Genomic DNA, 72,089 nt, shown 5'->3' on the forward strand with positions numbered 1-72,089 from the left:
GCTCACTGGCTTTAATTTCTTACCTGTTAAATGGAGGAGGATGGATTTAATAATTTCTGAGATCTCACTGGCTCTTTGCAATGTGACTCTGCAACTCCTCCCATGAAGAGATGGAAATGTGACTTTTTCGACAAATAGAATGTGCTGGATAACAGTGTGCAAACTTCCAGCTTTCAAGAGGGCTTGTGTGCTTCTCCTTCATTCTTGGAATCCTGTCTTTACCATGTGAATAAGCCCAGGCTAACTGCTGAAGGATGAGAAACACATGGCCTAGTCACCCCTATTGGCTCAGCCAATAGCCAGCCAACTCCAGAGACGGCGCCACCGAGCTGATGGGAAGCTAACTGCAGAGGGGCTGAAGGTGAGACCGAAGGACCATCCATCCAGCTGATCCCAAGTCACGTTGCTGACCACAACACTGGCGAGGCAAATAAATTGTTTTAACATATCAAGTTTAGGGGTAGTTCGTTACGCAGCAATTGCGAACTGATGGAACTTTTGACTCTATAATTCAGTGAGACTATTATACTTCCCTCACTTGTACCTTCAGAAAAAGGGTACATTTTCCAGAAAACCTTCCTTTTCCAAGAAGGGAATCTTAAGTGCTCAAAATGTTGTCTTGATGGTCTGTTATCTGCTTTTGTTTGGCCAAGTAACCTCCTGTACCCTTGTTATACTGGCTTGTATAAAAGCTCTAATGGACATGGTTAAAACCTGGTCCCCCAAGGTAGCCAGCACTCTCTTGTTGGCTTTAGATGCCTTGGTCCTTTCACCATGAGTACTAGGGTTGTCCATCATCACATTTACTCATTTTGTGTCCCAACAGATCAGAACTCTACTCTATGCATTTCAAGGTAGCATCTCATTATGCCACAGATTAACCCTGTTCTAACGTGGCACATCATAGCAAACAGCTCCAATTGGCTTGAGGAAAAAGAGGGAATTTATTGGTTTCTCTTACTGAGGATTATCAGGCTGCAGGCATGGTTTCAATTAGATCCAGCCTTTTTTGCTCCATCAATAATCTCTCTTTTCATCTGTGTTGCCTTTATTTACAGGTGGGCTTTCCCCATGTGGTGACAAAATGGCTGCTGGGAACCCTAGACTCCCATTTTTTTTACTGAATAACTACAACAGAAAGAGCAGAACAGATTTCCCTTCCCAATAGTTCCAGCAAAAGTCTTGAGACTGATTTATACTGGACCTCCTTGGCTTACATGGTTTGCCCGAACCAATTACTTTCTCCAGGGGAATGGAAAATTCTTGTTGGCAAAACCTGGGAAAAGGGTGGGGTTAACATCACTCAGTCACATAGACAGCAGAATGGGGTTCCCAGAGGAAAACCTCGTCCTGTTATTAGAAGGGAGAAAAGATGCTGGGCGTGACAAACCAGTAGCTACCATTACAGCAGTGGTTTCAACCAGACTGTACATTATAGTCACCTGGGGGAGTTTTTAAAAAACAAACACCTCCGGAAATACCAATTTACTTGGTTTGAGGTGTGGCCTGGACATCAGTATTATTTTAAACTCCTCGGTGATTCTAATGAGCAGCCTGCTGAGAATCTCTGAGCAGTAGGGACATTAATAGCTAGTTAAACCTTGACCCTGGGGATGCCTTGAAGTACTGTGGGTCATTCTAAAAAAGTGAGCATCTCAGAGTAGAATTTCAGATCCTGCAGTAGTTGCAGGAGTGGACTGAGGAGGGCAGGCAGGAAGCTCTAATTGCTCCCAATTTGAAGTATATTAGTCACTATCTGCTCTGTACACAAGCTGCCAGCCCTGATGACAACTTTTAGAATTAAATTTTGAGAAATCTTTTGTTCCAGAAAGCAGAAGAATCCACTAGGACGCCTCCAATTACAGAATGAAAGGTACAGAAAGTTAGCCACCTGGTCTGAGCTTGTCTCCCCCAAGGCCAAGTGCGTATCACTCGGCCTGCTGGCCCCCTCATGACACCCCCTCAACCCCCTCCAATTTGGGGTGGAACAGCCATCCCCATCCTTGCTGCTGCAGAGTAGAGTGTTTTCTCCCAGCTGGATTGAGGAGGTGGATTCTCATTTTTCCAATGAGGAAAAGTTCTGGCCAATCATAAGGAGCCAACTCAAGACTGCAAATATGGGGATGAGATGGCAAAATCTGTTTTTGGAGCTGCAGGAGAAGCACCTCTAGCTGGTGCTGAGATGCCCCAGAAAGCTGAGTGTCAGGCGACTCCCGGCAGCTGCACCCAGCCTAGGGTGGGGGGCGGGGACTTCAGAGGCTGCTGACTGGCTGGGTCTCTACACCCAGAATTCCATGGCTGCCCTTTCCAGTGTCAAGGCCCTGGACAAACCACACTCTGGGGCCCCTCCCAGAATTTTAAGTTTGGAGAAACCAGGGAGAAAAGAGCAGGTCAGGGAGAGGCAGTGTGAAATGCCAACCCCAACACCTCCACTGCTGTCCTGTCTTCCTCAGCTTGGGCATGTGACAGAGCCTCCCCGAACCTCAGTTTCTTCATCTGTAAAATAGGATACTAGATGCTGAGAACTCTGCAGTCTCTGCAAAGTCTGAGGTTATAATGAGGCAAGGTGCGACCACCTGCCTGCTTTGCTTTCCTGGCAACTAATGGTTTGCGGCCGATGCAGTGTTTAAGACCCCCTCTTTTTTTTTAAGGAGCAAAAGACATCCCCTTGTCTCATCATCCTTTTCCTTCCTGACCACGATCACTGTTGTGCCAGGTGCATAAATAAGCAGTGAGATGATGCCCAAAGTATGTCCCCATGCTCCTACCTACGGCGTTAGTTCCTACTTTACAGGGAGATGTTCTGCACGTATCTACAGATACAAAGGCTGGAGTCCCCCTTCAATTCCTTCACCCCTCCCCCGCTTCCCACCTCTTTTTCCTTGGTCCTTCCCCCTCTCCCCCTTTACTTCCACTGGTGTTTACTCATCACCCGAGCTGGATCAGGTACCAGGCACTGTGCCGAGCGCCTAGACCCGAATTCATAGGTGGGTGGGAGAGAAAGCCCTGCCCTGAGGGACTCTCCTGGGGGCAGATGCGGAAATAAACAAACAGCGACGGTACTGTGCCCCGAAGGCTCCCGCGGAAATGAGCACAGGCTGTTTAGAAACCCACAGGAGGACCCCGGGCCCAGGGGGATGCCTTGCCAGCCGCCCTCGCCCGGGTGCCAGATTGCAGAGGGGCGTGGGGGAGGCTGGGGGAGAGGCACCGCCACCTCCCGGCTCAGGGCGCCCAGCCCGGCCGCCGCAGTGAGTCAGGAGCCCCGCCCCGCAGCTCGCGCCCCGCAGCCGCCAGCCCATCCCCGCCAGCGGCTCACTGCGGCAGGCCCCGCCCCGCCCCTCTGCGCCGCGCTCCCCACGCCCTCGGCTTCCGCTCGCCTGGGGGCATCTGGCTGCCCCGACCTCCGCCTGCAGCAGCCGAGAGAGGCGGAGGGGACGGGGGAGGCGATCGCCCAGCTTCGGGGTTTCTTCCGTCGGGAACTTCGCCCAGGGAAAGGAGAGAAAACAGACGCAGTGAAATGACTCAGGAGTCTTGCAACGGCCAAGACACTGCAGGGCAGACAGAGCTCAGGCCATCAGGAGGGGTGGGAGGCAAGACGCCTTGGAAGTCTCCACGTCTCAAATACATTGGCCCTGCCCAAACCCTTCGCTTGACTTTTTGCAGGAAGAATAGAAAGCAGCCATAAAGCATAGCTCTAAAAATATCAAAGTGATGTATTCGGATGAATTCACACCAAACAGGTAACAGAGAAAAGGCAAATAAGATCTAAGAGCCTTGAACATCCACTGAATAATCGCTATGCTGGGCAGAAACCATGTTCTGTGGGAGCGGCTGCCAGTGCTGGGATTGAGCCAGAGGAACCCTGCCCCTCCAGAGTTATCAGCCTCGGGCCTCTGGGATGAAAGCGCTACCTCTTTGTTTCCGTGAAGCATATAGCTTGGAATCAGCTCCTAGAGGGGCAGTGGGAAACCCTGTTTGTTCCTCCAGTCTGTATCAGCTTGAGAAAATGGCGGCCCATTCTGTGCATAGCAGCCAAGGTTTTCCTCCCCAAATGTAAGTCAGGTCATACTCTTGCTTGCTCAAAACCCTCCAGTGGCTTTCCATTTGAAGTCAATGCCAAGCCTAAAAGACCTTCCTAGATCAGGCTCCTGTTACCTCTATCCTCCTCACCTTCCACCCTCCCCTCTGTTCCAGCCACAATGGCCTTCTCCCTATTCCTTGAACAGGCCAGTATACCCCACCTGGTGGCTTCTACACGTGTTTCCTCTCCTCCTGGAACTCTCTTCCCCCAGACATTTCTTTCATTTCACTCTGCCCAAGACCATCCTATCCAAAAGAGCATCCTACCCACTGCACCCTCTCTATCCCAGTAAGCTGCCTTAGTGTTTTCTTTTTCTCCTTATATATTTATTTATGTTTATCGTGTATCTCCCCTAGAATGGGAGTTCCCAAGGGCACAGATTTTGTCTTGTGAATTGTTCTGTCCCCAGTCTTGGCACACTGTAGGTGTTCAATTAATATTTGTGGAAAGAATAAGTTCTAGAAAGGCCAAGGAATTTGCTTAACTTCACCAAGTCAATTAGTAGAAGAACCAGGAGTTGAATAAACTCTGGTTACCTCCTCCTGACCTGGAACTTTCCTACTATCTCACATCAAGTTGGTTATTTGGAATTATTTCAAAATGAAATCAGCTTGGACAAGCTGGACACCTTCTCAATCTCCCTAAGAGCCCAAATGCCTCATTACTCCAGGATGTAAATATTTGTAAAAGTAGTGAGTTCCAGTAGATGTTGAGCCAACCTCTGGGCTTTCCTGATATTTCTTCTTTATGCACCTTTGAAGGCTTGGCTGGAAGCCAAGTGTTTCAGTTTGCTAAAGTTGCCAGAATGCAATGTACCAAAAATGGGTTGGCTTTATCAATAGGGTTTTATTCTGTTACAAATTTACAGTTCTAAGGCCATGAAAATGTCCCAGTTAAGGCATCAACAGGGCAATACCTTCTCTGAAGAAAGGCTGATGGCATCTGGGGTTCCTCTGTTACATGGGAAGGCACATGGAGACGTCTGCTGGTTCTTCCTGTCTCGAAATGTCTCTGGGCATTTCTAAGTGTCTGTGAGTGCTCTGTTTCATCTCTCTTTAATCCTCTCATAGAGGACTCCAGCAAGGGGATTAAGACCCATCTTGAGTGGGCTGGGTTACATCTCCATGGAAACAACCTCATCAGAAGCTCCCAACCTAACAAACAATAGAAGGTCTGCCCCCACAAGACTGGATTAAAAGGACATGGCTTTTCTGGGATACATAACAGATTCAAACCAGCACACTGAGGTTTATGGATTTTAGGGCGTTTGTACTGCAGCTCATCTTGTCCATTAAGACGTTGAATTCTGGAGTTATTTTTGGAAGATTGAGTTCTGCCAATTGAACCCAGACTCATAAGTGCTAAACTGATGTGTTAGAATATGGCTGAGGGTCTTTTGGGTAAAGATGAGTGTTCTAAATGGTTCAGTTGTCTTATGGAATGCAACATGGCAATTTTTTTTTTTAGCTGTACTAACTAGTTCCTTAGATTAGAAATTATTTTCTCTTCTAATTTTGAATATTGTAAAGGATGCCCAAGAATTTCAGCAGTACTAGTATTTTTTTAAAGTAGCATGATATACGGAGATGATCTCCAGAGTTGGAGATGGGAAAGCTAGGTTTGCATCTTGGTTGCTCTTCCCAACTTGGTGAACTTTTTGTACTCCAATCCTCATCTGAACAACTGGGGGTTGTACTGTCCCTCTGAGAGCACTGTCATGAGGGGTAGATGGGTTACTGTGGAACAAAGTGCTTTGTTTGTGGTACAGCACTGGGTACTCCAGTGCTTACATAATGCTATTAGAAAGAATATTAAAAAAAATTAATAATCTGGGGACCAAAGTCCACCTTTCTGGGGTCACAGTTCAGGTGGGGACTGTGTCCAAAGCAGGCCCTGCTGGGGCACATTAAGAAAGAAGTCAAGCGCTAGAATGAAAAAGCTGCAGGTACCAAGAGTCAAGTCTGAAATCAGCACTTTGCCAGGGAATAGGGGGGTGGAAATGCGGTCAGTGAATAAATTAAGAGATTTCTGATGGCTCATTCATAGGGCTGGCAGAGGCGAGAGCTGGAGGGACAAGGCAAATGGATGACATTGATCAAACTGATTAAAACGAGAGTGGAAGGACAGAAGGATGGGCAGGGCTACTTCCTATCTTTCTTCCTTCTTTCATTTAGAAAATATTGAGTGCTGATCAGGTGCTATGCATAGTCTCTTCCCATTATCTCCAGGAAACTGTCTCCAGATAACTAATGAATGGCCAAAGCCTTCTTTTTACAAATAGGCCGGTATTGGTAGATCGTCCATTCCCAGCTTGGAGCAGTTGCTTAAAGAAGCAAAGGGTTTGAGACTCTTAAGCACCTGGGAAAGAGTATAATTTTCTATAGATGGAAGTCTACAGTGGGTTTCCAGGGAGGCAGAAGTATTGCGTTTTATGGGGCTTTGGAGATTATGATGCATTCAGCAAAGCTGAAATGGCAGAATCAGACCAAGCAAAACATTTGATCTTACCCTTTTATTGTCAGTTTATCCAGTGCCCCTTCTGTCTGCTTCCTACCATTTGCCTACCTCTGCATTGTGTCATTTAAGTCAATAAGACCTTAGGTTTAAGCAGCCTGTCTTTGTAGCACATCAAATACCAGGTTACTATAAAGAGGTTCATAGGAAATATTGTCTAATGGCAATGCACTTTCTCTATCATGCTAATCATGAAATAACCTTTGAATGCCCAAAGATTTCAATCATTCATTAAATATTTATCTGTCACATATTGTGTTCTCTTTCATGGGTGTAATTTCACTTACCTTATTTTTACTACCATCTAGGTCCTTAATAGCTTTTCATAATTCTATGATGATAGATATCCTGCTAATATGGGACTCAAGCAGCAGTGATGATTCAGTGACTAGAAAGAAATAGAGAGTAATGGTAACAAAGGGCAGACCCCAGCTGTATAGAGTTGGAGGCAGGAAGATGAAAAAAAAAGAGGTGTGTATCAGTCAGCTATTGCTGTGTAACAAATTAGCCAAAAAAAACTATAAAAAAACAACATTTTTTCCTTGCTAGCAGTTGGCTGGACGCTGGATGTTCTAGGCTAGGCTCAGACAGGTTTAGTTCAGAGGGGATTGGGTCTAAATTTGTGCACATGCCTCTCATTTTCTTTGATCCAGTAAACTACCTTGAGCAGATCATAGGAGCACAGAAGGCAAGCCCAACCAAGCAAGCCCATTCCAAGCTTTTTCTTATGTAATGTTTGCTAACCTTTCATTGAGTGAATCAAGCCACATTGCCATATCCATGGTTAATGAAGGAGGAGGATTTATTCTGCCTCTAATGAGAGGGATTGCAAAAGGTCACAGATACAGGGAAGGGTAAAGCACTGGTGTCAATAATGCATAAATAAGAATTTGGTTTCTGATATTAGAATATTCCCAGAATATGGAAATACCACCTTATTCCTCCATTGCCCTCCCAATGTTCTAGCTCATCAGAATCAGTTAATCTGTACATTATGCTATTCTAGCAGCATTTGGAATTCTTTCCCAGTAAAGGCCCTTTGGGCTATCTATTCATTAGTGAGTGCCAAGTCAAATGCATTGCTAGACATGGAATCAAAGAGTCTTGGTTTCAAGTCCCATTGGCACCATTTATCATCTGTGCAACCTTGAGCCTCCATTACCTCATTTATAAAATGGGGGTAACAGTTAATGCTCTGTTTATCTCATAGGGTTATTGCAAAGATCAAATCAAATGGAAACATGACTATGAAAGTGTTCTGTAAACTGGAAATAACTGTGTATGTATGCAAGGTATTACTATTACTTGGCAAATAGTTCAAAGCTTTCTGATGGGTACTGTTTACAGTGGAGATTTGTAGAATCCATCTTATCCAATCCCACTGGTTCATAACTTACATTATTGTTGTCTCCCTTAGACTGTGTTCCTGGGGCAGTCAGTTTGAAGCATAAGTACTTTGGGTTGGGGGTGGGATAAACGGGGTGGAATTATCAATAAATGGCCATGAATAGAGGTGATAAAACCAAGGAGAAATTTTGGCCCACTTCTTATTCTGCTGAATGGCAATTCTACTATTAGTGGACCATTCCAGGGTATGACAGCATGGAACTCTGAACCTCTTTTGTTGCAGTTTTCACTTATTTCTTCCTGGTTACTTTCCAGTGGGTATTCTGGAGGTTGGAGCATGCTGTGGAGGTCAGTGCCAAAAATATGGAATAACAGACAGCTTTGAAGAGTGTCTCGTGATTTGCTTTGCTTGACTTTCATTGCAGTCACAAAAATTCTTGATTTTCATGAATCCACCCAAAAATAATGCTTATTTAACAACCTTAGCAGTCTACATTATACATATTCATATCTGGAATGCCATCTGTTCTTTCTCTTGGAAAGAGTTGGTTCCTAGGTGAGGTGCCATCCAACCTTAACCAGGAGGTGGTCTGGGGAGTCCATATGGCCCCTGGCATTTTATTGGCCACACTACCACCTGGGCTCAGGCCCAGGAAGTGGTCAGGGATCAGGGACAAGCATCAAACAAAATGGACAAAGGTTAGATCTGCAACATAGTCTGACTTTTCAGGCTGTGTCTGAAGGGAGATGGAAAGGCCTGGGATGTGGCTCGTCACATCTCAGTGGCAGAACTCAGCAAGAGGGAGCATTTCTCCTCAATGCAACTGTTTAGCAAAGTCACTAAAATGCTGTGATATGATCTCAGGTTTTCTAAGAAGAAACTCCTACACCACATCCAAGATAGCTTATAGGGTTGAACTGTGAGCTTAAGTTACAACAAATATGTAAGTGAAACAAAAATTCAAGGTTAAACCTGGTTTGGGAGCACCAGCGTTGGACATGGAATCAAAATTCCTTCATTCCTGTCACAACATTGTCCTGAACCAGCTATGAAGTCTTAGGCAAAGCATTTCACTGATCTGTGCCTTCACTTCCTCGTGTGTGACAGGAGTGGGTGCACCAGTTGGCCTTAAATCCTGTCCAGCTTTGTCATCTAGGACTTCAGTGCTTTCTCTTTCCTTATGAAGAAGTGGGACCACATTATCTCAAAGGTGCTTCTGACTCCTTAATTCTGTAGCTGTCCTTTCTGATAGGAGTGAAATGGTGTTGCACTGGGGTCAACCCAGGTCCAATTGGCCATAAGTGTTCCTCAGCATGGATTTAAGATCGGAAGATGGAAAGGAACACAGAAGAGAAATGGACTTTTTCCCCACCAACATTGGAGTAAAATGAATGTTTTGCTTAAAGTACCTAAAATAAAAATAAAAAACAAAGGCTTCTGCATTTTAACATTTTCCATGTAAATAATAGACAGTATCCCCTTAGGGAGATAAGCCAGAGAATGCATTATTTAAAAGTGTGTTTTTCATTCGACAGGTGCCGTTTGGAGTGCAAATGCTTATTTCTGGCAAAGCCTGTGCCTGGTGATGTTTTTCTTAGTGTGGAGGGTTTAGAAACTGGGAGAGAAACTCTGTAGGAGAAGAAGTATATCCAGAGATTAAACATGTCTGTGTTGTTCATCTTTCAGGACCACAAAATTAATAACCTCGGTGGCTCTGATTGTTGCAGTGGAAGAATCTAGACCAGTCGCTGACGTTGTTGGAGTCTGAGAGTTAATGAGCGTATTCTGCACCTTTGCTTGTTCACACCTTGACTCCTCTTTCTCTCCTAAAATCTTCCATTTAGTAAATCACCTTCTGTTTGGCCAGCACTGCAGCAAAGAATGCTTTGACTTGCTGGGTTTTGAATTCATAGCTTCTTTTGAGGCTGAGTCTAAGTCAAAATGGTTTGTGCATACATCGATCTATTTGAGGGTGAAGAAGTAAAAATTGTGTAAGACAAACAACTCTTAGGGTGCACTTTTAAAGTTATAAGTAGATGTTGGTTTTTATATATTACTGAGGACAAATGTAGCTTTAGTTTGCTGCTCTGTTAAATGGTGTCTTCACTTGTGCAAGGACAAAGGACAAGTAATTTGTTAGAAGGTGATGCCAGGAAACACCAGTAGAGTGAGGAATTGAGACAGGGAAAGGAAAGCAGCTAATATAGGATGCAATATCAAATAAATTATCACTGTGGGCAAATGAGACACGATCCCACTGGGAAACTCTGGGAGCCCATATAGAACATGCATCTCAGTTATCCTAGGGAGCAAGAAAACGGGTATTTATCCATCGACTCCTTCAGTCAATAGTTGGGGTGTTGATTACCCAGCACTTCTGGGCTGTGTGATGCTGAGGCAGAAGCACCAGAGTAAGCCCTCAGGTTTAGGAATTCAGGTGGGAGAGCAATAAATGGAAAAATCTGAAGAGATATGAGCAGAATTCTGTCTATATTTGCCACAGATAGACCCATCAGGGAGTCTACATATACTAAATACGTATATAGATGAAAGTATTATAATTTCCAACTCAAATTTAAGTAATAAAGGAGGCACAATGATTCAATCCTGAATTATCCAAAGATTGGGATGACTTCAGGTAAAGCTTGATCCAGGATCTTAACTGTTTCAATCAGGTGTGAGTTTCTTTTCTCTATTACTTTGTCCTACGCACTACATGCTGGTTCCATTTCTTGTAGCCTCCATCTCTGTGGTTGCAGATTAGCTAACAGGAGCTCCTTCAGGCTATATTTGCTAGCTTCAAGGTCCAGCTAAGAAGAAAAAGCCCATTTTCCAAATAATGTACACAAGTCCTGGAATTAAGTCTTTTTAGGGTCTTATTAGGGTCATGTTCCCACCTTTACACCAATCAAAGCAGCCAGGGGGCTTATGTATATCAAAACCAACTCCTGAGTTTTTGGAGGATTGGAGTGGTGACTCCAACTCAAAGCACATGGCTAAGAAATATGAAGACTGTTAGTTCGGGAATAAGAGGGAGTTAATGCTGGGGCCTGAAAATCAGATCACACAGATGTGATCAACTTTCAGCAAAGGAGCTAATAAAGCAATGACATTTCAACTCCCTGATGTCAGAAGACAGGCTGAACTTAACACGGAGTAGAGAAAGAGATTAGCTTGGTGTGGTTAGGGGTCCAGGAAGGAAATGTGGTGGTGAAAACTTGGGTCTCAATTCAAACTGTATCTTTGACAACACTCATGCCAGTAATATTTATTTAGCTAGCCTAATAAGCACTGTAAAGAGTCTCAGCTCTCAAATTGGCACAGCAAGGAGCCCGGCAGCCAGGCTGCTGATAATTAACAGTGAAATGCCTGGTGTGCTCTCTCCCTGTGACATTCGACATCCGAAGGGATGCCTGGGACTGCTTGTGAATTCATTTTCCTCTTGCCGGCCCAGATAAGGATGGAGCTTGCTGCAGAAAATTATTGGAGAGGCAGACAGCCAGGGGCAAAACAAAATGGCTGTTCTGAGCAAACAGGCTGAGGAGGGCAACCTATCTCTTACCTATAGACTCTCTCTCTCTCTCTCTCTCTCTCTCTCTCTCTCACACACACACACACACACACACACACACACACACACACACACACACACATTTTTGCATGTTTAGTGTCTGTAAATGTAGACCTATACAGGCAAACTGGAGTTATGCTGGTTTTAGCTGTATACAAGCATCATAATTAAAATAGTCATTGCAGAATCATAAAATGTTAGGATTGAAATGAACTGTGAAAATTGCATAGTTCAACTCTCTTTCTTGATGAAACAGAAACCTAGAACAGATGGGTGGCTTGTCTTAAGCCTCTCCATAAGTACACTATAGAGTTGACAAAGAATCCAAGACCCTATTTGCCAATTCAGTGTTAAGAAAAATGTCTCTTAATTCGTGAGACCCAACAAGGGCATAGATCATGTTCTCATTTTATAGCTGGATCATTCTGTGGAATTCATGAAAGTCAGTAGCAAATAGAAGCCCCAATCCTAAGCAGCACTGTCCATGAATAATTCTGGAGGCCCTCTCCGATTGACTAATGATGATAGTGATGATAGATGGATAAAAATTACTTAATTCTCAAAATGTACCAGACACTGTGCTAAATAATTTACATGCATCATTATTTAGTTTTGATCCTTATAGTAAATCTTTGATGTGGGTATGATTCCCATTTTTTTTGCTGGAGGCAATGGAGGCTTATAGGGTCTATGAATTTGGCCCAAGTAATGCAATTAGCAAATGGTGGAGCCATGATCCGATCTCACATGGTTTCATTCAGGAGGCTGACTTTGTGACTACTAGGAGCTTTAATTTTCCCTTCTCAGCCCTGCTGGCATTTCAACAACTTCCACTGGATTTTGCTTCTCCAAGAAGAAATATTATAGCCTGAAAAACTGGTATAATTTCATTTATCCCCAACAAAAAAGTCATAAATATGTGCTTTATAGAATTGCTGTTAATGATTTTGGAGATTTTCTTAGCAGATCACAAGGGAAATGTTGCATTTACATATTAAAAGATGGTTTTCCTAAATGTCAGCTTAAAATATAAATTTATTAGGATTTAGAAATGAAATTATTTTCTCTTAATACTGATGCTAATAGCTGTCAAGACTATGTAAGTTGTATCCCAGAATTAGAGCATCACGGTGACATCAAACCCCATTCAAGGTATCCCTGCCATATAACCTGACTTCCTTCCTTCCTTTTCTCTACCCCTGATCTGCATGACTTCCAATTCTACTTCCTCCAGTTTCTCCAGATGGCAGGCATCTTTCAGCCGCCTGTCTCCTTCAACTTCTTCCTACTGAATTGGAGCCAATTCTTGCAATCCAACTTCCTCCTCTTCAAATGGGAGTGCTGAGCTTCTATAAGGACGAGGCCATCTGACTTGACTGCCTGTTGTCTTCTCCTGTGATTGTCCTCATTTGACCTCAGTTTTTCCCCTGTTGGTCCCCCTGGAGGGTTGGCCATTGGCTTGACTTGCATCAAGCCTTCCTTTTGTTCTCCATCTCATCTTAATTCTTCTTTCTTCAAATTGATCATTAATATCCCACTCTTCTCTATGTTGGGTTCTTTCCACAACACTGTAATAGTATTATCATAACTTAGAACAGACAGGTTAAAGGCAATTATTTTAAACTTCAATGTAGTTTTGTCAATTATGTTATCTTAGAGATGACTCAAGGATGACCAAAGAATCAATGGTTCTTCTACAGGGATATGGGGAAGAAGAAGCTTAGCCTGGAGGAGTAATCTGCCACAAAAGATGACTGAGGCCAAGGCAGAAATCACATAGAACATACCTGAGTATAGTTTGCTCTTTTTTCTTTTCCTTTCACTTTCTTGCCTGAGCTCATTAAGACCTGAATTTACCTCTTTCCTATCATTAAGCAAGTACTGTTTTGTATTATGTAGTCCAAGCTTTTCCTATATTATCAATTAAAAAAAATGCCTTCCTCTTCTCTTCTAGAAACTTTCAATCTACCTGAATATCTTGGCTGTGTATAATTGGGCATTCTCCAAAAGAGTGAAGGCTCAGTCCATGGGAGCTTATACTGCTCACTGAGATACTGGCTTCAAGAAAGCAAAGATTTCTTTTGCTGGCTTTCTGTCTTCAATGGAGATACTTCTCTTATGTTCCCTCTACATAAGAGTTTATATCTTATTATTTTATTTTTTATTTCTTTTATGTTGAGCCTTGGACCTCTTAGAGATCTGATGAAACAGTGGTTTCTCCATAGCAAGATGTATACACACACACATGCACACACACACACAATTCCGGCTACAATTTCAAAGTGCTTATTGACCCTCACACTCACAGAAACCCACTGTGGGCTTATCACTGTTATCAGAGTAACAGTTCTATAACATAGATCAGATCATATTAATTCCCTGATCCCTGAAACTTCCAGAATAAAGTCCAAAGCGTTCTATGATGATTGTGTGAATTTCTCTTCCAGTGTCACGCTGCCTCTACCCGCCCCGTCCATCTGCTTCTCTAACACCTTCCTGAATGCTCTTCTCTCTCTCTATGCCTTTGCTCAGGCTGTTGATTTGACACAGAAAGTCTTTTTTCTCATTCTCTGCCTTGAAGAATCATGTTCATCTTCCCCAGTCCCACTAATGGCACCTTCTGTGAATCCCTCCATCACCCCACCCAACACAGACCACACAACACACCATCAGGTTTCATCTCTTTTCCCTTACAACAACTTTATCTCTTTGATAGTACCTAGAATCACAAAATCTGAAGACTAGATAGAACCTGGAAAATCATTTTCAAAACTTTTTTGTGGTGGTCCCAAAATTATTCATTCATTCATAAATAATAAAATTAAAAAATGTTTAGTGAGCAACTGTTGTGTGTCAGGCACTGATCTAGGTACTGACATGTAGTAATGCACAAGACATAGTCCTTGCTCTCACAGAACTTTCTTTATATTGAGAGAAGACAAAGACAGAAGAAGTGGAAAAAGATTCTTTCATATATAGAGTATTTGGAAGAAAATTCCTTTGAGAAATGAGGTAGAGAATGAATGACTGGGAGGAGGAAGAATATCTTTTAGGAGGTTGGGAAGTCAAGAAAAGCATCTCCAGCATTTGAGTTGAGACCTGAATGGTTAGAAGGAGCTGACCACATAAAGATGAAGGGAAGAGAATTCCAGCAGGGGTTATGCCAGTACAAAGGCCCTGAGGTGTGAGCTCGCTAAAGTACAGACAGAAGGCCAGTGAGGGAAGGGGGAGATGCTCTCAAATGAGGCCACAGAGTTCAGGAGGAGAAAGAGGTTTGGGATTTATTCTAAAATGACACAGAAGTATATAAGTCTGCAGGCTCCTTGGGAGCAGACATGCTTTAATATCTTTACATTGCTATGGTCCAGCACAGTGCTTGGCAAAGAAATAAATGCTGTAAAGAAAAAAGTTTTGCAACCAAATAATTTTGAGACTGTTAAGATGTGCCTTATTGTAAATTAGAAGAAAGTGTTTCCTAGGCTACCCAACGTATGTCCATGGTCACATTTGACTAAGAGGAAATTTAGCCAGTAAATAACAACCCTTGGATTTCGATTTCTTCCAAGGACCATTGTGGGGACTTTTATGAGCTTATATGGTCCTACTTACCCTGCAGGCCTCCATTCATTCCACTTTTTTCAATTCTATCTTATCACCGAAATGGTCTGAACCTCGGGAATTTTACAAGCTTCAATCTGCTCTTGGCTTTTTGCCTTGGACATTCAATTTTCACACCTACTTTTATGAATTCAAGAATGGTACTAGACTGGCTTCCTCTGATAGGATTTTTCCCTTTCAACACATTTTAAAACATTTTATATTTAGTAGGTTGTACAAAACATATATGCTTATCTTAAAGAATAATTATAAAGTAAATACTCCGCTAACCACTATCTTCATTAAGAAATAGAATGCTGCATTTTAGAATGTAGAATTTTAGAACTGAAAGCAATGTTAAAAATTGCCTGGTTTGCCCCCTTTTACAGACAAAGAGACAGACGCTCAGAACTGGCAGGTGGTTTTACATGGACTACACAGCAGTTACTGATGGAGCTAACAGAGAATCATAAACTTTAAACTGGAGGGCTCCACAGAGATCAGGGGCTTAATTTCTCAGACCAGGTTTTCTCCCTTCCTTTTCTCTCCATTTTCAGTCAGGTGTGGGGGCAATGGGGGCACTATTTATCTCACGAAGAGACCATTGTTCCCTTTGCAGGAGCTCTCTGTGAAGGCAACACTTACGGTCTACTCCCAAGGTGCTTGCAAGTTTTGTACATGGTTGGATTTTCAGCATGGAGTTCTTTATTTTCCTTGTTTCTTTCTCTTTCTCATCACCAATTTGGCTTATGTTTAGAGACCATGTTTTCTAAGTAGCATAAGATTTTTGGTGATGGGTGGAACCAGAGTGGTTTGGAGTTCTGCCTTAGTGGCTTTATTTTATTTTTAAATCTTCATTTTATTGAGATATATTCACATACCACACAGTCATACAAAACAAATCGTACATTCGATTGTTCACAGTACCATTACATAGTTGTACATTCATCACCTAAATCAATCCCTGACACCTTCATTAGCACACACACAAAAATAACAATAATAATAATTAAAGTGAAAAAGAGCAATTAAAGTGAAAAAGAACACTGGGTGCCTTTGTCTGTTTGTTTGTTTGTTTGTTTCCTTCCCCTATTTTTCTACTCATCCATCCATAAACTAGATAAAGGGGAGTGTGGTCCTTATGGCTTTCCCAATCCCATTGTCACCACTCATAAGCTTCATTTTTATACAATTGTCTTCAAGATTCATGGGTTCTGGGTTGTAGTTTGATAGTTTCAGGTATCTACCACCAGCTACCCCAATTCTTTAGAACCTAAAAAGGGTTGTCTATAGTGTGCATAAGAGTGCCCACCAGAGTGACCTCTCAGCTCCTTTTGGATTCTCTCTGCCACTGAAGCTTATTTCATTTCCTTTCACATCCCCCTTTTGGTCAAGAAGATGTTCTGCATCCCATGATGCCGGGTCTACATTCCTCCCCGGGAGTCATATTCCAAGTTGCCAGGGAGATTCACTCCCCCGGGTGTCTGATCCCACGTAGTGGGGAGGGCAGTGATTTTACCTTTCAAGTTGGCTTAGCCAGAGAGAGAGGGCCACATCTGAGCAACAAAGAGGCATTCGGGAGGAGGCTCTTAGGCACAATCATAGGGAGGCCTAGCCTCTCCTTTGCAGCAACAGTCTTCCCAAGGGTAAATCCTGTGGTAGAGGACTCAACCCATCAAACCACCAGTTACCTATGTCTGTGGTCATGTTAGCAACCATTGAGGTGGGGTAGGCCAATACCCCTGCATTCTCTACAGGCTCCTCAAGGGGGCTCTACATATTTTTTTCCTTGTTTTTTTAAACTTTTTTTTTTTTTTAATCAACTGTATGAAAAATAAAAAAATTAAAAAAACAAAAAAAATTTAAAAAAAAACATACAATAAAAGAACATTTCAAAGAGACCATAACAAGGGAGTAAGAAAAAGACAATTAACCTAAGATAACTACTTTACTTCCAACATGTTTCTACTCTACCCCAAGAAAGTTACTTAATATAGCAACATTTCTGTGAACTTGTTCTTACTATACCCATCAGACATTAACAGACCATAGTCATTCCTGGGCATCCCCAGAACGTTAAATAGCTTATCTGTTCTTCTTGGATTATTGTTCCCCCTTCCTTAATTGCTCTCTATTGCTAGTTCCCCTACATTCTACACTATAAACCATTTGTTTTACATTTTTCAAAGTTCACATTAGTGGTAGCATATAATATTTCTCTTTTTGTGCCTGGCTTATTTCGCTCAGCATTATGTCTTCAAGGTTCATCCATGTTGTCATATGTTTCACGAGATTGTTCCTTCTTACTGCCGCGTAGTATTCCATCGTGTATATATACCACATTTTATTTATCCACTCATCTGTTGAAGGACATTTGGGTTGCTTCCATCTCTTGGCAATTGTGAATAATGCTGCTATGAACATTGGCGTGCAGATATCTGTTCGTGTCACTGCTTTCCGACCTTCCAGGTATATACCGAGAAGTGCAATCGCTGGATCGAATGGTAACTCTATATCTAGTTTTCTAAGGAACTGCCAGACTGACTTCCAGAGTGGCTGAACCATTATACAGTCCCACCAACAATGAATAAGAGTTCCAATTTCTCCACATCCCCTCCAGCATTTGTAGTTTCCTGTTTGTTTAATGGCAGCCATTCTAAACGGTGTGAGACAGTATCTCATTGTGGTCTTAATTTGCATCTCTCTGATAGCTAGTGAAGCTGAACATTTTTTTCATGTGTTTTTTGGCCGTTTGTATTTCCTCTTCAGAGAACTGTCTTTTTATATCTTTTGCCCATTTTATAATTGGGCTGTCTGTACTATTGTCATTGAGTTGTAGGATTTTTTATATATGCAAGATATCAGTCTTTTGTCAGATACATGGTTTCCAAAAATTTTTTCCCATTGAGTTGGCTGCCTCTTTACCTTTTTGAGAAATTCCTTTGAGGTGCAGAAACTTCTAAGCTTGAGGAGTTCCCATTTATCTATTTTTTCTTTTGTTGCTTGTGCTTTGGGTGTAAAGTCTAGGAAGTGTCTGCCTAATACAAGGTCTTGAAGATGTTTTCCTACATTATCTTCTAGGAGTTTTATGGTACTTTCTTTTATATTGAGATCTTTGGTCCATTTTGAGTTAATTTTTGTGTAGGGTGTGAGGTAGGGGTCCTCTTTAATTCTTTTGGATATGGATGTCCAACTCTCCCAGCCCCATTTGTTGAAAAGACCATTATGACCCAGTTCAGTGACTTTGGGGGTCTTACCAAAGATCAGTCGGCCACAGATCTGGGGGTCTATCTCCGAATTCTCAATCCGATTCCATTGATCAATATGTCTATCTTTGTGCCAGTACCATGCTGTTTTGACAACTGTGGCTTTATAATAAGCTTCAAAGTCAGGGAGTATAAGTCCTCCCACTTTGTTTTTCTTTTTTAGAGTGTCTTAGCAATTCTAGGCATCTTCCCTTTCCAAATAAATTTGATAACTAGCTTCTCCAAGTCTGCAAAAGTAGGTTGTTGGAATTCTGATTGGGATTGCATTGACTCTGTAGATGAGTTTCGGTAGAATTGACATCTTAATGACATTTAGCCTTCCTATCCATGAACATGAAATATTTTTCCATCTTTTAAGGTCCCCTTCTATTTCTTTTAGTAGAGTTATGTAGTTTTCTTTGTATAGGTCTTTTACATCTTTAGTTAAGTTTATTCCTAGGTACTTTATTTTTTTAGTTGCTGTTGAAAATGGTATCTTTTTCTCGAGTGTCTCTTCAGTTTGTTCATTTCTAGCATATAGAAACATTACTGACTTATGTGCATTAATCTTGTATCCCGCTACTTTGCTAAATATGTTTATTAGCTCTAGTAGCTGTATCGTCGATTTCTCAGGGTTTTCCAGATATAAAATCATATCTTCTGCAAACAATGACAGTTTTACTTCTTCTTTTCCAATTTGGATGCCTTTTATTTCTTGGTTTTGCCGGATTGCCCTGGCTAGCACTTCCAGCACAATGTTGAATAACAGTGGTGACAGCGGGCATCCTTGTCTTGTTCCTGATCTTAGAAGGAAGGCTTGCAGTCTCTCACCATTGAGTACTATGCTGGCTGTGGGTTTTTCATATATGCCCTTTATTGTATTGAGGAAGTTTCCTTCAATTCCTACCTTTGAAGTGTTTTTATCAAAAAGGGATTTTGGATTTTGTCGAATGCTTTTTCAGCATCTATTGAGATGATCATTTGATTTTTCCCTTTTGATTTGTTAATGTGTTGTAATACATTGATTGATTTTCTTATGTTGAACCATCCTTGCATGCCTGGAATGAACCCCACTTGTTCATGGTGTATGATTTTTTTAATGTGTGTTTGGATTCGATTTGCAAGTATTTTGCTGAGGATTTTTGTATCTATATTCATTAGGGAGATTGGCCGGTAGTTTTCCTTTTTTGTAGCATCTTTGCCTGGTTTTGGTATTAGATTGATGTTAGCTTCATAAAATGAGTTAGGTAGTGTTCCATTTTCTTCAATGTTTTGAAAGAGTTTGAGTAAGATTGGTGTCAGTTCTTTCTGGAAAGTTTGGTGGAATTCCCCTGTGAAGCCATCTGGTCCTGGGCATTTATTTGTGGGAAGATTTTTGATGACTGATTGGATCTCTTTGCTTGTGATGGGTTGGTTGAGGTCTTCTATTTCTTCTCTGCTCAGTCTAGGTTGTTCATATGTTTCCAGGAAATTGTCCATTTCCTCTGCATTATCTAGTTTGTTGCCATACAGTTGTTCATAGTATCCTCTTATAATTTTTTAATTTCTTCGGGATCTGTAGTTATGTCACCCTTTTCATTCATTATTTTGTTTATATGGGTCTTCTCTCTTTTTGATTTTGTCAGTCTAGCTAGGGGCTTGTCAATCTTGTTGATCTTCTCAAAGAACCAACTTTTGGTGATATTTATCCTCTCTATTGTTTTTTTGTTCTCTATGTCATTTATTTCTGCTTTAATCCTTGATATTTCTTTTCTTCTACTTGGTTTAGGATTGGTTTGCTGGTCATTTTTTAGCTTCTTTAGTTGATCCATTAGTTCTTTGATTTTGGCTCTTTCTTCTTTTTTAATATATGTGTTCAGTGCTATAAATTTCCGCCTCAGTACTGGTTTTGCTGCATCCCATAGGTTTTGGTATGTTGTGTTCTCATTTTCATTCATCTCTCTATATTTAGCGATTTCTCTTGCTATTTCTTCTTTAACCCACTGATTGTTTAGGAGTGCGTTGTTTAACCTCCAGGTATTTGTGAATTTTCTAAGTCTCTGATGGTTATTGACTTCTAATTGTATTCCATTGTGGTCAGAGAATGTGCTTTGAATAATTTCAAGCTTTTTAAATTTATTGAGCCTTGTTTTATGTCCCAGCATATGATCTATTCTGGAGAAAGTCCCATGAGCACTAGAGAAGTATGTGTATCCTGGTGATTTGGGATGTAATGTTCTGTATATGTCTGTTAAATCTAATTCATTTATCAGATTATTTAGGTTTTCAATTTCCTTATTGGTCTTCTGTCTGGTTGATCTATCTATAGGAGAGAGTGATGTGTTGAAGTCTCCCACAATTATTGTGGAAACATCAATTGCTTCCTTTAGTTTTGCCAGTGTTTCTCTCATGTATTTTGTGACACCTTGATTGGGTGCATAAACATTTATGATTGTTATTTCTTCTTGTTGAATTGCCCCTTTTATTAGTATGTAGTGGCCTTCTTTGTCTCTCAAAACATCCCTGCATTTAAAGTCTATTTTATCTGAGATTAATATTGCTACACCTGCTTTCTTTTGGCTGTAGCTTGCATGAAATATTTTTTTCCATCCTTTCACTATCAGTTTCTTTGTGTCCCTGTGTCTAAGATGAGTCTCTTGTATGCAACATGTTGATGGTTCATTTTTTTCTATCCATTCTGCGAATCTATATCTTTTAATTGAGGAGTTTAATCCATTTACATTCAACGTTATAACCGTGAAGGCATTTCTTGAATCAGCCATCTTATCCTTTGGTTTATGTTTGTCATATTTTTCCCCTCTGTCTATTAATATCCTTTAATGTACCCATACCGAATCTCTTTAGTACTGAACCTTTCTCCAAGTCTGTCTGTCCTTTCTTTGTTTCTCTGTCTGTAGGGCTCTCTTTAGTATCTCCAGTAGGGCAGGTCTCTTGTTAGCAAATTCTCTCAGCATTTGTTTGTCTGTGAAAAATGTAAGCTCTCCCTCAAATTTGAAGGAGAGCTTTGCTGGATAAAGTATTCTTGGTTGGAAATTTTTCTCTCTCAGAATTTTAAATATATCGTGCCACTGCCTTCTTGCCTCCATGGTGGCTGCTGAGTAGTCACTACTTAGTCTTATGCTGTTTCCTTTGTATGTGGTGAATTGCTTTTCTCTTGCTGCTTTCAGAACTTGCTCCTTCTCTTCCATGTTTGACAGTGTGATCAGAATATGTCTTGGAGTGGGTTTATTTGGATTTATTCTATTTGGAGTTTGCTGGGCATTTATGATTTGTGTATTTTTGGTGTTTGGAAGATTTGGGAAGTTTTCCCCAATGATTGCTTTGAATACTCTTCCTAGACCTTTACCCTTTTCTTCCCCTTCTGGAACACCAATGAGTCTTACATTCGGATGTTTTATATTATCTATCATATCCCTGAGGTCCATTTTGATTTTTTTGATTTTTTCCCCCAGTCTTTCTTTTGTGCTTTCATTTTCCATTCTGACATCTTCCAGGTCACTGATTCGTTGTTCAACTTCCTCTAGTCTTCTACTATGAGTATCCAGAATCTTTTTAATTTGGTCAACAGTTTCTTTAATTTCCATAAGATCATCTATTTTTTAATTTAGTCTTGCAATATCTTCTTTATGCTCTTCTAGGGTCTTCTTGATATCCTTTGTATTCTGTACTATGGTCTCATTGTTCATCCTTAGTTCTTTGAGTAGCTGCTCTAGGTGCTGTGTCTCTTCTGATGTTTTGATTTGGGTGCTTGGGCTTGGGTTATCCATATCGTCTGGTTTTTTCATATGCTTTATAATTTTCTGTTGTTTTTGGCCTCTTGGCATTTGGCATTTGCTTAACTTGATAGGGTTCTTTTAGGATTCGTAGACCAATTGAAGTCCTTATCTCTAATTTATCAGATCTACAGCTTCGTGGAGTACACTTTCTCAAACTAACCAGCAGGTGGCGTCCACGAGCCACCTGTTCTCCACAAGGTAGTTCTCCCCTGCTTTGCCTTTGTGGTGAGTGGGGGAGTGAGTCTTGTGGGGTCCAGTTGGTGTACCAAGCTTGCGTGTGTAGTTGGTGTTGCCCGCCCTGTATATGGGGCGTGTGTCTGGGCGGTCAGTGGGGGGGTGGTGGTGGTGGCTCTAACAATCAAATCTCCCTGGTGTTCCTGGAGTTTTAAATCTGCTGCAGTAGTCTAATCCTTCAGTTCAGTCCTGCCACAGTTTGTCTCTGCCACTGGCCCACAAATCCTTGGTATTGGCGTATGGCCCCTGAGAATTGCGAGTGGGTCCCTCTTCCAGGCCGTGCACCCCCGGTCCTCTGTTGAGGGATGACTGTGCTATGTCACAGGTGAGTGCCATTCCCCCAGGGTGGTTCTGGGCTGCTGGGCTGTGTAGGGAGGCTCCCAGTCTGCTGAAATGATGGCTGAATGGGGCTTTGTTAATTCACACTGCTCTACCTTCCCAACTCTGGGACAACCAGCTGAGGGTGCAGGGAAGGCTAATGTCCACACCCAGTTCTGTGGTGTGTGCGTGTAATTTGAAGCACTTCCGTCACACTGGGTTGTCTGGGGCAGCTCTGGGCTGTGGGGCTGGTGACAGGCAGGAGTGTTTCCTGTCCACCAGGATGATGGCTGTGAGCAGACACGCCCGTTTTCTTGGGAAGTTGTGGTGTTTAGTGAATTTTCTCAGCCACTGGATTATTGCCTTTTGTCTCAGAGCTCTCTTAGTTCTGCTCTTATCTTGACCTGCCCAAATTGCAAGTCTTTGAGGCTTTCTGTATTGGGCTTCTTAGAGTAATTGTTTTAGAAAATGAAAAAAAAAAAGATTAAAAAAAAAAAAAGTCCTCCTCGCAGAGCTAATGCGTTATTGAAATGCTTAGAGACAAAGCAGTTAGGGCCATTAAGGAAAGATCCAGGGGGCAGAGAGATCAGTTTTTCTTCGGGATTTGCATATGAGCCTCAGGGCCTGAGCTCTGCTCTTCCCCTTTCTATGTTCACCAGAACTCCAAAAATCCTCTGCTTTTATTTTGGAGTTTTTCATGTTGTTTTTTTCTATGCCTGTCTCCTCTCTGCTGGGCTGGCTGCTCTCAGATTCTCTGGTGTCTGGTCTCAGTCTATCTATGGTTGGAGTTTGGATCAGTAGAATGAGTTTCCGATAAGAGCTGCCACCGCAGTTCTCCCTTGTCCTTCCCAGCACTGACGGCCCCTCCTCCCATGGGACTGAGCCTGGCAGGGAGGGGCGCGGGTCCCCTGGCCGCAAAACTTACAGATTTCACTGATCTCAGCAGTTCGACATGTTCATGAGTGTTGTATGAAGTATGCCCAAAGTCAAATTGCTCTGTGGTGTCCAGTCCACGCAGTTCCTGGCTTTCTACCTACTTTCCTGGAGGAGTATCTAAGACATACAGCTCACCAATCTGCCATCTTGCCGCACCTCTGTCCTTAGTGGCTTTTTATCCCAAAGACAGTTTTAGTTGGAAGAGTGGAGTATTGTGAGCATATCCAGTCATTTCCTGGTATGGATGGTTTGCTACCCACTGTATACTTTCTTGGCTTTGAGTAGGCAAAGGAGGTGGGGCAGCATTTTTGGATTCCCAAGATCTAATTCAAAGGTAGAAAACTTAAATGTCTTCTATTCTAGGCAGAAAATATGACTGTAGTAGAGCACCATGGTTAACTGGAGACTGCTTGTCTAGTCTAAAGGCTTTTACATAAAACATTTTTAAAAATACCCGCTGAGGAGCAAATTCACCTGTAGGCAGACTGAAGCCTATAGCCTCCTCCTTGCAAGTTTGTCATCTCCTTATCTTTTCATACAAATCAAATCAAATTAAAATTGCCAGAAAGTGTAGCACTGGTGAAGGAAAAAGTCACAGTGATGGCATGTGGATTTAAGGTCCTGGTGGTGATGATGGTAGCAAAGGAGGTGGTGGATAGAATGGGGAGATATGGAGGGTTTTGCTATGAAGTAACCTGTCTCAGTGAAACTGGTGTGATTTACCATTTTATCTCTCCATACTTCATTCAGGTTTTTTTCTAAGCAGCCTTCCAGTTCACAAATTCTCTTTTCAGCTCTGTCTATTCTGCTGTTTCATTGTCCATTTTGTTTTTTCCTTTGACTATTGTTTGTTTCTGTTCTAGAATTTTAAAAATTTCCAATTCTTTGTCAGTTTTCAATCTTAATTTTTATATGTTCTAGCATAGGAAAACGTTATTTTTAGTCTGGTTCTTAAATTCAAATATAATAAGAGCCTGTGGTTCTGTTTCTGTTGTCTGAAGTTTTTGCTGCTTCTTTTTAATGTTATTTTGCCTTCTGCTATTTTTACTGGATTTCCTTTTATGTAGGACATTATATTTGAGAGAAAAAAAAAGAACTTTGTGGCAGTAATTTTATGTAAGGATGTATTATCCTGCTCTAGAGAGCAATTTTGTTTCCTTCTGTCCGGCAGCTGGGACACTAGCAATCTGAGGCCACCTTAATCCAATTTTAGGGATTCAGGTTACTAGACAACCCAGATGACTCAATGCTAGGCTGTGTCAGAGCACTGGGGGGCTTTGGACATCGACATTTGCATCCCTGGCTTCATGAGGCTGACAAAACCTCTCTCAGCTTCTCAGATTCCTCTTCCATATGGGCAAGTACCCCAGGGGCAAAAGTGATGCCCAATATTGGCTAACCTCTCTGGATTTCCAACTTCTTTTGGATGTTTTCCCAGCTTTTTATGGTTGTACTCCATGAGGTAGCTAATCTAAATTAACTATTCTTCTATGACTAGAGGCAGAAGTCTCCGATTAGTGTGATTTATAAGTCAATTGCCTGTATATAAACTTCAGGGTCTGGGCCTGTCCTGACTGGTAGAACAGTCTCTGAACATACTTTCATGCTTTAGGGTGATCACCTTGATATACCTCATTTCCCTCTGATAGCCCCTTCCTGTCCTTCTTGTCCTAACTTCCCACTGAATCATACTCATGATGCAGAACTCTCATAGCATAATCTAACCTGAGCTGGAAAAGAAACAAGATGTCTATCTATCATCAGCCTTCTTGTTCAGATAAATAAGTAAGTAAGTTAGTTTTGGTGAATGGCCAGGAAGGAAGGTGTAAGATTTTGAAAAATATGTAACTTGGGATATTGAAAACCAAGCCTTGTTTTTTTTTTTTCAGGATGTGTGACATCTTCTGCATTGAATGTATTCTGTTTGCGAGGTTTGGCTAAAGATTTAACTTCTCTTCAACACATATTTCTGATGGGTTTAAAAGTTGGCATATAAATTTGCAAGTATGCAAAAGAGGGCTTTCTTAATTTTCTTGGCTTCAAGTTCCTCAAACACATGAGGAAGATTTTTTAAGTAAACTTTTATTGAAATAGAAATAAATACTGGGATAAGCACATATAATAAGTATACAAAAGAACGAATTTTTAAGTTAACACATCCATGTCACCAGGATCCAAATACAGAACTTGATCATTACCAGGCCTTCTCTTTCATGTCCCTTCTGGTCAATAACTTTCCAAGGGTAACCCCTAACCTGACTTGTCACACCTGGATTAATTCAGCTTCTTTTGAACTTTACATAGAGAATCATTAACTATGCACTTTTCCACATCTGGCTTCTTTCAATAGTATTTTTGAGGGACTGATTAACATTATTGCATGGAGTTCTAAATCATCCATTATTTTTTGTATAATAATCCATTGCGTGAATATGCCACAACTTATTTATCTTTTCTACCATTGATGGACATGGGGGTTCTTACCATATTTTTGACTATTACAAATAGTGATGCTACAACAATTTTTATGCAGTTAACTTTTAATAAACAAAGATATGAGGAAGATTCTTGAACATTCGTTTAAAAGATTTGTATCGTGTTCACCAGGACTTTGACCCCTGTTCACCAGGACTTTGACCCAGATTCTTGTCCTTGAGGAAGACCCTGTGATGGTTTCCATGAGTTGCTTTCTGGATGAACTGAGAGCATTTTGTCCAACTGTGTTATTTTTCCTGGGCTATATTTCTAGAATCCAGTGGCTAGATAGGATGAGTTTGATAAAATGCAGAAAGGTCTCATCAGTAGAGTGACTAGGTTTGGTTTAAACCCTGGATCTATATCCTGATTTATGAACACAAGTTTGTGCTTCCACTTGGAAAAATAAATTTATATCTGCTACCTGTTATTGATTGACTTATAAATTAACTCTGCCGTGTCCCAATTGAGTCTTTTAAGAATGTTAGAGAAGTCTGTATCTCTAGAATATACAGTCCGTCCTGAGAATATTATTACAATTCTACTAGCTAACGACTCTCTGTAAGAATTCCAAAAAGAAGGGATTTGGGGGTCTTAAAATTGCTTAAAATCCACATGGATAGAAAAGCTGTCCATAAATTAGAGTGAAAGATTCTTTAACCAGACTATAATAACCAATGTGGGTTATTGTCATGTATGCCTCAAAGCTAAATAGATGGCTATTACAGGAATTAGAGTGGAATTACTCATTCATTCTTCAAAAACCAATTGAGCCCCTACTATTTGCTGCTCTCTATGCTAATGTAATTTACATTAAATTATATTGAATCAAGTATTGTATTGAAAATTAGGCATTAATTATAATGTATTACATATTACCATCAAAACATGATATACCTTAATTTCAGATAGTTGTAAGAGCTAGGGGGAAAATAAATCAAGGTAAGAAGAAGGAGAGTGAGAGCAGGATGCTATTTTAGCTGGGAGGGGGGACGGGTTGTTCTGGAAAATCTCTTTGAGTGGGTGACATGCACAAAGACCTGAGTGACGTGAGAGCAAGTCTTGCCAAGGTCTGGGGGAAAAGTGTTCTGAGCAGAGGGAGTTACAAGACCAAAGGCTCTCAGCGGGGAAAAGCCTAGCAGATTCAAGGAAGAGCAAGAAGTGTGGCTGGAGTAGAGTGAGAGAGGGGAGGAGGATAGGAAGTCAAATGAAAGACGAAGACAGAGACCAGGGTAAGGAGTTTGGATTTTATAACAAGGGCGATGAGATTCCACTGGATCTCAGCTGTGGAGTGGTTTGGTTTAACATTTAAGATCAACTTGGTTGCTACATAGAGAGTGGATTATAAGAATTAAGAGTGAAAATAGGGCTGTCTTCCTGAATTCTGAGTCTGAGAAACTCACCTGATTCCCTGGAGTTGGGGAAGTGGTGGTTGAGGGAGATGCGTGTTGTGAAGTCTACTACAGGGTAGAGTAGAGAATTGTTTCAAAGGAAGAAAGGTGTCCACATAAGTGAGCAAATAGTCAGAATTTCAGCTTGGGAAGATACCAGATGATCCTCTACATTCTGACTCTTCATTTTACAGATGGAAAAACCAAGGTTAAGGTACTTTCTTAAGGAGCAGTTGTGATAACCAAGGTGAAAACACAAAGGAATTTTGGGCAAATTAACTTCTGCTCCTAAATCCAAAATATTGATATGCAATAAAGTGAAATTAAGGATAAGAGTTAAAAATATTTTAATATTGAGAGATTTTTTTTTTTTTTTTTTGAGAGCTGAGAATTTTCGGTGAAACTTAAGTGGCCAGTTTATTATCTTGAGATGCATCTTAGAAAGCATATTGACTCTGAATTCTTTAAGGACAAGGTCTGTGCCTAGTTAATTTTCCTAAAACTGGTGTTGTGAACAATGCCTGGCATATGGCAGGTGCTATATAAATGTTTTCTGAATGAATAAATGATGAAACTGGGAGTCAGGAGAATTCTAAAAGGTGTTAGAGCAAGGGAGAAAGAAAATTACTGAGCTAATACTGAGAAAGGAAAGCTGAAGCATTAGGATACTTTCGATTGTGAGCGACAGAAACTCTGTTGAAACTGACTTAAGCAATTGAAAGCATTCATTGGCTTGAACAATTAGGTTCAGCAGATAGTAGGTTTCAAGTATGGCTAGATCCAGTGCTCATACGATATTTAAAGTCTTCTCTCTGTTTCTCTTCTCTCTTTTTCTTTTTTCATTTGTTCATCTTTCCTTCATGTTGACTTTATATTCAGGTAGGGTTTCTTGACATGGAAGTCCCCCAACAGTTTTAAGCTTGCCTATACCAATTTATTAACATCAGTAGAGTTTCCCTGTTCCCAAACAGTTCTACCAAAAGTCCTAGGACTCATGCCCATTGCCTGAGATTATCAGGCACACCACAGGTGCCCATGTCTGAACCAAGTAGGCTGGCCCAGGCAATGGAATGATCTAGTTGGCCAGGCTTGGGTCATGTGCTCAGTCATGATTCTAGGGAACATGGACCAAGAGTGTAGGAAGGAACGGCTTCCAAAGGAAAAGTGAGGAGTGGCCAGCAGAAGGTGGCCAAGTGGAGAACAACAGGGAAGACGACAGAGAAATTCCCCTAAAACCAAAGGCACATTAAACCTAGAGCAAGACTTGTCAGCTCATCATTCAAAAGACTCTTCTTGAAGTATGACGATGCAGATATTTGTGGGTACTTTCAAGAACTCTCCTCATTCTCTTTTAGGCATTTTGAGGCAGTTAGATTTCCTCAGGGTCCCCTGAGAAACAGAACTGTCTTTGTGGGCACAGAAGAGCTCACAGGGTTGGCATGTTTCTGTCTTCCTCACACACTCCCCAGTCGTTGGTATGGTGCCCCCATCTTGGACACTTAATAAATAAACATGCTCAGGGTACACGTGCTGATTTAAACCAGGCTACCATATAAAATCCAAATTTATTCTTTACTAGAGAATACTCCCAGAGAACTTGTATTCTGTTCAGATGGCTTACAGTCCTGTGGAGAATGGCTTGGGGATAGGGGTGGGAAGGGTTGGAGTTGGCTTGGGGGAACAATTAGGAGGCCAGTGCATAATCCAGGCAGGAAATGACAAAAAGTGCCTGAACTCAGGGAAGGAGACAATTTGAAAATATTGAGAATATAGAATTGCAAGACTTGGCAGCTGCTGGGATGTGAGGTGTGGTGGGAAGAGCTAAATCTAGATCGAATCCCTCATTTCCAGATTGAGCAACTGGGTGGATGATACTGTTCCTCACTGAAATGGGGACACGGGAGAAGGAGAAAGTTGTATGAGGGACAAGTGTGGGGAGAGATGAATATAGCCAACAGATGTTTACCAAGATGTTGAGTATATGGCTTTGGGACTTAGAAGAGAAATTTAGGCTGGAGATAAATATCTGAGAGCCAAATCCCAGGCCCCTAAGAGTGAGGAGAGGGGACACCCAAGGGGACACCATCATTTGGGGTAAGTGCAGAAAAAGAGGAGCTGCAAAGAGAACCAACAGATGGCAATCAGAGAAGTAGGGCCAAACCAAGGGTGAATTTTTGAATAGGGAGGAACCAAAAGCATCAGGTGTCAGAAAAATGTCAAGAAACTCAAGGAATGAAAAGTTCCCACTGGACTTGGTATATGGAAGGCTGGGTAGCAGAACAGATATTCTATCAGGACAATTTCAGATCCTCACTTACATTTTTTTTTTTTTTTTATTATGCAAAATATTTAATTTTTTTTATTTTTAGGGATAATTGTCATTAATACGACAGGAACCAATCTGATTATAAAAGATACAAAAAAAATCAGAACTTTCATATTCAATAGAAATTAAAACCTGAGCTGCCAGCTGATCAGAATGTCTAAAACCTTGCACTGTTCTGATGGAAGAAATGGGTTTGCTAGACTTAATTCCTGTAATTCCAAAGAAGTTAACTAAGATTTCAAAGGAGCTACAATGCATCGACACTTGAATTAAATGATTTTTGCTGACAGCAAACATTTGTTTAAGATAAACAGGGTTATCTAAAGCTTTCAAAGGGAAAGGCAGGGAAATGTTTAAATTGTAGACTTTTAGTTAGCAAGAAGCAAGCTGCAATTGTGCTAGTAAAATACAGTGTAATTATTTATCCGTGTAAATCGAAAAGGTTGGCTCAGTTTGCCAGAGAACAAGATAATACCAAAAGAGGTCAAGGGCAATCCATCCCAGCTTCTGGAAAACAAGGGAGAGCTGTAACACCTTCACAAAGGGCAGGGTTAAGAGGAACAGGAGACTTGGGGTCTAATGCAGTTCTCACTTTGGCTTCTACAAAGAATTCAGTAAAAACAGGGAAATGCTACTCCTGTAATTAATAATTGTCCAAAAGCAGAAGGGAAGAAACAAGGAAAGCTAAGGTACAAGGAAAGCTAAGGTAGACCAATGGGCCTTGTTGATTAAAAATCTATGATCTTGAATACATTTTTAAGAAGCTGAATTTCCAACTCATACTTACAAACCATTGATTACTACACTACAAAACTTTGCAGACAATCTAACGACTCTCATCCTCAGCTGCAGAACTCCAAAACAAATGGAATTAATCTCCTCTCCCTTTTATTTAATTACTCCTTCCACTAAAAGTCCTAAAATTAAGGAATCATTGGCACATTCCTGCACTTTCATATACATGTCATCAAAACATGATGGTATTTGTCAAAGTGAGGCAGGAAGCAATTTTAAATGAGGTCAAGGGATCTTGCATTCTCTCAAAACACATTTTCAGTTCTCTGTGCTCCATGTCACTTTAAAAAAAAAAAAAAAAGAGTACAGATGAACTAATGTTGTTTCTTTCAGCCCAATAAAGTCATTGAACTCCCAATGTCTCCAATATTAGAAAAAGAAAATGCAATAAAAGTGTTCAACTATAAAGCATCTCTAGTACTAAACGATTAGCCTTAAAAAAAAATTTTTTTTAAAGAGGGCTGAAGTAGTGCCCTTTACTTAGCGGAGACCAGCCACAGACTTCCTTCCTGTACCAGCTTTCCAAGACGATACTAGGTGAGCTTTTGCCCTGCTGTTTTTGCGCCGGGTCTTCCGAGGCTTCTCTTCCTTGTGCACCTTCGTGTGCTGCCTGAGATGAGAGCTCTGGCTGAAGCACTTGCCGCACTCGCTGCACTGATAGGGCTTCTCCCCGGTGTGGGTTCTCTGGTGTTGAATGAGGTGGGAGCTCTGGCTGAAACATCGGCCACACTCATCACACTGATAGGGCTTTTCTCCGGTATGAATTCGCTGATGCTGAATGAGATTTGAGCTCTGTTTAAACCTTTCACCACACTCATCACACTTATAGGGCTTTTCCCCAGTATGGATCCGTCGATGCTGAATGAGATTAGAACTCTGAAAGAAACTTTTCCCACAATCAGCACATCTGTGGGATTTCTTTCCAGTATGGATTTTCTGGTGTTGAAAAAGAGTTGAACTCTGACTGAAACTCTTTTCACACTCAGTACATTTGTAAGGTTTCTCATCCAAGCTTCTTCTCAGCCTACTCAAGCTTGACTCAAATCGAGCAACCATTCCCCATTTCTGCCGCTGACGTGCTGTTTTACGCTGGTTCTCATAGGCTTTTCTTTTGCTTGAGCTTCGAGAAAAACCCCCTTTAGTTTTTCCTAACTTCATGGTGAACAGAAAAATGATTCTTAAGAGAGTGACTGTCTTCCTTTGTACAAAGGTTTCACTTCCTTGGGTTGCAGCTCAGAATTTTCGAGCCGTCGCGCCGCCGCCCTCGCGCTCCCCCTCACTTACATTCTTATCCCACTTCTCCCTGGGTAGGACCAGTAGGGAATGCCCCATTGTTCTCATAAATGAGCCTTTTGCATGTTCCATGTGAGACCTACACCTTGGATGATGGAAGAGACTTTCATTTACCTAAAAATACAAGATTAACATTGTCTCCTTCAGGTAAAATACCTTTACTCTATTAAATGACTGTTATGTTGGAAATTTCAGGGATTTAGAGCCAGCAATCCTGGGCTGATCTAGGTTAGGATTGGTTATTCCTAAAGGGTGACCTTGAACAGCATATGGATTTTCTTTGAACTCAATTTTCCTAGCCTTAAAATTATGAGGTTGACCTAAATCAGAACCCTGGGAAGGTGTCCAGAAGTATTTGAGTGATCTTTTAGCTTTAACATCTATGAGCGAAAGAAATCAACAGTAGATGTTTATTGAGAACCCTAAGAGTGGCCAATTTCTATTCCATTCCAATAATAATTTTGCTGTTGGATCCCCTCCAGTTCCTCTATAGGCCCTTTAAAGCACATAGAAACCTAAATGGTACACAGAGCTCTCTAATATGGCCATGACTAATGCAGAGTACATAAGAAGGCGGAACAAAATAAGACTTGATACCTCTATCGTAGGCTGCTGGCTGTTGTCAAGCTGCTAGTGATTTATTTAGTATCCTGTTTGCAAAGAAGCAGGGCTAAATCCTGTGCATCAATACTTAAAGTTCTCTAGAAAAGTAATTAACCCAAATTAAGATAATTTCACTGAGGGTTCTGAAAACAAAACAAAATAAAGCCACCAAGCTATTAAATAGTAATATTTCTTAAAGTTAGTTAAGAAAATGTTGATATTTATATGGTGCATTTACCCACAAAGACCTTAATATGCTTTGCCAAGGTGACCCAAATGCTAGTGATACTTCCCTTTCTCTGTTTCTTAAAGAAATGGAACCAGAGAGAACTAAAGACCCATGGTTCCTTTGTAGTAGTATCAAAAATGTGTCTTCAGCATGTGCCCCCCTTCTCCCCCCACCCTCAATGGGAGAAATGTGCTTTCCTGCCCAAATGATGTTGGCCTTGACCATGTGCCTTTGTTTTACTTGCGTCAATGGAATATAGGCAGAAGTGGTGGCGTGCCAGATACCGTCTTAGACCTCAGGAGACAGTGCATATTTCTACTAGTGCTCTGGAAGTTTCTACCTCCAACATGAGAAGAGTTTCCCCAAATAGCTGCTGTCTTTTCAGTCTCGGTCCAAAAATGGGATTCATAGAGCAAATTTTCCCCAGTCAACCCATATACCCAGAACCTGAAATGGAGTAGCCCCGACCAATTTGTAGACCTGAAGCATAAGGATCAATGACTGTAATTTTAAACCACTTAATTCTAGGTTGGTATTTTATGCAGCATTACTGTGGCAACAGTTAACTGAGATAGTACCACTTGTCATAAACTTTCTTGTAGCATTAGTGCCCTTCAGTGTCTGTGAGGACCAACTCGATTCAAGGCCTCACAGTCTGTAAAGCAGGCATTATGACCAAGCTGTTCTTACAGAAAAAATAATTGTCAATATTTCAAAGTTCAAAAGTCAATTTTACCTCTCTAACAGTTGACCACTTTTAAGACCTATATCAGTGGATCTCAACCAGAGGCAATTTTGCCTTCCAGGAATATTTGGGAATGTCTGGATACATTTTTGATCGTCACAATTTGGGGTGGGGATGCTACTGGCATTCAAGGGGTAGAGATCAGGGATGCTGCAAAAGATCCTACAATGCACAGGATAGACCCCCCTCCTCCACCCAACAAAGAATTACCCAGCCCCAAATGTCAATAGCGTCAAGGTTGACAGACTCTGGACGAAATATATATTGTGTAATTGACTCTCAGGGTATATCAAATATTATGTTTGAGCAGAACATCATTAAAACTGTTATCATTCATTTGGAACTAATAAGGAAACCTAGCCAGGTAATGATGTCACTACCAGCCTCCCAAGAAGAAGCCAGAATTCCTCCATTGTTTACTAACCCATACAATGTAAAGGAAAAGGAATTATCTGCTCCCATTTTGAAATTTAAAATCTTTAATTGGACTCAAAGGTCTCACTGAGGCTTTCCTTTTCAGCTGGCATTTCAGGAAAATTCTCTATCTCTCAGATATTAAAATCCTGTAACTGAGTCCTTTGAGACATTTAGTTATTTGTTCACCCTCTCATCCCTTCAGATTCTTTATGGTGCATCAACCATGTGCCAAGCACTCTTAGGATTTCTGGTTCCTGAGGTGTCAGGTTTAATGATGTGTTTGTTTTGTTTCAAACTGAGTATATAGTAATGAAATGAAAGTTCACATTTATTCTAGGCACCCCAATAGTGAACAACATTTTTTCTGGTCACCTGCACCTTTCAACAACCCTTCCTGCTGCATGAGTCTTGAAAGGAAGTAGAGCCTGCCTCCCACTAGAGTCGCCAAGGATGCATTTTCCCACCCTCCCATGAAGACGACCAGATCCAACCGTGTAGAACTTCGAATAGTAAAATGGAATATATTATGTTGATGGCTATCGGTAGTTGCAGAAGTTTTCAGTGGTAGTCATAAAAGCAGACAGATCCTCTTAACAGGCATATTTCTCAGTGTGTTTTATAAGTTAGTAGCAGACTCTATAAGCAAATATTCTGTGTGTTTTACTAGCAAGAAGCATATCAGCAGAATTTGATACCACTAGTTAAGTGATGATGATATGAAGTTGAAAAACTATGGTTGAATCTGAAACTGCTAGGCAGTAGGCTTTTATCCATCTTAACTTAAACAGAAGGAATTTTCTGGAAGAAATTAGCTGGCGTGCCCATATATTTTTGCTAATGTGACTTAACTGGTTTGGATTGAATCCCAATATCTCCTTCAGATAGTGCTTTTTTCTGTACCCAGCTTAGAAAGATTTGGAGGTGGCTCGCAGGAACACAATGGTTCAACACTTAAAGAGAGAATCAATGTCAGATGCCCCCTGTTATGGGTTGAATGGTATCCCCCCAAAATATTTTTTGAAGTCCTAGCCCCCAATACCTCAGACTGTGACCTTATTTGGAAATATGGTCACTACAGATAGAATTAGTTACAATGAGGTCAGACTGGAATAGGATGGCCCTTAATCCAATATGGTTGGTGTCTATAAGTAGTGAAGACACAGACGAGACACAGAGAAAGTTGGATGCAGAGATTGGAGTGATGCATCCACAAGCCAAGGAGTGCCAAGGTTGTGGGCAAACACCAAGAGTGAGAAGAGGCAAGGAAAGATTCTCTCCTACAGGTTTCTGAGGGACTGTAGCCATGCTGACACCTTGATTTTGGACTTCTAACCTCCAGAACTGTGAAGACAAATTTTTGTAATCTTAAGCCACCAAGTTCATTATACTTTACTGCAGCAACCCCAAGAAACTAATACACCCCCATTATGTTATCTGATTTACTCCTCACAAAAGCTTAATTCCTATTTTTTGGATAAGAGAACATGCTCAAGGAGGTTAAGAAACCCAAATTCTATCTCAGGTTTGTCTGATTTTCAAGTCCATATTTCATCAACAACAAAAGTCAATTTGGACTCTCTTTTATGACCTGTTAATATTCAAATAAATATAATTTTTGTCATGGAAAATCCAAGCCCTATACAGAGGGAGGAAGCAGAGAACATAAATTCAGCTGTTGATGAAAGGGTGGCATTGCAAAAAGTTTTCAGATTACTTGGAGAGGCAAGAAATCTATTCTAAGTTTGCAAATTTGATTTTGAAGACTCTAGGCAAGGGAGCTGTGTCAGAGTCAATCTGTCTGCCCAGGGACAGATCATTATCAGCTGACCACTGAACTGCTCACTGTCCCCTTCTGACCCACAAGCTCCACTCGTCACATCGCTGTGCAGCTGGGGACCATCGAGGCTAAATGTGACTTCATGCCCTTTACCTTTTGCTCTCTGCTTCTTTGTCTGGGCTTGTTGACCCCAACATTAGTACCTGCTTACAGGCACAAGTCACCTGAAGTGATAAAATAAGATGTCATTCTGGCCACATCTGAACTGTTGAGGGCCCCTCAGCTTTTCTTTGAGAACACACGGTTTCTTCAGCATCAAATGGAGTATATAGTTACTACGTAGATTCTGGAATCAGGTTGCTCAAATCTTGGCTCTTCTGTTTCCTCACTGTGTGTCCTTGGGGATGTTACTTCACCTCTTTAATGCCTCAGTTTCCTCGTCTATAAAACAGGACCTCACCCACTCATTCCACACCTATATTCTGAGTGCCTAACTGTGCCAGGGCCTGATTCCCCGTGCTGGGACTGGTGCACTGAGCCAGACCGGCAAAGTCTTCTAATCTTTGGAGTTTCCTCGATCATAAATAGATATGTTTGTGACATAATTTCAGGTAGTGCTAAATGTCATACAGACAAATAAAGCAGGATAAGGGATGGAAAGTGGAGAGGGGTGGCTATATTACAAATGGGGGGGCGGGGAGAGAGAGATAGAGATAGAGATAGATAGAGAGAGAGAGAGAGAGAGAGAGAGAGAGGAAAGCCCCTTGGAGGAGATATTGCTGAGCAGATCAGAATGATATGAGTAAGGGAAAGAAGCCAGCAGACATCTGAGGCAACAGCATCTCAAGCAGAGGGAGCAGGTAATGCACAAAAACAACTATACCTACTCTATTGGACTGGTATAGGGGTTAAGTGAGATAATAGGTGTCAAGTGAGAATATAGAAACTACTCTGAAGGTTTGCTTTGCATGTTTCAGAGAAGCTTAGAGTGGAAAGGAATTGAAGCTCTCTTCCAACATTCCCTTACAATACAGTGTTTCCTAAAATAGGCACAGAACTTCAGCTTAAGTACCCACGGTGTTGGTGAACTCCGACCTCGGGAAACAGGCATTGCCTCCCATTGTTGGGTGGCTTTTCTCTGTAAGGAAGTTCCCAATATTGAACTTACATTCTACCCTCTGGAACCACAAAGAACAGACCCACTGCCTCGTTTGCAGAAAAGCACCTCCAACGTCCGAAATAACTTTCATCTCACTCGGCTCAATCGGTTCCTTTGGCCATTCCTCCTCTGTGTGGCTTCCAGATTTCTCACACTTTCACTGTGTTATCTCAAAAACGCAGCATAATCTGCTCAGTCTCTGAAAGATGTGGGCAAAGTGGTGAGGTTAGTGTTTGAGGCTCTAACCTCCCCATTCAAAACCCCTTTTGTAATAGAGAGTCCCTACATAGAGTAGGTTTATTCCTTCTCAACGTGCAGCTGTCCCTTCTTGCCACCTTGCTCGGGCGTTCCCCCAGCCTGCAGCAGTCTGAAAACACGTCTATGGTAATGGTTAAGAGAACAAGTCGACTGATCAGTGCTTCTTGCTTCTTGGAGACTGGGGTGAAGAAGAGAGGATAGGAGGTATGGGGGTGACAATGAGGAATGGTGGGTTCACGACAGATGTTATTGCCTGTTATTGATCACCAGTTCAATAGGGATTAGAAGAGAGATGATGAATGAGAATCCCAGGTTCTATTCCATATGCACCAGCTTGCTGGGTCCTGCTACCCACCCAAGCCCAGCCCAAGACCTCACCCATCCCAGCTTCCTTATAAAACACAAGCCATTGGCCTCAAGGATTATAGAGTGTAGGTGCACCAATGCAAACCCATCCCTGCTGCTAGAAAAATAATCCAGAGAAGAAATGTTTGGCGAGAGGTGCATTGGGCCATGTTGTCTTTAGAGCTTACCTCACACATTCTTCTTGGCACCACCTTTCAAATGATGAGCGGATTTTATCATTAACAATGCAAGCCTGAATTTTAAGTCATGCATTAAACGGTGGTGTGGAGTTCTGTGCCTTTTCCTCATGCAGCATATAATCTTTTTTCTGATTACATTTTTGGACAAGCATAAACATTTTGAGTGATAGCATAGAAACGGGAGATAAGAGTAAAGACAGATGGGCTGCCTGAGACCTTGTGTATTTCTCCAAATGTACTTGAAGCTTCTCAGTGGCTTGTACCCTCTCTTCCTTTGTACCCTCCCTAGCATCATGCTATGTAAGCAGTCGGTGCTAAAATATTTGTAGAATAAATACCTATATAATAGAAACTGTGTTTGATTCTCCCCAGCACAATGACTGGTGCACAATATGTGCTCAATAGTTATTCATTGAAGGAATGCATGAATGAATGAATCAACCACCAGTATCCAAATGGCTGGTGAGACAATAGCACACAGGAGAAGACTAAATCTAAGTGGGACTTTTAAAAGCTCTGTCTGCTTGAATCAAACAAGCAGGAAAAATGTGGATGTAAAAAAAGGTGTCTGGAATTAAGTTGCTTTTTCCCTTGCCATGAAGCATTTTATATATTGCTGGACCTTTATTGTCATGAAAGATTTAAAAATTATTTCCATTTCCAGCATAGGGTTTTGAGTGAATTTGGCAATTTTTCCTGCTTTGGGTACTGGTATTACACAGCAGGAAGTGGGAAAGGTGGCAAGTAACACTCACTTTGGCAGAGCTCTGTGGGAAGGAGGCTGCTGGATGCCTGTGAAGTTGTTAATCCTCAAACAGCAGTTTTGACTGATTTTTCCCTCTGCCTCCTACTTTTCTCCCTTCCGACCACCCACCAACACAGACTCCGGCTTTTGACCTTGGCCTGTGAACTTGAAAAGCTTTATCTGCTTGGAGGTTGGTGTCAGTGTCCTTGCCACATAATTGGGCCCCGATGGAATAAAGAGTTCACGGCTGTTGATGGAGAGAAGCAGACTTCTCCTGATGTTGGTCAAGGAAAGTCATTGATGGCAGAAGGATGAAATTTATTGGAGCCAACTGGGGAGCTGGGAAAACCAGGGAGGAAGCAGGCCAAAGCAGCAGAAGGAACCCAAGTCCTTTAGGGGCTGATGGGTTGACACTCCATTTGGGCCACTGCTACCCAGTGTGGTTTTATACTCCACAGGCTTCTTCATCTGCCCCTAAGTAGCATCCTCAGCTGCCTGTGGCATCCCATTCTTTTTGCTTGTTCTGAAAACTCGGCTGTTAGAACCAATCCTCTGGGTTAAGAAATGAATCAGACATTGGCTTTGAAAGACCACCATTAAGTCTACCTTTGACATCTGGCACCTGTGGGGTTGGCATGGAGGGAGGCTGTAGGTTTCCTCAGTGTCTTCCTATGTTGCCATATAGGCAGCCAGTATCCCGGGTACATTTACCAGCCCTCTCCAGCTGGATTTAAGGGGAGGCAAAAGTCTTGTAAATTTCACTGGTCTGAATCCTGAACTTGTCAAGCAAGAGTCATTGGGGTCAATGGGGAGCATCCAGAAATCTCTGGGCCAGATGGGGCAAGCCTGAGACCTGGAGCTGCTGCCTGGATGGTGGACAGTAAGGGCACAGAAAGGGACAGTGAAACCCCTGGGTGCCTGGCCTTCAGGTGTATGTGGGCATGCCCTGAGCTGCACCTGTCTCGGGTTACTGCACTGAGTTTTCCAGCCAGCTGTGTCATTTCACTGACTTTGCTGCAGAGCTATATTCTACTCCCCCCACCCCCTGCAGGTGTTGCTGGTGTATCTGTGGGATCCAGCAAAGGTGCACCAGACAGCGGAGAGCTCTGCAGTGCAGACATGGGCCAGCTCTGGGCTGGCTGCCAGCAGCCTCTTGCAGACTGCATCACAGCACAGACCTCTTGCTTGCAGGCAAGGGAGAAAAAGAACAGCAAAGCCAAGGGCTTGAAATGTGTCCCTGGGGCTGCCATGTCCCTCTTTCCATCCCCTTCTCTGCTATTTCATGCAGTGGCCGAGGTTCCTTGTTCTTTTTCCTTTCCTCCACCCTGCCTGGCCCTCAACACATTTGTGACCTTGATGTCTCCTCATGTCAACCTCCAAACAAAGTCACCCAGGCCATGGTGCATCCCCCCAGGACACTGCTTTCTAGGGAGAAATCAGTGGCTGACCTGATGAAGGGTTACACTTGTCAGTGGATATCAGTGTAAAATAATGGAAATATCCATGGTCAGAAAATCAACAGAGCACCCATCTAGAGACTTGGTACAGGTCCAGCAGGATGCCCTAGGCACATCAACTTCACCTTTCTGTTCTCTTGATTTCCCCATTTCCAAAATGAAAATAATTATTCCTTCTTTATCTGTTGTACAGTCTTGTGAGTAACAAGTAGGATAGTACAGGGCTTTGACAACTTCAATGCAGGTGTGATTTACCTGGTGCATGCCAAAAGGTATGTACAAGAATGTTCATAGCAACACTATTCATAGTCAAAAGTTGGAATGAACCCAGCTGTCCAATAGCAATAGACTGAGATACATAAATTGTGGTATATTCATATAATGAAATAATACAGAGCTATAAAAAACAAACCACTGCAACATGCACCCCCATGTGTGAATCTTCAACCCAGCTGTCCAATAGCAATAGACCGAAATCCTTAAATTGTGGTATATTCATATAATGGAATAATACAGAACTATAAAAGACAAACCACTGCAACGTGCACCCCCCTGTGTGAATCTTCCAGGCAAAATGATGACCAGAAAAAGCCAGACATAACAGCACATAATATGATTCCATTTATATGAAGTCCAAAAACAGGCAAAACTAATCTATGATAGTAAAATCCAGGACAGTGGTTACCCCTGGAGGAGGGGGTGGTGTTACTGGGAATGGGCATGGGTGTCTCCTGGGGTGCTGGAAGCTTCTTTACATGAAATGGGTGCTTACACCACTGATTCGTTGAGCTGCTTCAGATTTGTACAATTTACTGTATGTTTGTTACACCCCAATAAAGAAAAAATAAGAGAAAGCCTGGTTCTGATTTTATCCCAGAATTTCACATTTCTGGGCTCTGCCCTTCTTCTCTCCTTCTAACCCACACCTTTAATTAAGTGGAAGCCAGAGTTGGCCTTATCAGTCAACCTCCCTGATTTACTCCCTGTTGGTTTCCCAGGTACTTTTTCTAGACCATGGAACAAAAATAGAACCTGCCTTCTCATCACTTCCTCCTCCTGCAACTGCACAGATGACTTCAGTCTCTGTTGTTTGCTGCTCACAGGGCCCCTTTGGAGCTCTGAGCCTGCCTGGGCTCAGGCCCTGTGTTTTCTCGCCACCAATATCATGCCCTCTCCATGGCCCTGAACTTCAAATCCGAATCTGGGGCTCCCCAAGTCCAGAATCAGGGGCGGAGAGCTGTTTGTAATTCCGACAAAGACACGGAAGTTGTGGGGTTATCAGTTTAGTGTTGTCACAATAATACTGCCTAACAAGCCACCTAGAAACTTATTGTTTTCACACAACATTTATTATTTCTCTCTTGGCCAAAGGTCAGCTTGGTGATCCTTCTGCTCCAGGCCAGGCTCTGCTCACTCAGCAGGGCTTGCTTGTGAGCCAGTGCTCAGCTGGAGGATGGCTACTCTAGCATGGCCATGCAATGCTAGAGCACCATGTTTGGTGGTCAGCTGGCTGTTGTCTGGGGAGATGGGTTGACTGGGCTACACATCTCTTACTCTCCAGCAGGCTGGTCAGGTATTGCCACATGGTGGGGGCAAGGATGTGTGTGTGTGTGTGTGTGTGTGTGTGAGAAAGAGAGAGAGAGAGAGAGAGAGAGAGAGAGAAAGTGATGCTTAAAGGCTCTGAGCATTTCCACCATATCCTATCTGTCAAAATGAGTCACAGACCAGCCCAGATTCAAAGGGTGGGAAACCATTCTCTACCTCTGCATTGGAGGAGTTGCAAAATCACATTGCAAAGAGCACGGAACACGTCAGGGTGGGGAATCGTGACCATGTTTGTAATCAATTTACCATACGTGACCGGGCATCTAGACAGTGGCATTGAGAATCAGGTCTTCAAAGCATCTACACAGGGATAGCAGCTGCTAGCAAGACCTTTTCTTCCAGGTGGTAGCCCTCAATGGGGACCCCAATCCTAAAAAGATAGCCAAACCCATTCTCCAGCCCTCTCTTATGCATTATTACTTTGGGGTTCAGCAGACTGCTTTAACAACTTGACAGGTCAAACAAATGTGTGGTAATGGAAATGTGTTGCGTACATAAAAGGAGCAGTCTTAAATGTTTCTGCTCATGGGGAAAGGGTTATAGATCAAGTTTCCCAGAAGCAGAGTCTGAAATGGGGCTACTTGTCAAGTGATTCATTGAAGGAGGGCTCTCAGAAGAAGGAGAGGGAGCTAGACAAAGATATAGTCTCCTCTGGAGCTGAAAAATGTCCCACCTTGAGAGAAGCGATCTGGGCTTTTGCACCCCATATCAGTCAGCCATCAGCTATGGGCTCTCCCCGGGGTGAGGGATACATGCATCTCCATTGCTGTGGCTCCCATAGGCTTAGAGCAATTTTCCAGAGCAGGTGCAGCTGAGATTTCTTAACAGCCAACCCTCAGAGCAGCTGGAGAGAGGGAATTTGGCTGAGGAAAGGGGCTCTGGGCTGGATCCCAACAGCATCTTCTACAGAGAAATACTATTTAGAAAATAAATTCAGAACTCAAAGAGGAATTAGAAAAAACTCAGAGGAGACATGATAAATGTTTGAAGAGTTGTGATGCTGGGCATTCTGTGGGCAGCCCTAGGATCCATAACTGGACCCTCTTTAGAGGCAGATTTGGGCTCAATATAAAAGGAGAACTTTGTGGCAGTCAGAGCTATCTGAAAATTAAAAGACCTTCCCTGAGAGTAGTGAGTTTCCCATGATTGGAGGTGTTTAAAAAGAGATTAGTAACCATTTTGTGGGCAGATGGTACAGGCCATTAGTTATGTTTCTTAAAGAAAGAGAGAGCGATGGCTAAGGATCCCACATCTCTGAATCCTTGACATTATGGCCAGAGACTCAAGGGGGAGATGTGCAAAGAGGACATGCTGGGGAAAATGCACTCCTTCTATAGGACTTTGGCCCCAATCCCCTGTTCATAAGTTCCAGTTCTGGCTGGCTGGGCCAAGTGCCACTTGGGAGGTGGATGGAAAGAACTCCTTGTGATCAGTGAGCCCTGGTGCACATTTAATATCAGTACAAAATGGAAGAGGAAGGTAGAATCTAAAATAACTGTCAAGTTAGACCCTAAGAAAAAGGGCCACTGTATCTCTCTCCAAATCGCCTTGGTCCAGCATGGGCTTTGAGTCTTATTGGAGATAAACCCTCAAATATGTTAGTTCTCTGGTTTATATGGAAAAGCAGTGGAATTTCTCCATGCCCATGCCTCTAATCTGGTTGCCCAATAAAACCACCTGAGGACCTTTAAAAAAATCCCACTGCTTTCTGGACCATTTGTATTGGAATTTCTGGAAGTAGGAATAAAGCAGTTTTTAAAGGTTCCCAGGTGATTTTAATATGTAGTTAACGCTGAGGACCATTGTTGTAGGGGCAGCAGTTCTCAAACTTGAGCATTGTTTTAGTTTGCTAATGCTGCTGGAATGCAAAACACCAGAGATGGATTGGCTTTTATAAAAGGGGGTTTATTTAGTTACACAGTTACAGTCTTAAGGTCATAAAGTGTCTAAGGTAACACATCAGCAATTGGGTACCTTCACTGGAGGATGGCCAATGGTGTCCAGAAAACCTCTGTTAGCTGGGAAGGCACGTGGCTGGCGTCTGCTCCGAAGTTCTGGTTTCAAAACGGCTTTCTCCCAGGACGTTCCTCTCTAGGCTACGGTTTCTCAAAAATGTCTCTCTTAGTTGCACTTGGGATATTTGTCCTCTCAGCTTCTCTGGAGCAAGAGTCTGCTTTCAATGGCTGTTTTCAAACTGTCTCTCATCTGCAGCTCCTGTGCTTTCTTCAAAGTGTCCCTCTTGGCTGTAGTGCCTCTTCAAAATGTCACTCACAGCTGCACTGAGTTCCTTCTGCCCATCAGCTCATTTATATGGCTCCACTGATCAAGGCCCACCCTGAATGCGTGGGGCCACGCCTCCATGGAAATAGCTCATCAGAGTTATCACCTACAGTTGGATGGGGTGCATTTCCTTGCAAATCTAATCAGCACCAAAACGTCTACCCCACAAGACTGCATCAAAGAATATGGCTTTTTCTGGGGGACATAATACATTCAAACCAGCACAAGCATACATCAGAATCACCTGGAGTGTGGTTTAAAATGCAGATTGGTGGCCCCATCCCAAGACATCAGAATAGTAGGTCTGGGGCAGGCCTGAGACTGCACTTCTGTCAATTCCCCAGCAGATACTGATGCTGCAGACCTGGAGCCACACTTTGAGAACCACTGCTTTAGGGCAGTGCTCAAGTTAACATGCACACAAAACACTGGAGATCTGGTGAAAAAGTATGTTCTGATTCGGTAGATTTAGGGTGAAGTCTGAGATTCTAAGAAGCTCTAAGAAGTTCTAACAAGTTTTCTAACAAGCTCTCAGGTGCTACTGCTGTTGCTGCTACAGGAGGAAGACTACACTTTGAGTGTTTCTAGATTCAGCCCCTCCCCTTATCCCGTTCCACCTGGCTGGTTAGGGGTTTTTGCATTCAATTGCCTTGGGGAGGAGGGGCGCAGGGAAAGGTGGGGGGGCGCATTAATCCACTGGGATGCTTGATAGGTAGCAGTGGGCGTCCAGTGGCTTCATCTGGGACTAGAAAAAGGGCTGGCTAGGAGAGTCCTGTTCTGAGTGCTAGGGGGATATTTCTTAATGAAATAACCTTTTCTGCTAAGAAGAGAAGATTAGCTGATGAAAGTTGTACATTTCAAAGTAAGTGGATATAAGAGTATATCTCTGTGATAAAGATAATGCTGTTTGGCTTGTTTGCAAAGTAAAAATATCAAGTTAGGAAGGAAGAGTATGATAGGAAACACATTCCACAACAAAGTAGAATGAAGTTGGTGCAAAAAAGATAATATAAACCGTCTTACTCATCCACAATGGCCCAGTATTACAGGAAGATATTTCAGTTGGTGCTAGCCATGCGACTTCTGAAACTTTACTCAAGAATGAGAATTGTCCAGTAGTGAAGAAAAAAAAAAAGATTCTAATATAACATGCGAATGTTTCATTGTTATTTTAAAAGGAATAATTTCCAAAATAAAAATCAAGTATCTTATGAACCTTTTCCTAGAATTGGACATTATACAATAAAATTGCTCACCACTCTTTTTAAACACTTTGAACTTTCTTAGTGACCCTTCCAAGCCCCCAGGACTAAATATCTATGATTAATAGTATTTATAATGACCCTAAACATTAAGTTCTTCTTTACCAACTCCACTTAGCAGCTCTGTTGGTTGTCTACCCATACCCATTCTCCACTTTTGCCTTACTGAATCCTGAGCTTCTTAAGAACAGCAAAAGTGTACAGCTAAAATGCTCACTGTTCCGTGCTCCCTTGCAGCTGTGAGTAGAAATTACTAGGTGAAACGTCCAGGAAACTTCTTAGAAGTGGAGAGACCCAGCTTGCCCTTTATCTTCCTTCCTGCCTTGAACTTGGATGAGAGGCAGAAGTGGAGTAGTCAACTTATGATCTTGAATGTTGAACTGAGGACCCACATGACAAGGTTGGCAGAGCTGTCAGGAAGAAGGAGACTGGGACAATGCTGACATCACGGCTTGGCAGCACCGGTCTGGGTTGCCGACTTCCATTCTTCTTGTGACGAAAATAAACCTTTATTTGGTTAAACCATCGTGGTTCAGTTTCTGTTTCTTTTAGCACCAAACAATCCCAACCGTGCATCCCCTTACTTCTTAAGAGTAGCTATTCCTGGCAATATTTAGAACAGTGATTCTCAGTCTTTAGCATGCATCAGAATCACCTGGAGGGGCTTATTAAACACAGACACTGGGCCCCCACCCCGCAGATTCTGATTCAGTTAGTCTAGGAAGGGACCTAAGAATTTACATTTTTAACAAGTTCCCAGGTGAGGCTAATGCGGCTCATCTGGGAACCACAATTCAAGAACCTCTGATATAGATATACTGGAAGAAACAGAAAAACCTGTCTGTGATGGTTTCAGTGTAATTCTGCTTCAAGGGAGGGGTTGGAGAGGATGACATGTCAATGTCCATTCTTGAACCCGCTAGTTTTCTAAACATTACAATAGTCCAAAGGCCTGGATATTATTCATATCCAGCTGTTGGGTGCCAGACTATTTGAACTCTTATAAGGTTGAATGAATATTTTCATGACTTCCTAGGTATTCTGCCAGTGGGTAGTGTCTAATGAAAAGCAAATCTGGACTTGGTAAGGAAAGACTTTATTCTCAAGTTATTGCAAGGGGGTGGGGGGAATATTCCAGTAGGAAGGATGTTCTGTCCGTAAGATCAGCAAGCGTTTGTTTCAAGGGTTAGGCAGAAAGAGGTTTTCTTTTATAGAGAGGAATAAAACAGCAAGTGAGAGGAAGTGGGATGAAAGGCTGGTGGGATCAGATAGTAGATCAGAGAATGTACCATGCTAAAGCAGCCTATTTTCTGGGAGTCACCTAGAAAAAAGGAGAGACTCTTAACCAAAGTTTGGTTAATAAGCATTTTGTTCTGCTTGTTCAGTGGAGACAAGCAGTTCAGCTAATCATTTATGAGGTGAAGAATGGGAATTTGGGGGGTCGGTGTCCCGCCTTGTCTAAGGTAGATGAGAGGGTATCTGTGAGTCTTACCTATGTCATATGGGGAGGGTGGTTCTTTGTAGTAAGTCATTTTCCAGAACACAAAGGATGGGGGGATGGCTTAACCTGCACTGTTTTCCAGGATCAAAGGGCTAAGGTAAACTTCAGCATTGTCAGAAACAATACATTGTTGGACCAAGTAGCTCCCTGAAATCTGATCTTCCCCTGAAGGCAGGGTATTTCTTGGGATCTAGTTCACAGATTCTGTGTTTCAGGCACCAAGGATCTCCTTTGGCTCCATCTGCCTGCAACTTCCACCCCCCTCCAATGCTTAATGAATGGAAAAGCTTCCTCTTCTCTAATATCCGACTTTGTAGAAACTCAAGGTGACATTGTCTTACCATTTTTCTTTTGAAGCCTCTTCTCTCATACTGTCTTCTAATAATTGCCAACTTCCCAAAGGAGCCAGGGGAGATTAATTTTCTACAAAAGCTGATTTATGGCCACCATCTCTGAGAAGATGGTCTGAGTCACTCTCCTTGACTCATGCTCACTCTAGAATATTCAACGATAAAAATCTTCCCTTTAAATACAGAAACTTTATTGGCAAACTCCAAGGTCCTTCTGCCCAAATTCAGCAGTTAATCTTGAGGCCAGACAGGAAAAGCAAATAAAAGGCCATTTTCAGAGCTCCAAAAAGGGATACCCCGTTGGGGTTTTCGCGCCCTGTCCCCAAGCCTCTGTCCCTCACTTTCCATGTGTTTCTCCAATTAGGGATGAGGCTGACTCTTACCCAATTATTAGAAGTAAGTAGTTTAAAATTCGAGATGTGTTTGGGAATTCACAGGATAATAACTATAAAAATCATAATACTGCTATAATTTATTGAGCATGTCACTGTTTTCAGTTTCATTTAATTCTCCTAGTAATTGTGTGTGATGGGTTCAGTTATTTCTCCCATTTTACAGATGGGGAATCTGGGCACAGAGGGAGGTAGCTTGCTATAGATAACACAGATAGTAAGTAGGGAAGTCAAGACCGAAGCCAGCTGGCTGACCCCAGAACTCTTAACTACATGATGTACCCAAACAAGACAAAAACAAAAAACAGTCTGGGATAACACTGGACTAGTCCCTGAGAATTTTTTTAGCTCTTCATTCTCAGACCTGTGATAGGAGTTGGGGTAGCATATTTATGTAAGGAGGAAGTATGGTGTGGACCAAAAGAATTCAATTGACTTTGGCTTTGAAACTGGACCAGGAGAGGCAGAGGGCTCATTAATAATTATGACATATACAATTGTTTATTATAATTTTAGACTATGTAATTATTTATGCATTATACAATAGATAACATATAATATACAATTAACATATATGATATATGTAGAGTATATTTGTTACAATGTTCTATAATATGATATATATATGTATGGAAGAGCCTTAAGATATAATTCACATACCATAAAATTCACCAACTTGAATTGTACATTAAATGATTTTTATATAGTCATGGAGTTGTGCGACCATAACCATTATCTAATTCCAGAACATTGCCATCACCCCCCAAAAAAACCCTGTAATGATTAGCAATCATTCCCCATTGCCCCCTTCTCCCTATCCCTGGCAACTACTAATCTACTTTCTGAATCAATGGATTTGCCTATTTTGGAAATTTCATATAAATGGAATTATACAATACGTGGTCTTTGGTAACTGGCCTCTTCCACTTAGCATAATGTTTTCAAGTCTCCTCCATGTTGTAGCATGTATCAGAACTTCATTCCTTTTTATAGTTGAATAATATTCCATTGCATGGATATACCACATTTTGTTTATACATTCATCAATTGATGGACATTTGGGTTGTTTCCACTCTTTGGCTATTAAGAGTAATGCTGCCATTAACATTCACGTACAAGTTTTAATGAGGACCTATGTTTTCCATTTTATTGGGTATATACCTAGATGTGGCATTGCTGGGTTGTATGGTAATTTTATGTTTAACTTTTTGAGGAACTGCCAGACTTTTCTGAAAGTGACTGCACCATTTTACAATCTCATGAATAATGTATGAGGGTTCTAATTTCTCTACCCTCACTGACATTTGTTATCTATCTTTTTTTATTTCATGCATCTTAGTGGTTATCTCATTGTGTTTTTGATTTTCATTTCCCTAATGACTAATGATGTTGAGCATCTTTTCATGTGCCTATTGACCACTGAATATGCTTTTCAGAGAAATGTCTATTCAGATCCTATGCTCATTGTTTTAATTGGGCTGTTTGTCTTTGTTGTTGTTGTCGGTGTTCTTTATATATTCTGTACACAAGTCCCTTATCAGATATATGACTTGTAAATATTTTCTCCCATTCTCTGGGTTGTCTTTTCACTTTCTTGGTGGTGTCCTTTGAAGCACAAGTTTTAATTTTGATGAAGTCCAATTTCTTTTTTTACTTATGCCTTTGGTGTCATATCTAAGAAATCATTGCCTAATCCAAAATCATGCAAATTTACACCTATGGTTCTGCTTAGGTTTTTATAGTTTCACCTTTTACATTTAGATTTTTGGTCTGTTTTTAAATTAACTTTTTTGAATGAGCAGCATGTTTATTAGATTGGCATCAACACCTGGGGAAGGGAGATGGGGGAATGCAGGATGGGCAGAGGGGAAGTCAAGCTGTGACACAGGAGCTCTGGAGCATATATGGCTAAACCTAGTATGATTTGAGTTGAGTTTGCCCCAAGCTTAGCAGAAAATACCAACACAAGATTGTGTTGTTGTGTGGAACCATGTAATGATGGGAGTGTGTGGGAGCAGTGAGGACTGACCGGACTGGTGTGGGGACTTCCTGTAGACCAGAGAGACCCTCTCCCTATGGACAGAGGGGTCCACTCTGGGGGAAAGGTCAAAGGGAACTCATGGCACCAGCTCTGACCTCTAAGATACAGAAACTGACAGACTTGAATTTAAAGGTGTGATAACTTCAGTAAACTCTTAAAAACCATCGTGACCTCCAGCCTTGAACACTGCTGTTCCTTCTTTAAACTGCATCTAGAATTATTCTTATAAAACACACATCTGATTACAACACATTCTGCTTAAAGCCTTTCAAGGGCTTCTCTTTGTTGCCCATATAAATCTTAAACTCCTTAAAATAGTTTACAAGGTCCTTTATAATATTCAGTCTCTTCTCTTACTGTTATGTTACATTCAACGACTTTTTGCTTGTTGAACGTGACTTTTCTTCACTGAGTCTTTGCAAACATTGTCCCCTCCACTTGAAACTTTCTCCTTTCTCCCCTTCCCCACCACCCAGTGGCCCTGACATGGCAAGAATTCCTACTCAATATAGAATTCTCAGCCTAGCCTGAAACTCCCCTGGAAATCTGACCCCCAAACTTCCAGAGGGAGGCCCTTGTCTTGTACCGTTGCCTCTTGTTTACCCGCACAATAATGGGTGAGCTCCACTATTTCCTGTTTAGGGTCTGTATTCCAAATTGGGCTGTGAGCTCTGATAGGTCTGCATATGAGGCTTGCCACATTCACCCAGATACCTAGCTGTGCCATTTGAAGTGCACTGGCAGAATCAGCATCAGCTGGGAGCTTGTTAGAAATGCAAATCCTGGGACCTCACTTCAGACCTGTTGAACCAGAACTTCTGTGTTTCACAAACTTTGAGAAGCATTATTTAGCAAGGTGCCTGGTGAATGGTCAGTGAATGAATGAATGAATGCATAAGTCCTAGTTATACTACTTATTGGCTATGTCATTTTCATCAGGTTATTTAACCTCTCTAAGCTCTGTACATCTCATTTTTAATATGCTGACATCCCCTCTCAGGGCTGGGAAGAGGAAATGTGATGGCTTCTGAAAACTCCCTTGCATGGTATTGGACGTATGATAGGTTTCTTCTTTCTTGTTTCTTCATTCTTGTTTGTAATTCAACTGACCACTCGCCAGGGAGGTCTTCAAATCCCCAGCCTATTTTGGAAATTTGAAACATTCTTACTTGTGTTCACAGATCCACAAAAGGGAATAAACAAAATGGAGCTGCTAGAAAAGGGTGTTCTCCGAGAGTTTACAGATGGCCCATCTGATCAGGAATTTTTCTGAATATGTGGGTTGCTCAACATATGTTAATAAATGACAGGATATTGAAATGTTTTCTTTTTTAGCCTCAATCCAATAAGCTAGGTGAGAACCACTGTTTTTATTTTAAAAAAGATAAAGTTTTGGTTATCAATATTTCTCAACCATAACTAAAATCAATTGCCTTTTGTCTGTTTATTAAATAGTTTCAAAAATATGGGTGACATCCCTCTTAGTTTTGTGGTTTAAAATGTTTTCTTAAAAGCCAAAAAAAAAAAAGGGATTTTAACATTTCTGGTCTGTTTCCTTCAACCACTTCAGGGTCTGGTTTCTACATTCGTAATGATTTCAATCCAGGTCTTATTCTCCTTAAATGGTTGTTGAATGGTTGAAAAGGTATTCTTTTTCTCCGTATTTATTTGAAATTGAATGGTCAGTTAAAATACATACTAATCCTTAAATAGACTGGACTTCTAAGAGATTTTTCAAAAGGTATTTAAGGGGATATTAAAATAAATGATGCTTGAATGTGTATAAGCTCCACAATTCTTTTAAAAGCCGATTTTTTATTTAGGCTGAAACCCACGCAAAACAAAAAGCACCCCAAAGAATGGAGCGGGGGCAGTAAGAGTTCTGTTTTCCTCATCAGTGGGAAGGGAGATGTGGAATAGCAAAAGCAGAGAGGTGGAGATTAATGGTAATGAAGAAAGAGGTGGTGGCCTTGGATCTTGTACCCTGGCATCTCCTTAGGATGAATGGATATGATGAGGTCCACACCAAGGGAAGCTTACCACAGGCTCCCGGGAAACCAGCCTCAGCAAGGTACCCTGAATCCAAGGAAAACAGAACTATCAGAGCCATCTTCTTTCAGTGACCATCCAGGTCTGAACAGTGAACTGAAGACTGGGGCAATTCCACCCCAAATCCTACGCTGCACATAACTTCCTGGACCTTTTTCAGAACCGAGGTGTGTGGCCGGAGAAATGTACATAATCACTGAGCTTGATTCTTCCTTGCCCAGGTGAAATGGGGACTTGGAGTCAGCTACAATTTGATTTTGTTTTTTAGGAATAAAGCATTGCACCATATTTCTAAGCATGAGGATTTGTAGAGGCAGAAGCAAGCTGACAGACATCTTAAATTAAAAATATGCCTTCCCTTTTATCTCTGCCTTTTCTCGCTGCTGGTAAAGATGTCAGAATCAAGGAGACATGAATAAGTCAGGTACTTTGTGGCTGGAATAAGAACAGATGCTGGAGGCAAGTCCGCAGGGATGGGAATTCTCCCCTGAACATTTGAACAGGGGCCTTCTGGGTTGCATGATTCAGGAATGAGGCACTCTGGAAAGACTGGGGGCCCAGACCTTAGGGGGAGATCAAAGTCACTCTGCCTTAGTGTAATGACTAAAAGAATAGGCTGGATTCAAATTCTGGCTTCACCACTTACTCGCTGTGATTTGAGGGAGGTTATTTATCCCTTCTGCATCTCAATTTCTTCACTTGCAAAATGGGGATAAGAAGAGGTGAGGCATCATATTGTTGAGAATGTTAAATGAGCTAATATAGTCATAGCACTCAGAACAGTGTCTTGCTCATGACAAGGGCTTAGTGGATTTTAGGATGATGATGATGATGATTGCATGAGGCTACATCGGGTGACCGAGGTTCCACTTCTGACATTATCACTTTAATTTTGCAAAACAAAAAAGACTAGAGCAGCTGGACTACATCAGCTGTTTCCAAACACATTTTGTTTGTTTGTTTGTTTGTGTTTGTTTGCTTTGCTTTTTAGCAGCAGAAATCATTTCTCAAACATCAACTTCAAAAGAAGCTAAGCATGTCTTTAATCATTGATGTCCTTTTGATTCTAGTTACTTAAATCAAAAAATAAATAAATACATTTGTGGTTTCACATTACAAAATAGTCCAGGGAAGATCTGGCTTCAAGAATAGCTGGACATGGGAATTAAAACAAAGTCATCAAGATCACGAGTTTTTTTCTGTCTCTTTCTCTCAGCTTTGTTTCCTCTCTTTTTACTCCATTCTCAGAAGGCTGTCAACAGCTCCCAGAGCAATATCCTTCTAAATTCCAATCTAGTGAAAGAGAAGGAACATCTTTTTTTCCCAGCTTTCCCTGCAAATGCCCTGCCATTCACTTTGATTGGCTTGGTTTGAACCACATGCCCAGCCTACACCAATCATAATGGCAGAGGACTGGGTTGCACTGATTGGCTACTTGGGTCACATGTTTCACCAGAGGCTGGGAAGAAGCCCTGCCCCTGAGAACCAAGAAAGAGAATAAGTTGTAGTCACTTGGCTTGCTTTCTAGTCTACCTCCTTGGCAGCCTTTTAAAAAATCCCGAGTGTTCTTGGTTTGAAACCCTCTGGACGTGAGATTCTTCAATATTTTGCAAGTTTGTAAGGTTGCATATCCTATGGAAATCAGTCCACGGAGTCTCCTCAAGTCACAGTATGCAGACAGCTACCAGCTCTGCACCCCATAAGGCATGGCTTTGTGTCTCTCTGCACCCACATGGATGCTATCTCAGATAGACTTCCATTAGTGGGCAGGAGAATCATCTGTGTTTTGTTGTACATCATGCTGTGTGAAATTTACCTCCTAGTCTGATTTTTTTTTTTTTTTTTTTTTTTTTTTTTTGCAGTGTCACCAACATCCTCAAAACATAGAGTTTTAAGCAGTTAACAATTTGTTAGTATCTCTAATGGTTGTGGGGTCGAGCAGGCTCCTCTTGGACTTTCCTGGCTTGGGCCTTCCAGTAGTTACAGTCAGACAGTAGCTAGGGCTGGAGTCATCTTGAAGTCTTCTTCAAACACATGTGTGGCACCAGGTCTGGGAAGACCCAAACAGCTGGGCTTGAAGATCTGGGACTTGGTAGTCATCTCTGTCTGTCTCTCTGTCTTTGTCTGTCTGTCTGTCTCTCTTTCCTTCTCTCTCTCTCTTTCTCTCTCTCTCAGTGGTCTCTCCACATGGTCTCTCCAGCATGGCAGCCTCATATCATGGCTGAAGACGCCAAGAATGAGTGTTCCAAGAGAACAAGGAGGAAGCTGCATGACCTTTTACGGAACCAACCTTAGAAGTCATTGTTACTTCTGCTGCCTTCTATCAGCTGAGGCAATTACAAGGCCTTCTCAGTTTCAAGGGGTAAGAACATAGATCCATTTCTCAGTGGGAAGAGTGTTAAAGAATGTGTGGCTCTCTTAAACCATCACAGCTCCTAAGGATGTCTTTGGATCAAACTCCTAAACAATGTGTAACTTTCCAGGTCTCTGAGAAACTGCCTTGCATGTCTTCATTTGAAATCACATTTTAGCGACTGTACTTGGTCATGCTGTCCTGATTCTGTCCTGCCCTTGGTGGAAATGAGGATTCAGGAAGTGAGATTATCAGGGAATAGCAAGAAAAGCAATTTCTTAAACAATTCTTTGCAAGAAAAGAGGCTTAGACATCACATGCAGATGTAATGGCCTTCATCTGGGCTCACTGACCTATTTTGGGTAGCCAGGATCCCTTTCAATACTGGTGAAAATATTGCAATACCTCACCCTGGTACAGCTTGGGCTTTTGTTATGAAATACAGCTAGAATCAAGAAAAAACACCCTCTTTACCATGTACTTATTAAAAGCAGTGACACACCATAAAAGAAATGTGATACAATCTGATGTTAATACCCAGAGTTTGAGCATCTTCAGGAAAAAGATAATGTTATCTTCAAGGTGAATTCTGGTGTTAATTGTAAACTTTGGCATGGCCTTGTGTGCAGGACAAAATACAAAATACACAAACATTTGACTGCTGCAAAGCTAAATGTTCTGCTATCTGCAACCACCCCCTCCCTTTGGTGAGTGCCAAATCTGTAAGTAAAATCAGAAGGCAGGGTGAAAGCAAGATGGGAACATATCTACTTAGCACTCCAGAAGAAATCATTTTAGGTGTGGGTTATGGAATCCTGCTTCTCACATATTTACAAGGTTATTGAAGTAAGGATTGCACAGGTGTGAAGGTATTGTTAGAATGTGCAAAATATATCTTTGTTTTAATTTCTGACACCAAGTCCAGGCCTAATCCCTTTTATTGAAACTGAAATGCCTTCAAAGTAATGGAAGAATCAAATTCCAGATTATAGAATTGACTTCTTATTACAAGTTAAGTTCTACTGAATAAAGAGCACCAGGTAAATTATAGTCAGTGAAGAGAGTCTCCAACCTTCCACTCTCAGTGGCAAACATTCGGGTCTGCCAAATGTGTGTTCTTCCTAGTGGCTCCAGAAGTACTAACTTGGGATGCTAAGGCCAACTCCTTTCTTCTCAAGGCCCAAGACTCTGTCCAGTTAACTGTCAAATATTTATGATGTCCGGTCACTGAGTTCATGAAATGAGGCATTCGATATGCATGGGTTGTTCTAGATACTTGGTCTGCAGCAATGAATAAGCCAGTCCTGATTTTGATGTATGGAACTTAGAGTTTAGCACCTTGCCTTTCTTGGAAGAGTAGCAGGGAAGGAAGTATTTTATGCATTATTCATTTCTACTGTAAAACCAATGACAGTGGGACCAAGAAGCAGTTTTATGAGCTTTATAATTGAATGCTGCTCCTCCTTTTTCTCCAGACCCACATATCACTTCTGGAAAAAGCATAGAAAACCCAGAGGTGGACAATACTATGGCAAATGTTCTCTAGAAGCCTGGAACTTTTAAATTTTCCCAAGAGAGAAAACCATAAATATTTTCCCAAAGTGCATGCATGTGGTTCCCCATGAGTAGGACTTTGTTTCTTCAGACTGAGCTGGGCTGGGCCTGGTTAATTAAAGAAGGAGACCTGGGTCCTTTATTACACTAATTAACTTGTGGCTAATGCTGAAGGGAAAGGCCCAGCTGCTGCTGCTGGAAAAAATAGACTCATGGGGCAGGTGGAATACAGTATGCATTCAATTAAAACAAACTTATTAAGTTTCCATAGGTCCTGGGGTTACTGTGGTAAATAGGACAAAGTGATTTCCCTTATGAACTTTGTATTTTACTTGTGGAGATAAACAATAAATGGGTGCAATTTTTTTTACAATTGCAGGTAGAGATAAGGGCTATGAATTAAAATAAATCAGAGTAACGTGGATGAGAATGACAAAGTTGGGTAGTGTTCTAGAGAAGTTCATCACAATCGGGTTCTCTGAGGAGTCGAGATTTATGCAGCCCCTGAGCAGTGTGCAGGAATAAATCACACAAAGATCTGTGGGAAGAAGGTTTCAGGCAAATGGAATAGCATGGGATTAAGCAAGGGATCCAGTGAAACAGACCATTCAGAAAAGTACAAGGTACTTGCAATAGCACGTACCCAGTAGATGTTGAGCTATCCAGTAGTGGGCTGTATCTGGAAGAAAGTGACCCATCTATTTAAACAGGAATATTTTCAGCTTGGAGCTGGGCATTGGGGAAGAACTTGATACCATGAAAGCTAAGTCAGTTCTCCCTACATAAGGTGAATATTGACCTATGAGATTTGGTAAAGTTGAGCTGTCTGGTGGGATCAGCAGCTACAAAGAAGAAATGTGGGGATCTTCCAGAAGAAGGAAGGCGCTGACAAGTTTAACTTGGAAGTCCACCAGTTTTCAGAACCAAGGGTCAGATGAGCCTCATTCTGTGAGGTGAAGGTGAGGGCAATTGCTTTCTTCTTGGCTCATGTGGCCATCCTGGGAAATGTACTGGAAGACTGGACTCTTTATAAGCTTTAACATCGTTTCTGAATGGAGTTTAATTAAGAGAAATGAAAAATAGTGCATTGTTTTCTCTTCTGCGGTTACCCAAGCTCCACAGGTATTCTTGGGTCTGTCAGTCTCCCCTAAAAAGCAGGAATCCCCTTGTTGCTGAATTTACACCCCTACCTGCACCGTGATGCTGAGATCTTCTCACCCTTGGTTCCTGAGGTTCTCCAGAGCTTGGCAATTCTGTTGGAAAAAATTGTTGTGTATCCTCACATAATGGGGATTATTAATGCTGAGTAAGGCCTGCTTGCTCCTTTCTGTGGGTGTGGACTTCAGATTTCTCTCTTTTTTTGGGATGCTATGGCCAAAATGTAGAATTCACTCTCCTTTCTCAGGGTGGTCTCTGCCATCTTTCCTCCTGAGAATATAAAGTCTTCCTCTCTGATACTCAAACTGTGGACTTTTCTTCCATTATGAATTGCTTTCTGCTTCTCAAGAGTGGGTTCTGCTCCACATCCTTTGTTCCTATCCTCACTGGTTTCCACGACCTGGTCCAGGCTCTTCTTCCACTACTCCAGAAGATGCTGTCTTCTTGGACATCCTAGAAATAGATAGGTTCTCCCTTGATTTTCCCATGGAGTATGTCTTCCAGTAACATTCCCATTCAGGTCAACAAAAACATCACTGGACTTTGAAGCCATAGACCTGCCTCTCATGATTCCTTCTCTTCTGTGGTTCTCATAACTCTTGTTTACTTCTCAGTCCATGGACAATAACTCAGGCTCCGGTAAACTTTACTTCACGTAGACTTGTGGTCTTCTTAACCAAGCTTAGAGGAATGTTGGTTTAGCAGAGACTAAATTTGCTCACCAAATCCACTTTCCTTTCTTCCTGGTACACAACTAGACCACATTTTCTAGACTTCTCTACAATTAGTTGTGACCATGTTTCTGAGTTCTATCCAGTGGAATGTGGCCCATGAAAATTTTCCATGCGCTATCTCCCATTTTCTACAGTGGAATGGAGAGGATTCCAAGAAACTAAGATCGGGGAGTCGTGAGATGAAAGAATCTGGGTCTCACCAACCAGAAGCATCCATATTGGGCTTTGCATGAATAATTAATCAACTTTTATATTGTTGGCCTACTAAAATTATGGAAGTGTTTTGTTATAGCAGCTAACATTATTTGCTCTAATAATATAGATGGTCACATCCCTTTTTCTAAAGTAGACACATATTCTCCTAAACTTTCCCTAGATCACCTTGATGGGGTTTTGGCTCACTCCGAAGAGGTCTATTAGGTCTAATCAGAAATACATGTGTAAGAAGCGCAGGTCCCTCCCATCCTCAGTTGGTAATAGCTAACATTTAATAAACAGTGACCAAGTGCCAGCATTTGTGTTAAGCAAAGGTAGATTTTCGGTGATACTAGTGAAACTTAAGATTCAGGGCTCCTCACATGCGTGGGCCCTTTCCAAGTTCCTCCAAGGGGCCCTTGCATGTACACGAGATTATGTTTCTGTAAACTAGGCATATGTAAAATATTTTTAAAATTTTTCATGGGGGTGCATATTTGTAGACACTTTAGGCCACACTAAATCTGGATATAGACTGCGGGTGAGTGTTTAACATGCATTTTCAAATGTCATCCTTACAATGGTTATGTAACAGGTATTATTATTTTACAGAGGCGAACTTTGAGGCATGAAGATTTTAAGTCACTTGCCCAAGGTCCTCCAGCTCTGACTGGTTGGAACCAGGATTCAAACTCAAACCCAAAAGCCCAAGCTCGACATCCACCTTTGTAGGGTCTCTAGCCTACAGAGTACATGCACGTGGACTTGAAAAATCAAACCAGGAAGGATGAAGCAGGACTGACAAGGTCTAGCATGCCTCGAGAGGTCTTGAGCCCTCTTAATGACTTCCTTTGGGACCACACTGACTTCTTTAGTCCCAGAGGACATGGACTAAAGAGTTTTTTTCTGGGCTACATAGAAAGTGTTAATTTCATACACTAGGAAGCACTTAGGATCTAGCATCAGAAGATGTGGGTTTTAGAATTAGGAAGCAATGGGATGTAATGACACAGATTTTGCCAAGAGATTGCAGCAAGCAATTGGAGCAAATGGCCATGGGTTGCCAAAGGCAGTGGAACAGCCTCAAAGCTCATTAATGCCTCGGTTTCCTGAGGTTCAGATGATGCAAAGGAACTAGAAGATGAGGAGGAGTGCATAGGAACAGACTTGGAAAGTGGGGATTCAAACATGTAAAACAGATGAAGTTTTAGGGCTGGTGATGCCCTGAGGCTTGTGGGCACACTCCCAACAGTTATCCGTGTGGTGACTTTACCTCCAACTAATAAGCCAGCTCATAGAGTTTTATTTCCTTGTTGACTTTTTTGCTGTCACCTGGGGAGCCTTGGTAAGTGTAAACAAAGATGCAGGATGCTAACAGTGTCAGGCACCAAGGCAGATGACCCTGTGCTGCTACTAAAATCTGTGAGTGGGCAGTTGGCATGGGGGATCCCAACCTCATGGGCTAGTAGGGAGCAGGAGACCTGGAGTAGTAGGGTGGGGTGAGAAAGGTATTTGATTGCTGAAGCCCCTATGTTAGATGCCCAAGGCTTAGGTGCTTTCAGCTGATGCTGTTGGAGGGGCAGGAAACCTCATCCCCCAGCTGCTGAGAGTACTGGCTGCTAAGGGCTCCCAGGGGCACCCTTTCCCTGAGAATTGCCCTGAGCTGAAGCCAGGAGGTTATACCCCCAACAAACAGGGTGTACAAAAGGCCACCTCCTTGCCATAACATGGGGCAATTGTGTGTTGTGATTTATGCTCCAGAGCCTCTTAAGGATCAGGCCAAGTTTAGATTTTACCTGGACCCACATATTTGCTTGGCTTCTTCCCTTATCCTGTCTGCTTTCCTTGCATTTGAGGTTTTTCCTGAGCGCCCGCTTTCAATAAACCATGCACACCTGATTTCCACTGATTCAGGCTCTGCTTCTGGGGACCCCAACCTAAGAAAATAGCACTGGGGGTTTTAGGTACCTATTGCCACAGCCCAGTCTGGCAGGAGGTAGACAGGGCTTTGAAGCCAGAAGGACCCAGAGATGTGTATTCAGGACAAATCCTCCAGCTCTGTGTGTGTGTGTTTGTGTGTGTGTGTGGGGGGGGGGGGGCGGGGGGAGGGTGGCTAGTGGAGGTTGAGGACGTATTTTGTGGAGCAGGTGTCAGCTCCCTGGGGAGGTGAATGGGCAGAGGATGGGTGTCGTGGCCTTAACTAGGAAAGTATAACTGGAACACTCAGCAAGAAAACTGAAGACAAGCCCAGTGCTAGAGTCTGGGTCAATAAAGCCAGGGTAGGAGGTGCTTACAGCACCTGAACATGGATATTCAGGGCTCATGTCTAGCTCACCAAATCCTTCATCTGCTGTTAGTAAGACCTAGACACTTATTAGCCATGTGAAACTGGGAACATTAATTTTCATATCTAAACTTCAATTTATTCACCTATAAAATTGCATATAGCCTTCACTCAAGAAATAGTAACCATTTTGTTACATAAATATTAAAAGCCATGGTGGGTAATGGAAGTTTTGCCTGCTATGGGGTAGACCTGGTTACTAGATAGGGCACACTTGTAGATCCAGACTTTGAAAGCAAAGAAATGCAAAGCTGTAGGATACAAAGTGGGTCTGAAATAATAGCCAGACCAACCAGAAAGCCATAATGATTCTTATATGGCTACCTATGGCCCTGCATCTTAAGGCCAAGGAACTCTGAGTTGCCATTTTGCATCTTCAGCTCCAGCCTCAAGAGAAGTAAGCCTAAGATAAAGATAAAGCCTATGATAAAGAGAGTTAATAAAGGCTGAGAGAGTGAGAGAGTGCTGGAAACCATGAATCCTCCAGATGTGGTCATCAATAATCCAGAATTGGACCCAAGAGGGTCTGTTAGAGACAGGAAGTCTGTCAATCAATAGTTATTGACCCCAAGTCTGAAGCTGCAGGAGAGTTTTTCTAGTTACATTCACAATGCCAGATGCCCAGTGCCCAAATAAAGCTGGAAATACCCAAAGATCAGTACAGCAGGAGCTGTGAGCCACTCAAATGTGTTTTTCCCCTAGGATCACTCTCTACTTTCTGTGTATTTCTAGTACAAACTTCTTTATGCTTCTTGTTTTAGGTGAGAGTTCCCAGAAGCAGAACCTCAAGGTGACAATTCATGTGTAACTTGATTTATTAAGGAAGTTCTCGTAGGAAAAAGTGGGTAGAGAAAGCAGGACAGAGAAAGGAAGAAGCCAAGCAAAATTCCATCCTCTGCTTGATGCCGTAGGGGAAATTGGGAGTGTAAATTACAGTTTAGATTTTGGCCCAACTCCAGCTGAAGGAGCTGGGTTTTTGGTTTTCCGTATCAGTCACTCATTGGATAAGGGCCACCCTTGAGATATAAAATCCCTGGAACTTCAGTCTCCTAGTAGTCACCCCAGTAGCCCAAGGGCGGTTCTTTGCAGAGAATCACGGGGATGGACTGTTAGAAGCAAAACACTCTGAAGACAAGGAAGGGCACACAGAAACAGTAAAAGGGATCCAAAGGGATCTGAAAGGAGCATCGACAGATATGCTACCGTACCTAAGAGTGTTTTAAGGGTTTGGAAAAAGGCTAGTCATTTCTGCACACATGCAGTTTATTCTGCTCGTGTTAATGTCATAAAATGGGGAGGACATAGAATTTGGCATTAGAAGTTGTGAGTTTTAGTCCTGACTCTGTCTCATATAAACTTTGTGGCCTTAGGTGGGTCACTCAACCTCTCTGGGCCTCAGTTTCTACATCTCTAAAATGGTTTTATTATTTTTAAGCTTTTTAGTATAAATTGAGTGATTTTTTTTTTTCCTGCTGGTCTATTTGTTTTTGACATAGGTGTTTTAAATATCCCATAGGATCATTTTTCAATTTTGCCTTGTAATTTTGTTGGGCTTTTTCTCTATATTTCAAGCTGTAGTGTTAGCCATTCAAATATAAGACTTTTCCTTTTATTACTATGTATAGTCTCTTTTTATATTTATGGCCTAAAGTCAATTTCATCTGACATTCATATTGCTATATCAGCTTTCCTTCGGTTAGTGGTTGCCTTGTCTTTTTCCATTCCTTTATTTTCAACCTTTCTTGACCATCATGTCTCTTGTAAACCACATATGGCTGGATTTTTAAAAATCCAGTCTAATAATCTTGAAGTCCTTGACATTTACTTTGATTACTGTTCTAATTTGGACTCAGTTATGTCATCTTATTTTATGCTTTATGTTTACTATGCTCTTTATTTGCTCTTTTCCTTTCCCTTTGCTTTCTGTTTGATTGATATTTAAAAAAATTTTAACATGTTTACCTACCTATAAAATGTTTAACAGAGTTAAAGTTATTCAGTATCTCTGTCCTCCTCCCAATAACTCAAGAGTTTAGTAGGCTTTAATTATTCACTGAATACCATCCCCATCCACAGCTTCCTTGGTATGATTGTCTTGAATTTGAATTCTACCTACTTAGGTGGAAAATGCCATTAATTTTTAGAGTTAATAGTAAATTAAATTTATCAATATATTAAGTTTTTTTACTAACTATTATTTCTTCATTTCACTAGATCCCTCTATCTTTCAGGGTATTTTCTCCTTCTGCCTGAAATACAGTCTATCATTCTTTAGTTGATCTTTCAGTAGAGATATGTGGGCATGAATCTTTTTTATTATTTCCATTTCATCTGGAGTGAATACATTTCCAATTGTTGATTTTGTTGCTGCTTTTCTTAGCATTATTTCCTCATGTGTTTTGGAATTTTATCTTTGAATGGAGTCAGTTTCTCTCTTTCTCTGTTTCTCTCTCCTGTCTCCCAGTTTTTCAGATTCATATTTGATCTCTCCTATCACCTTCTCTTGAGTACATTCAGTCCCAAACCATGCTTATATTAGCAGCTAAGTGCTCCCAAACTGCAGTGATAATAGAACTATCCCAGACTCACCTACCAAGTCAGCAGATAGGTAAGCCGAAGTCCAAGCTGAAAGATTTTATCTATTTCTTACAGCCTCCCAACTACCCAGTTTCATATAAAGTAGCTCAGACAGTGGCTTTTTTTTTTTTTTTTTTGCATAGTCTATTCTTTTTTTTTTCTTTTTTTTATTGAAATATATTCACATACCATACAATCATCCATGGTATACAATCAACTGTTCACAGTACGATCATATAGTTACGCATTCATCACCACAATCTATTTCTGAACATTTTCCTTACATCAGAAAGAATCAGAATAAGAATAAAAAATAAAAGTGAAAAAAGAACACCCAAACCATCCCCCCATCCCATCCTATTTGTCATTTAGTTTTTATCCCCATTTTTCTACTCATCCATCCATATACTAGATAAAGGGAGTGTGAGCCACAAGGTTTTCACAATCACACTGTCACCCCTTGTAATCTACATTATTATATAATCATCAGACAGTGGTTTTAAGAGTTTATTTAAGGTCTCTTTAATGGATGAGGGAAACGCAAACCTGCTTCTGATTTCAAACATGAGTTTGAAGAGAGAGCCACTTACCTTCCATGGGATAGAAATTCAACCCCATCTACTTCTCTGAGTTCATTTTATGTCTGGTCTTCAGAGGTGTATACCTTTATTTTTAGGAAGGCTGTATTTTCTAAAATTCTTTTTTTAGGTGTCACCTTTTGTGTCAGTTAGCTATTGCTGCATATCAAACCACCTCACAAAATTCAGTGCTTTAAACAACATTTATGCTTACTCCTGTGTCTAGGGTTTGACTGGGGTTTGGCTAACTGAGGCTGGGCTTAGCTGGGTAACTCTGCTTCACTCTGCAGGAAATGAGCTGAAGAAATAAAATCCTGCCTCTTTATCCTTTTTGCTCTCAAGTTTCCTACATAGCCAAAAGACGAGGGTACCATTGATGAATTCATAAACATGAATCTCCTTGCGCCATAGAGCTGGGTGGAGGAGCTGAGAGGGGGCATCATAACCCGAGGGGAGTCATAGACAGTTGGAAAGTCATGGGAGACCCAGGGAATGCACAAGCAGAAAGCCAAGAGGACTCACAGATCTCAAAACGGTGTGACTGCCAAAAGCAGATTTTGAAAACTCATTCTTTTTGAGCTTTTGGAGATTGTTAACTCTTGACTCAGAAGAGGGATACAGAGGCAGATGGGATCCCACACCTGTAGGTGGGAAAATCCTTTCATCTTTGGAAATTTGTCTTGCACTCAAAGAGATACAAGACCTTTTGGACTTTTAATTACTTAGATCTCATGAATCTAGTCTTTTGTACTGAAGAGAACGAAAGACAACTCTTTCCATTCAACAGACACTTGGTGGCAGTCAGAAAAACCGAGTTCTTGCTCTGTCACTGTTTTGTGACCTCAGACAATGCACATGGCTTCCTGAGCCTCCAGTTTCTTCCCGTGGAAACTGAGGTGATCACATGGGTGCCTTCTCAACTCTGAAATCTCAGATTTCTATAGTGTATGGATGAGGTGAATGACATTTGTGCTTTAAAATGTTTATTCTGAAAAATTCAACACTGACCATGCTGTGGTCTCTTTGTTGAATCATTCCACCACTGGGATTCTTGAGAAAGAAATTTGTATTTTCTGTCTTCCCTACTCTAATTTCCAAGGCCATTATTTTTTTCCATGCCTCCCAGGCAAAGAAGAGCCAGGCATGACAGCTGCCCAAGGCAAAACATGGCTTGATAATGGTAAAAAGGAAAAGCTAGAAGCCTATAAATTTAGATTTCCAGCATGTGTACTGATTTCCTGGCTTCATGGACATTCCAGTAATTATCTAGAATTATGCATAATTTACCTACTTTCATTTTCTAAGAAATTGTCAGTTTTAAGGTCAGAGTCTGCCAATCTGTTGGTATGTCCTGTAGAAATAAATTGGGGTCATGGGGGCCTGGAGTTTTTAATGTCTGCAGTTGGGGCCATATATGTGAAACTGCCTCCTATTTATAGCTGGGCAAGTTAATTGTTGCTTTTCAATCTAAATAGAAAAGGCTCTGTTTACTGCTGCTTTTAATTGTAGCAAGCTGGTGAAAAAGCATTAGGGCCTCTTCAGTAAAGGCAACTCAATAAAAGCATTTTGTCAATAAATTATTATTGCCATCATGAAATCCATGCACAGCATTCAAATGTAAAACAAGCAGCAACTCGACTTCTCCCATCAATGAGCCCAGCACAAAGCATTTAATTTTTTAAAAATTCATTCTCTTTTTCCTCCTGTTTTCATCAAGCACGAGTGCTGATAATGACATTGTGGATCATCTTAATCTCTAACCAAATTCTACAAATGAAAATCGAGTTCCCCATGCAGGGCTGGAACAAGATTGCATCTAACATCATAGAGAGGACAGGACATCTGGGAAATCAGAAAGTCAAGCCCCTTTCTGGTTGGAAGAGGATTATGATCTAACATCCAAAAGCTTTATTTTGGGAGTTCTGTTTTATAAATCACTACTACTAAATGTGCCATCTTACCTGCGTGTCTCTGGGAATTGGGTAGGATAGTATAAGGATCTACATCCTGCCCAGAACAAAATCATAAATCCAACAGAATGTGATGGACAAAAGCTCCCAGGCTGACCATGAGAATGGATGGCTGAAATGGGAGGAAGGAAAAGTGTGAGAGGAACTTACAGGCTGGGGTATTGAAAATATTATCTCGGTTGATGTAGAACTGACCACGATTTACCATAGCAGTTGGGATAGAGCTCATCCGTGATTCACTAGGGGAAAAAAATGTGTTCCATGAAAAAAAAAAAAGACAGGCCTGCATTTCTTTTCCTCTTTGGGAGGACGTTATATATATGTGTATTTTTTTTTTTCCTTTCTTTCTTTTTACCTTACTTTTGATCTTCAACACACCCCAGAGTATCTTTAGGTTTCTAAGTGCCTGGCTAAACTATCGCTGTAGGCATGTCTTTTTGCAAATTTCTTCTTACTTCTTTTTCCTTTAATAAAAATGCACTGTCTCTTGAGACTGCCTTCTGAAATCAAAAGAATGGAAGGGAGGAGGAGAAGAACAAAACTGTATAAAGACCGTCAGGCATGTTCTTGCTTTGCTCTCCTAATCACGAAGTAGGAGGTAGGAAAGTACCCTGCACAGGCTCAGGGTCACTTTATTTGGCCCTACAAAGAGCTTACCAACAAAACATACTGCAAACAGTGGGAAGCCCCAGGCAAATTTATAGAAAACAGCTTCACTGTTTGCTCCCAGAGCGAGGGAGGGTATTTTAAAAATTCGAAAGTTGGGTTACAGGACTTTAATAAAGGTGAGCGTGAGAACAAGCCAGCCTCTTACAAGGAAGGTAGGCCCCCCAGTGACAGTTCCTTTACATAGCTTTGGTTAATGGATCTTTCATGAAACTCATTTGACCTTGGCACTTCTTAGCATCTTAAAGAGCTGGTGCTTTATGGATCTACCACGGGCCAGGCATCCAGAAGTGGGATCCTCTCTGGATTGCCCTTCTCTCTTCTCCACCTACCAACTCTCTGTTCGACCTACAGTGTGGGGCAAATTCCAGGAGAAATCTGCCTCAAGGTGGTGGGGAAAGTGCAGTCAATGCTTCCCAAATGGCTGCAATTAGTCCCGTCCCTGTCCATACCCCTATAAATTGACGATGTAGCTGCTTCCATCTGAGAGGTGGCCTCCGTTTGCCCACCTTTTCCCTTCCTTTCTCCAGACTATCCTCACGCCCTTGGCTAGGAGGACCTTGCAACTTGCATTGACCAATGGAATGCGATTGAAATAACCAAGACTGTTTTCCTTCTCTTGTCCAAGCCGCCTGTTTGGCTTCTTGCACACTGCCTTGAAACTAATCTGGCAGCTGTGAGATTACAGCAAAAAACAACTCAATCTGCAGAAAACCAAACCAAGCCAAAACAAACAAAAACAAAGGGAAAAAGACAACTGCAGACCCGAACTATTTTAAATATCAAATTAACCCTCGACCTTTCTTCCCTTCCCCCCCCTCCCCAAAGCTTATTTTACCCAGGTGCCTGAGAGGCTAACTGAGCAGTTCCTTATCTCCCTCCCTCTCTCTCACAACCCTTACAATCTCCAGGTGGCTGAATTACTGCAAAGGGAAATATTCCTACCCAAGTGGTCCTAACGGCAACCTTAGTAAACCCCTCACCCATCCCAATGATCAGTTCCCCTTACTCTCTTGCAGGGCTTTTCCTCTAACCCATTCCCAGCCCTTAAAAAGCTGGCTGTCCCTTTTTTCAATGGACTTGAGCTCCACTCTCTCCCCCGGTATAGCAGCCCCTGAATAAAGTCACCCTCGCCTGATTAACATTGTCCGGTGCAGTTTTTTCTTTGGCTGATGTGACAGGTGCCTGTTCTGAGACTAAGTCTCCTGAGGGCTTGCTTGTCTCTTCTCTCTCTTTTTGAACCCTGCTCAGCCGCCATGAGAACACGCCGAGGCCACCCTGCTGGTCGAGGAGGGAGTTAATGCCGAGATGGGAGAAGCCCAGCCCAGATCACAGGGCTGCCTGCTTGCCTGCCTCTGAGCACAGACATGTGGGAGCCTGATCCAGACCAGAACTTCCTAGCTGAGCTCAGTCCACTTTACCAACCACAGAACTGGTCAGCTGAGTAGTGATTGCTCCTAGTCAATGAGCTTCAGGGTGGCCTAGTATGCAGCCTTTGGTGGGAATATATAATTGATACAGAATGGATGTGAAGATCTGTATACACACTTGCACACACTGTGCACAGCCCTTCTGGAGACCCTGGAAGAAGGAGCAGCCTGGGATTATGTGTAAACCTTGCCTGGAGCAAGCTCAACCCAGTGGCTCTTGGCTCTGTCTCCTCTAACTTTGTTTCCAGGAAATCCCTCCCAGCTTTAAAGCCTCTGGATAAAACAAGCCCCTGGGGAATGCTGTGCTGCCTTCCAAGGCTACCCTCGACTTCCTTGGCACAATGTAAAAAGGCCAGAGATGCCTTTTCTTCTGGAGGTCAGGCCTGATTTCAGCCCTCATTCCATACCCTCCACTCTCCTCCTGCAGGCACATTCCTGTCCCTTTCCTCATAGCATCTTATGTTGTCAAGGCCTGGCTATGGACTTTCTCCAAATTTGTAAACAGACTTATGACTTCTTCATTACATTCAGAGGGGCAAAACAGTGTCTCTTATTACAGGTCACACCAAGGCAACTAGATCTGTCCTAGAAATAGGTTAGATGCCCCTTAGGGGTAGAAGATTCTAAAGCCCTGGAGAAAGTTAGGAAGTATTTATTGTTAAATTCTAGAATCTCTTTCTACTTAAGGGGGTATGTTCCTTCAGCCTTATTTCCAAGAAACTTTTCCTTCTTTTTTTATTAGACCAACTCTCTCCCTGGATTGAGAGGAGTCAGGATAAAACTTTTTTATTTTTATTTTTTTTTTAGATTTTCCTGTTTTAGAACACATTCAGACAACCGGCAAATCATCTGATTTGGCTCAATGTGAGGGAGGAGCTTGACCCTGGAACTCACTCACGTTGGTGGTGATTGGCTGGTGAGGACCTGGGGGCGGGGCAAAGGGAGCCAGAGAGCAGAGTGGGAAGGACCACCTTGCTTTGGGCATTGGGCTCTGCACTTTGAGTACTTGATCTTGTTTGGGACGCACAAAGAGGTGTTTGTCAATGGACACTCAAGAAATAGATCGGAATCCCCTTTTGAACTTCCACAGATCTGGCTAATTACAGGAGAATATCATATCCACCACCCCCCTTTTTGAAATTAAGAAACTATAATGAGATAATATTCATTACTAAGAATTGGTCATTGTTGACATTTTTGTCTCATTTAAAAAAAAATGTTTTAAATAAAATATTTAATACCTTTGACTCTCACTTTCAACCTCATTCTACTGTCCCACTTCTGCTCCCGCCCCCAAGAATAAATTTCTACTCTTAAGTGTAGTGTTTTTTCTTTCCAGGCCATTTTTCAGACACTTAAAATATCTTTCTGGGGGTAAAAAGCTTCATTCTCCTTACTGTTTCTCCTTCCAGGGGCTTTGTGAATCTTCCTCCCCAGAAAACGTCAGCTACCTCTGCCTGCCCCTTTGTGCTTTGGTCCCAGATGGTTTGTGATGTTGCCAAGCTCAGGCAGAGCAGTTGGTTTGCTGTCTCCTCAGAGAGCTGAAGAGGTCCATCATTTTTACGGCTACGACAATTGTTCTCAGTTCATGCTGGTAATTGTTAGATTCCAAGGACAACTAGGAAGAACCCTTGGCCTTTTGTTTCCTGAGCTACGTGGACAACTTGATATTATGCCATCCAGCATTCCAACCTTTGTCAGCAACAGAGCTGAAGCGTCACCCGAAATCAAGCAGACTTTAAGAAAAAAGATGTTTTTATTAAAATAATGGACTCTGAAGCTTGAGGCTTTTTTATTTTTATTTTATTTATATCATCTTAGCACTGTAGGAGATGCTGTGGATGCTCTACCCATATCTCCCTACCCTTACCAACCACACCAGCTGCTAACACCTGCACTTCTTTGCCAAGGGCTGGCTCTGACCTCTGGCGCCAATTTGCCAGTGCAAGAGGCTACAGTGTTGGGGAATACGTGTCTCCTATGATCAGCCATCTACAAAAGACTGATATGAATTGATGTTTAAACCTCCTCACTCCCTAATGATAAGATGTAGCTTCCAGCATCCCCCAGTGAAATAAGCTCCCAGCGGAATTCCCCAGTGGAATAAGAGGGTTGTGGACCCTCTTTGTCTCAATCTGCTATTGGTGTTTCCATCACCTTCCAAGTAAACAATTTGCTTTGGAACCTTTATTTCATTGTCTCCCAAACTAAGAAAACTCCCTTGGTAGATTGCAAAAAAGGCCACACATTTTCACCTCTCTCTATATCTTTGCAATGCGATTCTGCAGTATTCCCATCAAGAAGTAGGTTGGCCTGTGTCTTGCTGTGACCAACAGCATGTGGTAGAGGTGATAGCATGCTAGTTCCAAGCCTAGGGTTCAAGGAGCCTTGCACCCTTCTGCTATCTCTTGGAGTCTCGTGAGCAATAATAAATGGTTCTTTTAAGCCATTTGTGCCAGTTTGAATGTATTATGTCCCCCAAAATGCCATATTCTTTGAAGCAGTCTTTTGGGGGCAGACATATTAGTGTTGATTAGGTTGGAAAGTTTGGATTAGTTTGTTTCCATAGAGATGCACCCCTCCCAACTGTGGTTGATAACTCTGACTGTATAATTTCCATGGAGGTGTGGCCCCACCCATTCAGCATGGGCCTTGATTAGTTTACTAGAGCACTATATAAGCTCAGACAGAAGGAGCGAGCTTGCTACAGCCAAGAGAGACACTTTGAAGAATGCACAGGAGCTGAGAGAGGAGCTGCAGATGAGAGACAGTTGAAGTTGGAGTTGAAAGCAGACTCTTGCTCCAGAGAAGCTAAGAGGACAAATGCCCCAGGAGCAACTAAGAGTGATACTTGGAGCAGGAGCTGCAGCCTAGAGAGGAACGTCCTGGGAGCAAGCCATTTTGAAACCAGAACTCCAGAGCAGACACCAGGCACGTGCCTTCCCAGTTAACAGACATTTTCTGGATGCCATTGGCCATCCTCCAGTGGAGGTACCCGATTGTTGATACATTACCTTGGACACTTTATGGCCTTAAGACTGTAACTTTGTAACCAAATAAACCCCCTTTAGAAAAGCCAATCCATTTCTGGTGTTTTGCTTAGCAGCAGCATTAGCAAACTAGAACACCACTACTCTTGGGTGATTTGTTATGCAGGGACTAACTGATACCAAGACCATATTTGCGACCCCCATTTGTGCCTAATCCCTTGAATGAGAATTTTGTTTTCCCTACAGAAAAACGTCTTTTCAGGCATGGAAAATTTAAATGATTTTCTCAGAGTTGCCCCAGAGAACAGAGGTGTCAGTATCCTGGTTTATTACTTAGCTCCAGGGCCTCGGTTCAGAATCGCCTTGTCTGGGTTTGCCTGCTGGCTGCTGCATTTCCTCTCCACGAGGCTGCCGGCCTGCCTGTTGTTTTTTTCCAAAGCCCTTTTTTTTCAGAGCTGTGAGGTAGGAGGCCACTGTGTTTTCACGGATTGTGCTGGTAACATATGCGTCTGCTACGGATTCAAGTGGAGCCTGCAAAGCTGGCCCGAGATGGAGAGCTCACCAAAAATACTGCAGTTGCTGGAAGCCAGAGAATTTTTGGAGCATCGAGCCAGCAGGATGCAGAGTAAACAACACTGAATTGAGGGAGTCAAGAGGCCTAATTTTGGCTTCACTTCTTGGCTGATTGTGTGACCTTGAGTGAGACCCTTGACCTGTATTTATTTGACCGAGACCAGGTGGTGTCTGAAGTGCTTTTCAGCTCTAAACTGCCAGGATTCTAGGTTTGGATAGAGCTTTGAGCAGATGCAAAGCCAGAAAGCGTGGGGTTAATTGTCTAATTAAGCGACGGTTCTAAAAGGCTGGAACAGTGGTTCTCAAAGTGGGGTCCTTGTACCTGCAGCATGAACACCACCTGGGAACCTGTTAGAAATGCAGATTCACAGGCCATGCTCCAGACCTACTGAATCAGGATCTCTTGGGGGTGGGGCCCTTTAATCTGTGTATTAACAAGCTTCATTCTCAAGCTTGAGAATCACTGATCACTGAATAGTCTTGCCATCTAAGCTGTGCTTTACAGCATCAACTTCATCTTGAGCTGGTTAGACATGCAGAACCCCGGCACCACCTCCTCAGACCTACTGAATCAGAATGTGCATTTTAACAAGAGCTCAGGTGATTGGAGCCACATTAAAGCTGAGAAGCCCAGCAAATAGATTCTTAAACACTATCCTTGGAGACTGTGATTCACTAAATCTGAAGTAGGGCTGAATAAATTTCTGAAGTTTATTTCTAAATTTATTTCTAAAAAGCTCCCAGGTAGTGCTGATGATATAGGTTCAAGGACCACACTTTAAGTAGCAAAGCTCTAGATATTTCAGGTCAGGCTTAGAATCTTGAATGTGGGAGATTATCAAGCCAGAAGTTGATCTGAGCGACTCTGTACAGATGTGCAGGCTGTGCACTGCCCAACCCTAAGAGGTGCCATTCACACAGATGATGAATCAAGGACTTGAAGCCAAAAGCTAAGTAAGATAAGAGGCAGGGGCTGGCTAAAGAGTGGTTATAGAGAGAGCCAGAACTGGGTTGGAATCCTAACCCTACCACTTACAGAGCTGTGTGATCTTGGGAAATGCCTTTAACTCAGAGTCTCAATTCCTTGCCTGTAAAATGGAGATGATAATACCTGCCCCACTGCGTGGAATACTCAACGGTGAGCACATAGCCCAAGTCCAGCAAATATTTGTTCCCTTGGGTTTTTCCTTTCAGCCAAGGGAATAGCAAGTGTCATCAGACTCGTAGGCTCCTCCTCCTCTTTCAGGCTCCTCCTGGCCCATGGCCTAATTGCCTGGTTCGGGCTGCAGTCCAGGTGAGAGTGATGGGCTTTTATTTTAGTGCTCCCAGGGGTCAGATGAAGGTGATACTGCCATAAGGCAGGCTGTGTATATTAGGACACCTTCCTGTGGATTTATACAAATTGATTCATAAAAAACCCAGTGCAGCCAATTCCCAACCATGCTCTGGGTTTACCCACCTACCGGTCATGAAGGCAGTGGCCGTCTCTGAGTCCTGCCAGGCCCTCTGTAATGCCCCTGGAGCCCTGGAGTCCCCAGAAGCTTTGGCTTCTGAAAGGCTCTGAGAATGAAGGTAGCTTTGCCTGTCAGGCTGGAAAACCTGCCCTCCTCCCCACACAGAACCGAGTTAGGCCCTTCGTGTGTTTTTGTGAG

At 42.0% G+C, this 72,089-nt stretch overlaps 1 protein-coding gene across 1 annotated transcript; it reads right to left on the reverse strand.

Moving 5' to 3' along the window:
* Positions 1 to 29,831: 29,831 nt before the first annotated feature.
* LOC119515554 (zinc finger protein 22) lies at positions 29,832 to 31,855 on the reverse strand. The gene has a single exon (XM_037811610.1). The coding sequence runs from the start codon at positions 31,763 to 31,765 to the stop codon at positions 31,088 to 31,090; it is 678 nt and encodes a 225-aa protein (XP_037667538.1). The 5' UTR covers positions 31,766 to 31,855; the 3' UTR covers positions 29,832 to 31,087.
* Positions 31,856 to 72,089: the final 40,234 nt, after the last annotated feature.

This window comes from Choloepus didactylus, chromosome 19 (assembly GCF_015220235.1).
Source record: "Choloepus didactylus isolate mChoDid1 chromosome 19, mChoDid1.pri, whole genome shotgun sequence".
NCBI lineage: Eukaryota > Metazoa > Chordata > Mammalia > Pilosa > Megalonychidae > Choloepus > Choloepus didactylus.

Coding starts and splice junctions, on each gene's coding strand:
- LOC119515554 (XM_037811610.1), bottom strand. CDS start 31,765: ATGAAGTTAGGAAAAACTAAAGGGGGTTTTTCTCGAAGCTCAAGCAAA.